This window comes from Streptopelia decaocto (genome assembly GCF_964273445.1).
Source record: "Streptopelia decaocto genome assembly, chromosome: 5".
Lineage (NCBI taxonomy): Eukaryota > Metazoa > Chordata > Aves > Columbiformes > Columbidae > Streptopelia > Streptopelia decaocto.
Window position 1 is genome coordinate 54,306,215 of NC_138659.1, and position 72,089 is coordinate 54,378,303.

Below are 72,089 nucleotides of genomic sequence, written 5' to 3' on the forward strand. Positions count from 1 at the left end.
TAGGGACATGGTTTAGTGGTGGATTTTGCAGTGTTAGGCTTACAGTTAGACTCGATGATCTTAAGGTCCTTTCTAACCTAAATAATATTATGGTTCAAATATAGGAAGGACCAAAAGAAGAACAACATGTTGGCATGTTGTGGTGCTGTGCACATTTATGTGCTTTTTCAAAGAATGCGATACTGGAATAAATCTAAAAAACTCCATATTTCTGAGTAAATTCTACCAGCATCTCTGTTAGTTGAAGTTTTGCATTTCTTGCTTACCTAGAATACTTTCAAAGATTTGTAGCATACATCTTGCTTCATTTCTATATCCATGCTTTTGATTACATGTTTTTTATTAGGAGAGCACAAACTCTTAGTAGAATTAACCTCTCCTTCATGGGTATACACAGTCTAAGAGAAAAGACTCTATAAGCTAAATGACTCTAAAATGTAAGTATCTGGTCTCTATGGCAACAGTTTTGACTGCTATAACTCCACCTCTTTGAAGCTCATATATGGCCACATCTCTTTCTTGCATGAATCTTTCAGATTCACAGTCCAATTAACAAAGCTGTAGAGCAGACTGAGCCTGTCTGTCACCAAGAAGCCCCTATGCAGGCTCATGACCCTCCTCAGAGATGACAGTTCACTCCAAGGTTATCTTGGATCCCATTAGAGGCTCTATTTACTGATGTTATGCTGCCAGTCTGGAATTTTCCCAAAGTTTAAAATAATTCAGTGCCCATTTCTCATCCAGAGTGAAAAGCTTACAGGAATTCCTGTTCCCAGTTTACACAGGATTTCAGACCTTTGGGAAATATTAACAGTACCTCCATTTTGATTCAGTCCCTCCAGCTGAGTGACCAACTACACATGCTCTTGCTGACACTATGTGAAGATCTGCCACATAAAAGACTTTCTCCTGAATCAATTCTGGAAGCATGTGAGGCACATCAGAAGGAAACTGCTTCCTTACCAGTGAATGTCTACATAAAGAAAATGGTCCAATTTGCTGTGGGAAGTGTCAGTGAGGTAGGTACTACTCCTATGCTCTAAGCATTTCCTTTTCTTTGGTGAGAGAGGTGAGCAGCAACATGGGATATGGGTGAGCATTTGCGTGAAATTAATGCATTGATGAATTAAGGTAGTGAGATTTGGTTTTAGACTTCTAAGCAGGGAACTGAGTGACCATGTGTATGAGCAAATGAGGCAATGAAGCCATCTCTCATACCACTCTTATGCTCCTGGGAAATGATGCAAACCAGCTTTTGCACTTACAGTATCTTTATTTCTTTGGTTAATACCGAAGCAATCATAACCTTTACAGAAACTTCTTATTGGTCAAAGGAATGGACTTTACACAAGAGATTTCCCCACTGCCATTCTAGTTTCAGACCTTCTTTGTGAAATTCAGAGAAATCACATTTACATTGTATTGAGAACTTCATTCATCGTCCTGGAGTGGAGCTGAACGTTTGCTGTGCAATCAAGCCTGACCACGTAAAGTCTTAATAAGTGAGCACCTGCATCCTTTTCAAGATTCAAAATATCAACAAACATTTTTTGCTGACAAGCTGCATAAAACTGAAAGAAAGCATACTGCAAATATTTTTTTTAATGTTTTCAACCAGTATTCATTAACATGCTGAGATGACCTTTTCCCTTGCACTCTCTGTTACTCTATTTCCCTCTGTAACAGAGAGTGTTCCCTCCTAAACACAGCTCACATGAGAGCATGAAGCCATCAAAACTCAATCCTGCTTTGTGTTAATCTGAGTATATGAGGCTGCAAATCATCAACCTCTGACAAGCAGAGGGCGAGGATCACTTCAGTATGAGAGTCTGAAGTCCGGATATCATATGACATTGACTTGCAGCACTACTGTCTTCTAGGTAGAGTGGGTAGTCACTGAGGACAGCACAGCCTCTCAGCTTAACAGAAGTCATGTGATAAGGAAAAGACTGCATGAGAAAATATCGGACACCTCACCACTGTCCTCCCAGATGAATTTTCACCAAGGTAAAGAAAGACTTAAAATCTGAACTGTCTAATAAGGATACAGCCAGCCTTTTCTGAGTCTTTCCCAAGCTAGGTGAATTGTTTAATTTCATGCTATAGTGGTTACACATAGTGTTGGAGAGGATACTTATTGCTTTACATATAAATGACTTAATAATGGAAAGACTCTGAAGCAAGTCAGCAAGGTTTCTGTTCCTTATTTCCTCAAAGGACAGTAGTCTGAGGTGTGTGAAGTAGTGATAATGAATTAGCTTGCACAGATACAACTCTTAAAGCACTTTGAATAAAATCTGTGCAGATAATAAAAAACCTACTTTCAAAACTGCTTTTATACTTTGTATACTCCAGTGTATTTTTGAAGGTACAGAGGGGGATTCTGTGAAGTTATCCTGTTGCCATTAAGGAATATATATTAATCCTTCCTATTTGGTTACTCAAGGAAAGATTTGAGGTTTCTTTTTTATTTCAGTTCCATTTTTTCAATTCAAAAGTTGGTGTTGTACAAATTCACACATGGATTGCTGGAGTGATTTCAAGACATAAAGCCAAATCCTGCTCACTATATAAATAAACCAGTATATACTAATTTCATGTTTCATTTGACTAAGATCAAGATTCTGTTATCCCTCATAGTAATTCTCTAACTGTAACTAAATGTGGACTTCAGGTTCAGATAGATCTTTTTTCTAGTCTCTATATTGTACTGTTCACTTGAACAGAAATCTGTGATTTTGGGGCAAGGGGAAAGCTGGCCCAAACTATGCAGGCTTTTTTTGGATATGCTCAACCTTATGCATATGAACAATCCAATTCCTGTTCAGCAAATCACATCTAAGTTCTATTAACTTCAGCTAAAATTAAACACACACTTAAATACCTGTGAAACATTTCTATTAGGTATTATTGTTCATAAGAAAAGTAGATTCTTTTGAAAATGTACCAACAAACCACCTGTCAGATCATATTGGCTCACTCACACATTCAGATGCTGAGCTCACAGCTTCACACTTGCATAAGCTGATGACAACTCTGCTGCTCCCAAAAGAGGTGGTCCCATCTTCAGCCCCCTATATGGACTATATAAAAATTAATCAAGCCTAATGTTATTTATGTTATCATGGAGACACAATGACTTATAATTAAAGTATGCAAATCACCATATTTCCTTTCTGTTTCCAGACAAAGGGTCCAGACTAATGAATTACAGTCGGTCAACGGAAGATTACAGACAACTTTCTGTGGACTACAGTGACTCTAATAGTATTTCTGAAAGTACATCTTTGATACTGTCTAACCGAGGACACAGAAGAGGTAATAATCCTTAAAGATGTGTATAGATTATGTACTCATCACTTTTGTTCCCTGAAATGTGGAACTACCCATGTATGATCAGGTGATAGGCATTCCCATGCACTTGTGATTGTGTGACTAGGGAGGTATATTTGTGCTAAGCTGCAGAAAAGAAGGATGCTTTTGTACTGGATGCCTTTTTACTTGTGTCCTACTGTAAAGCTGTATATTCCCTGGTTACCATGCAGCACCATCACCTCTTTCTTGTTTTATGCCCCCCTTTACCAGGTGAAGCTGTTCAGCAGATCACAGACAAAGCTGGACAGCATGTTTCTGGCACATGAGGTCTTGAAACAGACGAGGTGAAATCTAGAGCAAAACAACAAGAAAACAACTCTCTGTTTTATTTTCATTTTTGTCCTAAAGCCATTGTGTATTTCGTGCTCAGTGTGTTGTTTTCATTGTGCTGAATGCCAGATTGCAATGCTGCTCCTCTGATTTACTTTGTCTGGAGATATCAGAATTGGAATTTTAGCTCCACTTTCAATCCTGCTATTGCTGGTAAAGCATGAAAGAGGGAGAGGATTCCATTCAGTGAAGACACTGTGGTAGACATCGGTCAGGGTCCTTCCCAAGCCACCTAAATCACAGTATAGGGGCATATGATGAAGCAAAGAAAGAAGTTCAGCAGAAAGGTGTGTACTGCTGTGTGTGTGTGTATCTTCATGTTTAAATTGGAATGTGAGCAAGGGACATGCAGACAGGATGTTCATGCTGCCCAAGAGCCAATCAGTATCATATCATCAGTGTCTCCTAAAAAACCACAAGATTACCATACCAGCTCCTCATTCTCAGACTCCTGTCTATTTCTATTCTCCATTCCACAGTTATCCACCCTTCCATCTGCTTTCAACCTTTTTTTCCTTCCTGCCTGGGGCACTTCTCCTGAACTTCCAGACCCAGAGGTGGAAGTTTATTTCAGTATTTTGGAGATTACTTCCTCCCTCTATGGGTCTCCATGAGAAATTAAGTACTAGGTCCTCCTGTGGCATGGATTCAAATGTGCTCTGTAAGCATGTGTTTATTTTTTATCCCAGAAATTACTTCTCTACCGTAATAACCCTAGTGTTCACTACATCAGTTACAATGTAACAAGGCATGCACACCAACTGGGGAGTTCATTGATGCCATAAATAACAGAAAACTGCTGAGTAGTCCTTGCTTTTTCTCACTAGGGAGCACTAATTTGGGGTTCTGATATCCAGCTGATGATTGTCATGAAATTTGTTGGAATATATTACCCACGCTCTTCCAAATTTGAAAGGTTTAAAATTTACTAGGCAAAAAATGAAAGGCACAGAGCATGATCTCAAGGGACTAATTTCCCTAGGGAAGATAGCAAAAAAAACTAGGTGCACACTGCTTTATCACAAGTCTTCCAGGAGATAATTCACAGAGAGAAAGCAAATACATCCGGGGGGTGGGGAAAATAGCCTCTCAGCCGCTAGCCCTCAAGCCCAAGATAAGGTTATTCATACAATTGCTGTTGATACTCTCCTCCTGAAAGGCGTTGCTTTTCTGAAGCTCCAGAATTGCAATCAATATCAGCAGCAATAAAAACCTGCAATTACAGCTGCTCCCTATGTGACACATATGTGTCACTGGCATATCTAGTGGCACAAAGTGAAAGTAAACTCAGACGCGTGTTTTGTAAATTCTTTCTAAAAATTTTGGTAAAAAACTTGAAAAGGGCTAATTCCAGTGAATTTGTGGGTATCTCAGTCTCCACTGGAACATTGGTAGCTGTTTGTACTCAGGATTTTGTTAGACAAAACTCTAAAAATACAGGAGAAAACACAGGATGTAAGAGCTTCTTTGCCACTGACATTCTTTCATGAGATAATGTACTGGAAAGCTGCATTCTTCTCTGAAAAGAAATATTACCATCTAGTAGAGCACTGTTATCAAGGATGATCAATATCTCTATCCAGACTGCATTTTAGAAGCTCATTTAACAGATAATAAATTAATAATCTACAGGATCAACTTCTTTGAGGGTCACATGTCACTTAAACATCAGGAATGTGTTGGATTTGTGATCAAAGCACAGCATCTGGCCACTGAAAATCACCAACTTGTCCAACTGCCATAACAGCTGAGACAGAAAAACTCACAGGAATTTCATGTGCTTGTCAAAGTGTATTTATACAATTATGTGAAACCTATAATGTAAGCAGATAATTTTGCAAGGATTTCTCATTAAAAAGCATGTGGTTTCAGAACACGGACTGAATCTTAACTTTGGTAACCAGCCCTAAGTATTTGGCTTTTCTCAGATCTCACATTTTGTCACTACCATCTGCAGCTTGAAAAAACATGTTTATGCATGTTTTAGCAATGTGACTGTAGATTTTCTAGTTTTTAAAATTGCAATTAGAGGTTGGTATATTAGAATTCAATGACATGTTTTCGTGTTGGAATTCAGAGTGAGGTCTCAGGGTGTAGTTCATGGATATTTTACCTGGAGAAAAAGCTGACCTAAATGATTGCCTCCATATAGCTCATGTCATCACCTCTATCATTCTGATAATGTAATAGTTTGATATGCAGTTCTTCAAATAGGATCAATGAAATGATCCAAGTGAAAAATTTAACCCTCCCACCCTTCCTTAAAGATTTTAAAACATCTCTGCTTCTAGAAGAAATGTTCGATAAACTACTACTTCCACCTCTAAATTTCAGCCTTCATGTATTTGGACAAAACAATGCCTATCCTTTCTGTAGCAGCAGAGGTGACTGACGGTGAAAAAATATACAAATCTTATTTGCTAATGTCTCACAAACCATCCTATATTCCCACTAGAATGTTATGATGTAAAAAACATTCACAAGATATATAACGTAGCAAATAACCACTGAAATATTTACAAACAGTTTTCATTTCAGTGATATTATATCCTACTCTGATTAAGCCAGAGAAGTTTCATGACTTCCCCCCTCACCTCCAACCCCAGTTTTGTGCCTGGAAATAGAAGAACAAAGAATACTAGGGGTAATTTCTGAAAAGCAAAAGCCATTTCACAAATTACCTTCATACATATGGAAATAACAGCCATTGTACCTAAAGAGCTATTTTCCAAATTACATACACATGAAAGGTTATGAAGAGGAAGTAACAATAACTACAGAACTGGGAATACTGCTGGTGTAGTGTTCACTTAGCCTTATCAAATAGCCATTTATCATGTCCAAGTAAGGACACAAGAGAAGAAGTAGCCAGTCTAAATTTCCTCCTCGTAGTTATCACAAGATCCCGAGTACTGCTACAACTGCTTCAATTGTGAAATTTCCTTTTTTCATTGCAGGGAGAGTTCCACAGACACACAGGTCATGGGACCCCACCCTTAGTGGGTCAAGGACACAAAGTAGCTACAAGCTTTTCATAAACAGGTAATCAAAACTCATATTCCTAGGAGACAGAAGTTGTTTTATTACCAAGTGAAGCAGACAACTAGTGTGGAAATGTCATTATCAGAAAATTCTTGGGTCACCATCTGAACCTGTTTTGAAGTGAAAGAGTCCAAATGCTCTAGTGAAATGGTCCTTGGACCGTGAACAATCCACACAAAAAAGCGTGTTGAAGTTTTCCACCTTTACTTTTTACCACTGTGTCCTGTGTCACTGGCCTCCCAGAAGAACTGCTCCTAGCATGTCTTCATCAGAATGAGACAGGTAAGCAGCAATAGCTCACTGTGACTGAAACAACTGGGAAGCAGCTCCACAGAGAGTGTGGAAGGGAAAAGCCCATTGAGAACATATGAACACTCATTTCTCTCACTGGGAAGGCATTCTGCAGAGTCCGTATTTCTCTACATTCAGATTTTGGATCTGGTCTTGCCTTGCTGTCACATTAGCAGAGTCCTGATTTGTTCTGGAGTACTTAAGACAGACCATGTATGTGATCCATCATTTTCAGTGAAGTATTTGCATTTCCATCTCAGTTCTTAGACTAATTTGTCTTACTTGTGAACCATATCCAGCCCTGACCTGCCAGTTGACTGAAGAGTTATTATAGGTAACCCAGGGACACAAGCAGTAAAGACCTCTGCTCTGTCATGAGGATTAGCCTCTATTTCAGCCATGGCATGTACAGCAGCCCTGTACACAGAAAAGGAAAGCTTGTGTATTGTACAACTGATGCTAACTCCTTTTCAAAAGCCAGGGAAACAAAACTGCTGCCAAACAAGAGTTTTCTAGACTGGGTGTTAGCATGGTACAGCTGTAATCACGCCTGTTTCCAAGTGAAGAAGAGATGTAAGTACTGTTAGCTTCTAGGCACCATGAAGACCAGAATACCATATTTAAGTACCGTGTAATCCCTACAGACATCCCATTTAAATTGAGTTCTTGACCTAGTTAAACAGGAGTTTCTTCTTTTAACCATGACATGGGTAATTCAGGCCTACAGGAAATGCTCCATTTAGATCAACTCCCAATTAAATGTATCCCAAGTAAACAGTTTGAACTTCCTGATAAATCAGCCACGATAATCTGAGCGATGTGAGATAGCCCGGTACACCTCTACACCTGCAGTAAGAATTACAAGCAGGTTGCAGGATAGCAGCAGCTTTTGTGAAGGACAAAGTCTCTGTCTACCTGTCTAACTGCACACATGCATATATATGTGTGTATACAGACATCTCTATATGCATCAGACACCTGATAATGATATCAGTAACAGAACATTTATTTATGGAGTATTTTGGAGCAATTGCCATGCCTCTGACTACCAGTCTGGCTGCCATCTTGGTATCCTTGATCTAAAATCATGCTGCAACAGGGGCTGTAAACCCACTTTTGGTTGTAAGCATCTGCAATTGAATTTCTACCAAGGTTACCATCCTATTGTAAGTACCATGACAACAGTGGAGTTGAAATAATTAATTTGGAAACCACCAGTTTCCCATATATGAGTTCAATCACCACAAGAGTTAGTGATGGGTTTAGATGAGGTTCTTAGGGACATGGTTTAGTGCTAGAGTTAGGTTAGGTTATGGTTGGACTCGATGATCCTGAGGTCCTCTTCCAACTGAAATGATTCTATGATTCTATCTATAAAGCTTAATAATATCTTAATGCTCACTTCTGTAAGCTTACATAATTTTCATCTCATAAAGTTAAGCTTGTAAGTATATGAAGCACTATGGCCTATATATAAAGAAGACACAGCTGTCAAGTCTGGCATCTCTCACCTTATAGGACTAATAACAGGAAGCATTTTCCACAGGGAAAAAAAAAAATAAAGTCTTCTTAATACAGGATCTTGGGTTTTAAGATAGTAATATTTTTATACCCACAAAAGTCACATCAGGTCATTTTTAGGGATTTTTCTTAGCTAACTAATGACCTTTATGAGGTTGTGTTGATAGAAATAAAAAAAGTATATATAGACAGAGGAATACTAGAAGAGGATAGGAGAGGATAGGATGTAGAGTAGAGTAGAGTAGAGTAGAGTAGAGTAGAGTAGAATAGAATAGAATAGAATAGAATAGAATAGAATAGAATAGAATAGAATAGAATAGAATAGAATAGAATAGAATAGAATAGAATAGAATAGAATAGAATAGAATAGAATAGAACAGAACTGTTGGAAGAGACCTGGAACAATCATCTAGACCTACTGCCTGACTGCTTCAGGGCTGGCCAAAAGTTAAAGCATATTATTAAGGTCATTTTCCAAATGTCTCTTAAACACTGACAGGCTTGGGGCATCAACCACCTCTCTAGGAAGCCTGTTCTGGGTGTTTGACTTCCCTCTCAGTAAAGAAATGCTTCCTAATATCAAGTCTGAACCTCTCCTGATGCAACTTCAAAAAATTCCCACATGTGTTGTCACTTGATACCAGGGTGAAGAGATCAGCAACTTCTCCAGTAATTTTATTAAAAACTTTCTGAAACTCTGTGAATAGCTCCCTGAAACAACTCTGTAACATGCAAAAGAAAAGGGTAAAACTTTGGGACAACAAAAAGGCTTCCAGATGAATTTGGCATTTGTTAAAAATGTAATTAACAAAAATCCACCTCAACAAAACCTTTCCTTCTATACCACATAAGCATTCTTTCCTCATTGATAAAAGTATATATTATATTTTCAGTTTATTCTAAGCATGCATGTGTCTACTGGTATGAAAAACACAATTACTTCATGGGTTAAAAGACAGTATAAAGACAGCTTTCTGATCAGAGATTTCACACATCTTTCTCTTAATGACATTTTTGGTTCAGAAAATAAGAAATGAGGAATTGACTTCATCCTGTAGAATTCCCAGAAAGACATGAGGATAAATTATTTGCCTATTGGTTACACCAGACTTAAACTGGACAGATCTGGTTCACCAAATGAGGGGAAAAAAAAAAAAAAAAAAAAAAAAAAAAAAAAAAGGGAAGAGGGAAAAGGGAAGAGGGAAAAGGGAAAAGAATGTTACTGAATTAAAGCATAGTTTAGTTTTATTTACAAAGTTACAAAGGGTATCAGTAATATTATCCCTGTTAAACTATTTTCCTTTTTCTGTAAGGAAACATTTAACAGCTTGTAACTGACATTGCCCTGGACTTCATAATATTCTGCCAGTCAATGTACCTTAAGCTCTTTGTCCTCAAGTATGTGTTGTTTCAATAGCATGCTATTTATATTGCTCACTATGACTTTTCCTTTGAAGGTCAGTCAGCGCAGTAGAAGAAATCCCTGGTGGAACTCAGAAGAACAGCAGACAGAACTTGCTAAGTTTAGGTTCCACCTTCTCCGTGTCTACAAAGGACTACACAGCAGCTGCTGCATCACAGAAATGTTTGTTCCACAGGAAGGAAAAGGTGACTACTGAAAAATGTATAAGCTGATTTCAAAATGTAAATATCACTGAAGAGAAACCACTCATCCAGTTGTCTGCCAGTGATGTGCATATTAGCTACTGAGTCACCTCATTAGATAAGTGTTCTAACTTGACAGACTCCAAATTAGGTATGATCGAGTTGTGATAACTCAGAACTGCAGGCAGTGAAAGCTCTTGTCCATAAAGACTAAGCAAAACCTTCTAATTGAACCCTCTCTGACCTACACGATTTCTGCAAGCATCAAACATCATATGGACTCTTTTCATCAACCTCTTTGACAGGAACTTCAGAGCAGCAAAAACAGTTATGAAAACACTGAAGACAAACACATGCTGGTCAATGGTGCTCAAAAGACTTAATTTTGTTTTGCAGTGTATGCCTGGATGGAAAGCATAAGCTAGCAGTGAGTGTGCCAAACCAATAGTGCACCCAATGGTTTATTTCTAGTTGCCAATTTGTTGTAGGACTCTGTTAAATTGGAAGGATAATGTTTCTTTGGCAGTTGTTTCACAAAAATCCACAAATAAGTGAATCTCAGAAAACTCCGCAATGCTGCTGTTCATGGAGCTTTCTGTTGTCAAAGTAGAAGGGACAGGTTTCAGGCTGATGAATCCTTGCACCTGTTTGCCATTCACAAGTTCAAGACTGACCGGTGGCAGAACTTTAATCAAGGGTTTCAGCTAGATACTTTGGAAAATTATTGGTTTATAGATAAATTTAGTTTCAAATCTTGTTAATATGTTTTTTGCTGGGATAATAATGGAGGTCTTCAGAAGGAGTGTAGCAACTGTTACAACAGAGTTCTAGTCCCTCTTTATATGTGATACAAAACTGCATTGTCTATTGACAGGATGATACTAGTATTATGAAACAAACCATAAATTTTATCCAAAAAAATCTAAATGAGTCAAGATGCTAAGTCATGGAGAATGGCTGGATGTGGCTGTCCACATCTTACCACTTGCAGACGTTTAGTTCTTTCTGTCTGCTTCAAGGATCTAAAAGCATAGACTAATTTGAAAAAAAAAAAAAAATCCCAATATGCAAAATTCCTTGAGGTAGATGCTCAGCAAGAAAAAAAAAGAAAGCACCTTGTGCTCTTGAAGTTTGGTGAAGTTAAAGCAAAAGAGTACAATGTCTGTTAATAAAAAAATATCACTCAGCCTTCATTTTGTAGAAGAAAGCAGCTCTGCGTTTTACTCTGGTTCCTTATGGAGGCTAAGCTTATGAAATCACAGTGGTGTGTATGTATGTGTGTGCACATCTGTGACTGTCCTCATAGTAACTTAGGAATCAAATGGGAAAAGGTCTCGGAGAAATTAAGTTTCTGAAATTTTCATGAAAATAGGTGCCTTGCAAAAGAAATGGATCTTGGTTAAGTGCCTTTACAGAAGAAAAGGCTTCAGCATGAGCTTACCCCAGATCAGACCCCAGAGAGTCCACACAAGAGAGACCCAAAACAGAGAGAAATCTTCAGTCAGCACTTGCAACTTATTAGACACTGATGTCAATTAGCTACAGCATACAGATCAACAGAAATGGGTTACATCGGTACTAGTGTTTGGGATCTTCATTACATTAAGGACACATTTATGAAACATCTAACTTACCTCCTTACAGTTTTCAGGTCCAGAATTTATTATTTTGTCTACTGAACCACCAGTGACCTTACAGCTGCCTGGATCAATTGTGGTAAGTATGAACATTAAGAATTTAGAATTAATCTAGAGACTTTTTAATTGTGGCTCTCTCTAAGTTGCATTCTGAGTCCCAACCCAGTATTTTTGCCATTACCTCCTCCCAAACTAACTCAGGGTTCCTGAGAAAGTATTGACACTTGAAAGGAGGTCATTTAATTCTCAGTTCTATATACGTATTTCTGCTGGTGTGAAAATATCTTAATTTCTCAGCTAAAAATGCTCACTTTAGCACAAGACTTTTAAGATTAAGATTATACACCAAATATGCAATGTGACATCTAGTGGCAATGTATTGGAATCCTCCAGTTTGCAGGCACATCCTCTGCCTTTCATTAAAATAAGGTAAAAGGCTGACAGCACACAGTGGTAAAAATGAGGGCAGAGAAAATTTGGAATTACCTTAAAATCTAGAATAAGCCTGGTGATTGTAGAGTCTGAATATGCTCCGCTGTTTTTTTTGGGGGGTCCCTGAGTTTTTAAAAATTAGAAATGTTTGGTATATTAATTTATGAGAAAGAAGGCAGGGAATAGCATAGTGTTGTGGCCAATTTCATCAGGTTGTGTAAAGACAGGAGACTAGGGAGCCTCAGTAACAAAATGCTCTGAAACTTGCATTGCTTGTACTTGGCACTCATTCTTCATTCTTTGTTACATGTTTGTAGACTAAAAAAGGGAAATCCTATTTGTCCCAAAGGGATCTCAATGTGATTCTACTCAATGGGCAGTGCCTTGAGGTGCAATGTGATATCAAGTCCAAGGCAAGAGATGTTTTCAACACCGTGGTGGCATATGCAAACTTGGTGGAACATTTCTACTTTGGTTTGGCTTACCTGAAAGGTAATGAGACACAGCTAAGTACAGTCACAGTCCTCTTCCTCAGTGCCTCTGTAGTCACCTTATTAATGAATTTTAGTAAGATCTTCAGGTGAAAGCAGATCCAAAGCTTAAGCAAAAGTAGGGTATGTCAGTTTAAACTGTACTGCACTAACGTAAAGCATGTCTATCCTAGGACTGTGCACAGTCATACTGTTACTGGCTGATATTCCCATGCAGAAAAGGCTGCATCCCATTCTTGCACTGGAGTAATACTGAGCCGTGTAGCCCCAGCAGAAGTTCCAGGAAGCACTGTACAGAGAAAGGCTGTCTTTGGTCCTAGATATAAGTTGGAGTACAGGCTCAGCTACTTTATCTACAAGACCCACATCAAGACTCCTAGCCCGTTTCTGGTGGCAAGCATGGCTGAGGCACTAGGAAGAAGCATACCTTGTGTGTAGGGCATGAGGATTACAATGGGGTGGAGAACCTGAATGGCGAACAGAATGCAAGCCCCATCAATTCTTGAGTGATTCCACAGACACCACAGCAATCCAGCATCTAGCAACTGTAATCTTAATTACATGTTAAGTGTTATCTTAAGTTCTCCATCAAAGAAGTAATAAATTAAGCCATGAAACAGAAAAGTAAATCTCAACTGACAGCGAAGATCCATTTTATTTTTTTGCTAGTGATGCACTGAATGAAGACAGGAGAACCTTGAGCTACTAAAGTACTTCCAGACTTGTCACAGAACCAAAATTCTGATTTCAGGTAAAGAATTCTTCTTTTTGGATGAAGAGACCAAACTCTACAAAGTGGCACCAGATGGCTGGAATGACCAACCCAAGAAGAAAACCTCCATCATTAATTTCACACTCTTTCTAAGGATAAAATTCTTTGTCAACCAATTTAATGTTATCCAGTAAGTGCATGGTTCTGCTGACTGCAGGAAAACCAGTAGCATTTAGGGTGACTGTGCAAGGCTCCTTTTGTGTTCCTAAATGCTTTTGTGTTTCAGGCACAACTTGACAAGGCATCAGTTTTACCTGCAGCTTCGTAAAGATATTTTGGAGGAGCGATTGTACTGCAATGATGAGACTGCCCTGAAACTTGGCGCTTTGGCTTTACAGGCAGAGCTTGGCAATTATGCTTCTGAGGTGTGGATAAATAATACAATATTTCTCAGATGTCTCTCTCAACAGCTTTTGCAGCTTTTGTTTGTCACATAGAGTTTAAAGAAGATATGTCAATAGCACATAATTTCAGCTAAGTCCTTCAGTAATCACATTTCAGATTGAATTTTAAAAAATTACAAAATTTTCCTTATTACCGAGCAGTAATGAGCCCAAAGAATTTGGCAGGAAATATGGCAAAATGATAAAAGACTCTTGGTCCTTCATAATTGATAACATATCCCAGAAACTCCAGAAAATCTGTAGAAAATCCACAACATAGGCACATCTTGGATGTGCAGAGGGGCTTAAAGAGATTAGAAAACAAATAAGAGAAAAATAAATAAACACACCAGAATTCACAGCTCTTTCATGTGTAGGCTCAGATCCACAATCTGCAAAGACAGGAAGGTTGCTGATAGTATAACTCAACTAGTTATCCTAGTTTTGAAGCCATTTATGTTCACTGTCGTATCTTCAGTTGTGTAAATCAGTGTAGCTCTATTAATTGAACTCTGGGTGGTCTGATCCATCTGGTCAGCATTCGGTCCCCGACTGTAGGTTGGGCTGATGCAGCTGGAACTGTCAGTTCTGAGCACAAGACGGCAGGGCTGCCCGCAGGCCCAGCTCTTTTCTCCCCTTGGCACACCTGGCTGAGTACAGGTGCAAGAGGCACATTTGGCTGTCAGGACACTACCTGCCCTTCCCCATCTTCTTTTAGGTAATTACAACAGGGTGACTTCAGCATACATGTCACCCTGGAAATGGAAATGCATCAAATAAGAAAAGTCAAGAAAGAACAAAAGGTTCCTCTCTCTCTCTCTTTTTTTTCTTTTTTTTTTTTTTTTCTTCCCTAAGATGCATGGAAAGAGCTATTTTCGTGTTGAAGACTACATTCCAGCAAGCCGAATAGAGAAAATGTCCCTGGTGTACGTACAGCGAGAGCTTGCTAAATTACATCGTATGAATCGGTCCCTGTTTGAGGATGAAGCTGAACTAGAATTTTTAAAGGTAACTTGTTATTCCCCAAATATTTTTTATTTATTTTGAGATAGAAAGCCCCTCTCTATTTACCACTGTCTGTTATTTCCTTCTTGCCTGACACAGTGGATTTTAGATATGGTGAACAAATTTAATTACTCTGCAAAAAACTCAGAACTTCATTCTGCTGGAAATACTGTCACCCTAAGTAACTTACATCATGTTTACATGGTAGGTTTCTTTTCACTGGTAGTTTATAAAGGGTTAATGCACATTTCAGGGTATTTTCAATGTCCTAAGGGTTGATGCAAATTTTCAGCAAGTTACCAACATGTCTGGGTTCCAGATGATTATAAATGCACCTACAGAATGTATTAGAAATTATTATAAAACATGGGAATAAGCACTTTCTTGACTTCTGAAACTACCCGCAGCTGGTCATCTACTTTCTAAACATGTAGTGATTATTTGTTTTAAAATATCTATGAACCCTGGAAGTCAAGAAGGAGTTATCTGAAGTGTTTACTCCCATGACTATTTCTCTAGGGTTCTAGAGTGTTACAATGATGTGGGATTTAACTCTGACCTCCTCTCCCCAAATTCTCCTTTCCCCCCAAACTTCTCTGCTTTCCATCAAATTAAAAATATCAGGGATTAGATAATGGATAAATATCAGTAGCCATTTTGATGCAGTGCCACATGCTTTTATTTATAGCATCATTTTCTTTCAGTTGCTGTTTAATTTTGTTACTTTCTCGTCTAACACTGTCAGTGGAATTGAAGAAATAGATTGAAGCTTAGCCTTAATGACAGTTTCATCATGCATGGCAAATCCAATGAAGAAAAGCAGCTTTGTTAGTATCTGTTTCAATGAATAAGTCTGTAGAAGGAGCCAACACATCATATAAAGTGAGAAAGATAGACCCCATGGCAAGAACATGCAAATGCCAAATATGAAAGGGATTAAAAATTAAAACCCAGATTCAGCTAGTGATGATAGATGCCCCAGTTTTCAGGACCTGAACATCTGTGCTCTGGATACTTTTTGAAAAACAGATCTTCTTCAAGTGGGGTGGTTTTTTTGGTCACTGAAAATCTCTGTTCACAGTTGAAAAGTCATTTGGGGATTCTACATTAGCCTCCCAGGAAAAAAAAAAAAAGTCTTTGGATAAATTCATATTGATCTGCAGATGACAAAAGAGGACAGAAAACCCTCCTCATATTCCATAGTTCTGTAATGAGTCTGAGTCACACTTTAACATTTTGTGGCCAAGTGAAGGAGGGGCAGAAAGACAAGCAACAACACCCAAAACCTCTGTGTGAGTTCCTCAGAGTATGCTCTGCACAGTTAGATGGCAGGGCAGAGGCTGGCTCCTCAGTCCCTCGAAGTATAATGCTACTTAACTTTTCACCCTGCGATGAACACTGTGCAAGGATGAAGCAATGCTGAAGATCTGTTACTATAAAGTCTGGCACTGAAGAGAATTCTGGGGCAGTGAAATTCCCTCAAAAATCACCACTGTATTTAGGTGAGATACTTTGAGGTACAGTTTTGCAAACCCTGTAACTTACCATTCTTGTCAATGGACATTTATAATGTCTGATTTTAAAATACTATAGCCATAGGGCATCTGTATCTGAGTGAGTTGCTTGCAGGATGGGAGCTGTGGTGGTGCTGCAGTTAAGATGTCCAGCTGGGTCATCACTTTGTAGAAAGGAATGCACACAAGCCCATAACAATGTCAGAATAGCCCTGGCACCAAAGTATTAGCAGTTTTACTATGATCATCATATTGCTGTACCTCGTGGTTTCTGGGTTTGCTCAGGGAAACAAAGACACAGGAAAGAAAATGGAAAGAAACAAGGTTTAACAGTAGTCAAGAAGCACTAATTCTGCATGGATTTCTGTTCAGAAATGCATGAGTGCCAAGCAGCAGTAATGCTGAGGGCCTCAGTGCCACTGTAATGGTTAGATTATTGTGCAGGAAGCTACATAAACCTTCTACCTCTTCAAATGAAGTGTGTGATAAAGAATTATTTCAATTTTACACATGGAAAATGAATGCCTGTATTGGCTCTATCACATACCAAAGTAGAGTTATATGATTCTGTGAGGCAGTATTTATGAAAATCTGGTAAGGATTTTCAAAAGTTTCATGACAGAGTGAAAGAATATTCTATAAATACACTCAAAACCATTTCCTCTCCCATCTACCTACCTTTTCTTCCCATGCCTCGTTTTCAGTAATGTGTGGTAAATGCACTTTTTCTCTACAAGGTGACTCAGCAACTTCCTGAATATGGAGTGTTATTCTACCGTGTGTCCCAAGAGAAGAAAGGAACAGGAGGGGACATCGTCCTGGGAATCTGTGCCAAAGGCATCATTGTGTACGAGGTCAAAAATCACACAAGAATTGCCAGTTTAAGATTCCAGTGGCGTGAAACAGAAAGAATTTCAGCTCATGTGAGTTGGAACCAAGTGAATATCTTCTCCACTCTACTACTACTTTATTCCCGTTCTGCCTGTCACTTTGATAAATTATTGCATTTACAGCTAGAATTAGACTTATTCTGCACAGGTAAGTCCTTTTTAAAAACAGTGGAAAATCAAGGCTGGATCTGAATGTAGATACCAAGATACTCAATTCTTAGGTTTAGTCCTGCGTTTCTTCACCAAGGCTAGGTACAAATTACTGTAAAATGAATAATCTGGTGTTGATTATTACAAAGACTACGTCAAACCTCTTTATGGCATATTTCATATTAATTCCTCTCATCTTCTCCCTTTTTTTTTTTTTCCCTACCTACATCAGGCTATGAGGTCGTGTCTCCCTCTTCCCAGGTCTCATTATTCCCATTCGCATCTCTTACTATGTTGGTGTCTGTTAACAAAACAGCATTGGTGACAAGATTGTGACCCCTTCTAAATGGTATTCTTCCATGAGAGGTTTATCAATCTATCACCATAGAGTTTAGATGTCAACCTGCATCACACATTTCTCAGTTTGTTTGATCTCACAAAATGGCCCCTCTGCTCCTTGAAAATATTGACATTTTCACATTAAATTGGTTTAATAATTTTAAATATCTGTAGGTCCACATTTTTCCAATTCTATCAACTTGCTTTCAATGTAGTCAATGTCCAAAGGCTCTTGACTTTTGACATAGGGAAGTTATGATCCCAATGACAGACACCTCACTAACAACTGGCGAATTCACAATAGGCATTTACTGCACCCACAAGGCATGCAGCCAGGCAGAAATACAACTGAACAAACCAACAAGATTATACAAATGAACTTTCAGTCCCTCTAGTGTAATGATTGATATATGAAGCAACTGGTGCCTTTCTTTTCCCTCCAGAGAAAAAAATTCATGATTGAAAGCAGCTTCAGTGGCAAGAAACACACCTTCATTACTGATACAGCAAAGACATGTAAATATCTACTGGATCTCTGCTCTGCCCAGCACAAATTCAATGCACAGATGAATTCTAGGCAACTTCGGCAAACTTCATCAGGTGAGGTATAAAAGCACTTGCATTATTCAGGCCATAGGACGAGGCTAGATTTTAGGAAAGGTGCATTCAGTGAAGCTGAGAATCAGAACCTGCCACATCAGTTTCAGTGTGCTTCAGTTTCTCATTTGACGACTGGAAAATAATGTCTCCTACTTCACTGGAAGTTAGAGGTGTGTAAGTATAATTGAGCATGTGACGTGAACGGGCACATGAATGGGGTGGAAAGGAGTTCTCCAATGATAATAACTATGTAGCTAAATTCAGACTAAAAAAAAGAGAAAAAAGGCACAATTACACTTCCTTCAGGAAACCTGATGAGAATTCTGAAGAAATGTATCTGACTTACCCCAAATGTAACCTGAGAAATGTAACCTGTTCCACACAAAGAATGACTAAAGTAGCGCCCAAATATGCTGGAGCTGAATTTAGTTAACTCGTTATCTTTCCATAAGAAAGGGGTTCAACCTTGTGGTTCAGACCCCGGGCAAAACCACTGAGCCAAAGACACATCAGTCATACCCACTCAATTATGTAGCTGTTTGCTGCTCTTAGCTTAGCTTAAATCATGTCTGTGGAAGACATGACTAATACCTGCTGAGACTTCAGACCTTCTGTAATTTCTAAGACAAGGTTCTGCTCAACCCAGGGCAGTTACATAGCACTTCTCATCCATGGTTCTCAGCATGTTCTGTAAAGATAGGTGAGGATCATTATGGGGAAACTGACACACATGAGAAATAACAGCCTAAGATGACAACTTTCATCATTCTTTGACTTTGGTGGAGCAACATGAATTTTCACTAGTGGAAGACTCATCCCATGCCTTGAATAGAATCATGATCGTTTGCAACCACTGAGTATTTGACCCAGTGAGTCATAGCAGGAGAATCAAGTGTCATGCTTTATCTCCTGGGATACTCCTTTCTCTAGTAAAACTGTAGAAGTGCTGGCAACAAATTTTATCATGGGAGGATGTAATGGGACGATTGATATATTGCTTCTTTCCTACTAAAATTATTTCATGAAAAGTGAAATTCCAGCTGCACAAATTTCTTACCATGGAAAAAGGTGCTTGGATGACATATAGAGGTTCAAGGCACCTTTTGTTGCTTGGGCTCCTGTAACTTACTGGGACTGTGATTTGTAACATACAAATGAGAGCTGATAGTGAATCTTAAAGTTGTTACATTTGCTTGTGGTAATATATCTTAAAAATTCCTACATTCCATATATAAGAGAACAAAAAACACTGGGAGCTAAGAAAATTATTACCCAAGTCCTGATTACAAGTGCCCCAAATCACTGAAACAAGCCAGATTTGCACAAGCCATGTGACTGCAGGTTCTGAGGTTTGTTGTGTGTTTACTGTCCCAGAAAAAGGGCTTTGTGAAGGCAACGACCAGGAGCAGTTCAAAATGCTGCTTCTGTCACCAGAGTGAGGCTGTAAGAGATTATAAATTTCTTTCTGCACAAGGGCAACTCTTGCTTCTGCTGCACTGTTCAGATGTATAAGTCACCATCTCTTCAAAACTTGCTTGCAATCCCCTACTTTGAAATCACCATGGCAACTCTCAGACTGCACTAATACTGAGGACAGTTAAGCCTTCTGATGCCTTAACAAATAATCCTGATCAAAGTAAGTGAGGAAAGAGGGAGCCTAGGTTTAATGCTACAGAGTAGTGTTCTAGAAAGTGTCAGTCAGGCTAACATTTTTTAGGAAAAATGTACAGGAGGTCAGCTGGCACATACAAGCAGAATTAAAACCCATGTTTGTGCTAGCCTGTACCAAGCAGGGTTCTTGTTTTGCTTTCTGGTGTGTCTTCAATTGCCTGCTGTCTCTCTCTCCTTCAAATCCCCTCTCTAGCCCAACAGTTAAGAACCTAAATAAAAATTAACAATGCCTCCTCCAGCAGCATCTTGTTTCAGGGAAACAAAATCTTTTGAGAGGATAAATTTGTATGTAGCAGAGTCCAGATGTCTTTACGCAAGTAGTAGATTTCAAACAGAGGTGGAAAATTGGCTAGCAAGTATTGCCACCAAGATGGCCCGCTACTCATCTTCACTGTGCAAATTACTCAGAGAGAACAGCCAGTTCCTTCATCCCTCTCTGAACTTAAAAGGGCACTATGTGTTAGCAGAGCTCCAGTCTTCTCAGATATACATGTATTGGAGAGATGGGCATGTGAAGTACGGGAAACTAACAACCTGGCTAACTCAGTCTCTGATAGACAGATATTTCTGATAAACTGAACATTTACAAAATACACTTTACAGAGATATTCAGGTTTAAATTATACAGGGTTGTACGTTTCTTCCATCTTTGTAGAAAGTGAGTTTGTGATATAATTCATAGAAATTAAATCTAAATACAGCATGTACTGTCTATGAAAGAAGTGGATTGGAAACCCTTTCTGCTCATTCCAAGGCCTAGATATCCTCAGAGATACCAGAACAAATATAACTGTAATATCAATCTTTTTTGCTGGCATGTTCAAAAGGTTAGAAAGAAAGTACCTTGGAGCTTAAAAAGATGGGATAATACCAGTGGATTTATCTTTCCTTCCTCCCCCTCTCTCCTTCTTATTCAGAGGAAAGTAAATTTGTGGAAATAGACAAATCACATTCTGCATATGCAACTCAGCATGAACATCTTGCCTTGATTCAGAGACTGTCTCGTTCAGAGAATGTGCTCTACGGAGCAAACCTGGAAAACCTTTCTGCTGGCATGATGAGCAAATCTTGTGACAACCTCAGTGTGGAAACCAACAAGACTAGAGACAAAAGCAATCTTGGCAGGTAGGTTGGCTTTTCCTCTAAATATTTTTAATACTACTCAGTCATAGGCTACATCTCTGCAAACTTCTATGGCAAACTGTGAGGCAGATTTTTTTTTTCCAGTCTTTATTGTGATTACACCAAAAAGCACCATCAGGCCTGGGGCTTCTTGACCAGCAGCAATGCGAACACAGTCAAGAAGCTAACAGTCTAACAGATAAGAGCTTGAAAATGAGTGACGTTTAAATTTGTACGAAACTCAGGAATGAACCTCTTACTGGGTTATGGAGAAGGATAAAAAGAAGGGAGAAAAAAAGTAAAATCTTTAAGGACTGTATATCTTCTCTGGAAATGGCAGTATGTGAACTGCATGCCCAGCGGAATCCGGGTTTGAACAGGCCTTGCCTAACTGATTCCTCCATGTCTAAGGGTGCAAATCATAGAAAACACTGTAAGAACTTCTCCCTTTACTTTTGCATTGGTATATTCACCAGTGTAGGCGGTTACTATAGCTGCACACAGTCTCAAGGTCTTTGATGAATTCTAGTGCCTTTTAGAATACTAAGAGTTAGAATAGAGCCAAGAAGAACATGAACTACCAGGAAAACTTTCAGATGTGGTTCTGTTTAAATGTACAGCAAGGCTAAATGAATCATGCTGAGGCTATGCTGTGTTTTCCTGATGCCTGCACTCAGCTCAAAGGAAAACACAGAGGGAAATCAGTCATGATGTGAGTGGTCTAATGTCAGCTCTTATTTGGAAGCAAATGCTGGCAAGAATAAACTACCTCTCCCCTACAATGAAATGCGGCCCAGAAATCAGAATAGTTGTTGAAAGGCTATAAACATGTGTATTCCCAACTTAGCTCTGACAGACTGATGACAATGAAGAGTACTAAATACCATTGCTGATCTGTTATTGTAATGCAGTCTTCATTTCCTGCTGTGCAGATCCACATCAGGGCTATCTCAGTCAGAAATGCACATCAATTTGAACGGAAAGCAAAGAAGTTATGACTACCTCTCTATTCATTCAACTCAGAATACAATCAGTGGTGAGTATAATAATCATAGAGACAGTGCCCTTCTATATGTAGTGTTTCATTTGCAGGAAACCAAAATGTATTCTACTTACAGATTAAAGAATATTCTTTTGCACTTATATTCCTGGGAATTAAGCCAGAGTTTAACAAGACAAGCTGTTTTCTTCCCTTTCACTCCTGCTTTCCATCAGGATCAGTGGTATGGGACTTCATAAAAAAATTATTGAACCAGTGGTGCCTAATGCTATTCAGAGACGTAGTTCAGTACACCCAGGACTCTTGCATGGTGCAATATCCCTGCGCTCAGAGATCATAATTTGGTTTGCAGTTGAGATCTACAACTCAATAAATAATGCATGAGACAACATAGGCTCCAGGTCCTTCCTCTGTTCTCGCATTTGTGTGGCACTAACTGGAATAAGAACTGGACACCTAGTTTTCTAACAGAAGCCATATTACATGCACACAGTGAGCGGATCTCTGGAAAACAAAGCTATGATTATTTGGTTAATCCATTTTAAGATTAGAACCGTACTTTAAACACACTGTAGCAATTAAACAATGTTAAGTGAAGTTAACACTACAAAAGTCATGATCACAATCAGTGCTGATTGGAGTGCACCTACAGAGCTAACAGGGCCCATAGAGCCAAAGGCTAGAGTTTCCAAATGAACCCATAAGAGATTTTATGTCCAGATGACCCTCATGTTCAATGGGAACTACAAGCGTGACTCCTTAGATATCCTAATCTTAATAAAATTTTTGCAGATAAACACATGCTCTCCCAGAAAGGAACATTATAAGAAGAGCTTACACAGCTATTATATACATACTTTCCTAAAGAATGCAAATTTCCAAACATTTGTTTGAGCTTCCTTCCTGAATTATATTGATTCAGAAGTAACGATAATGTTGAAAACAAGGACAAAACATATTTTTAATATTTGAAGCCTCAGTGTTTCACACTGTATGAATCTACTGTCTCCCTGCATTAATCTACACTTATGCAGGCTGTTTTGTTTCTGCAGCACCTGGATCACCAGCCATCCAAAAGGAAGTTTTGCTAAGTGGTCTAGAAAGAGAAATAATTTGTGTCAGCCTAAAACGTGACCCTAAGAATGGATTTGGTAAGTAAGGAACATGAACGTTACGATTGTTACTGAGACTGTCAGATCCTCGTACTAATCCTGATACTTGCTGACTCAAGCTGAAGAAGATGATAACCTTCTTCACCTCATTCTTCTTATAGAATAAGACTACCAATCTTTGTAAAGGACTTAGAATTTCTGAGACTGAAGAGACCTAAGCACATAAATCAAGACCACAGTTTTTTCAGAGGATTAACTAAGGCCACAGAGGTCAAGGGAACCAAGCGCTAAGAGTAGAAGAAACAAAGGTCTAGTTTTGTACCTGAAATGCATTCAGAGTGGTTTTATTTATTTTAGACCTTACACAGGGGAGATGATGTTGTGCAAAGCTTTCAGGTTTTGCCTGTGGGGGTGCAAAATGTGTAAATGAGCTTAACATTAATGTTTCCTGATTTTTGGATCCTTATTTGGATAACATTCTTGTTATTTAATACACTATCACACTGTATCCTGTTCTTGTGGATGAGTTCAGAGGACCATCTGACTTCACAGCTGATTATTCATAAAATTAAATCAAATTTCTAAATGGTGCAGGTCTGTGTGGAATATCCTGATCCTGAAGCCAAATATTCTACCAGTGAGAAGAATATATTCTGCAATAGGCAGAGTATTCTGAGCTAGGACAGTGAAACTGAACTACTTGAAAACAGATTTACTTTTCTTAGATATCTCTTACATATCCATTAGAAATTTACATGGCCTAGACTACATATGTAGAACAATGCTTGAATTTATCTAATGAGCTTTTATACCATTTTTCTCCTACTGGTGTTAAATACTAAGGTCCACAAAGTTTATGACTCTTGTAAGAAATTAGTTGGAATCTTTTAAAGTCCCAAGGCAGCAAAGTATTCTTACTGAGAAATTGTATTTAAATAGCCACAAAGTCACCAGCACACTTTAATTATAACGTGAGTTCAAAGCTCTCCCAAGCAAGACCTTGATGCCATGTAAATCAGAGCTCCCCATTCTCCAGACCATGTATAAAACTTATGCTGTTGGAGTAAGAGTCCTTTGCACTCCTAAGGTTCATCTTTTCTAATACTGCCAGTGTCTCTGCATTCTCTTGTTATCTCACTTTTGCAGGTTTTGTAATTATTGGAGGAGAAAATATAGGAAAATTAGACCTCGGTATCTTTATCGCTTCAATTATCCCTGGGGGACCTGCAGACAGAGCTGGAAATATCAAACCAGGTCATTGTCCTTAGTTTTTAATTAGAACTAAAATGCTTTTATGGTTTAAAGTTAGCTACTCTGGACTTATTTCCTTATATAGATGTGCTTTTCCTTCGGTTTATCTTTTTTTTTTTTTTTTTGAAGGAGGACGACTCATCTCTGTGAATAATATTAGTCTTGAGGGTGTTTCGTTTAATACTGCAGTTAAAATCATACAGAATTCTCCTGATGAAGTGGAGCTCATCATATCTCAACCCAAAGGTATAAAGGCAAATGCCTTTGCTGGCTATGGAATGCTAATATTTAGCTCAGGACACTGGTATTTATTAGGCACTGGGATGCAGTAGTACTCCCTTGTCACTCAGTGCCAGTTATAATAAGCATAGGCTAACAGTGAAGAGAGTCAACTTCTAGTAGTTATCATATGATTTCTGTTCTGCAGGAAGTGTGAAAAAATCTATTATGGGCTGCATTGCTGAATACGAAGAGAATTTTGGCATTTTTTTCTCTGTTAGAGAGTCATAGTCCTCTGCAGTGATGAAGTAGATACACTTCTCCACACTTATTATAGCTTCACTCCATTTTACAATGACTGACTCATTTTATGGATCTGATTTTACAACCAGTTTATGTGTCCTCCTGTGCTGAGGTATAATAATATTTGCTTTCAAGTTTACTTACTGTTTGCATTCAGCAATGTTTTATTCTGATATGATTTTACAGACATGTATGAAGATGGATTAAATGAAGAAAAGAATCTATCAAGAGGAAACAGCACCAGTGGATCTGAAATCTCTTGTGTAGACAGCGGGAGAAAAAAGATTCAGGACTGTCATACAGCTCCCCCCAAAGAACAAGATATAAATACAGATGAACTTGAGAAAGCTCTTTCCCAGAGTTTAGCACCAAAATTGGGCCCTAGGATTCCAGTTCCTTCAGCTGATAGCCTGGATGTGGAGGTAACTGAGATTTTGATGCTGTTCAGCAACATCATGCCCAGCATGTGTCTTAATAACATGCCAGCTATATTAAAAGTGGAAAGTAAATGAGAAATTTTAAAAATGAGGAAAAGAGAAAGAAAACCTTGGAAGATGTTGCTTGTTAAATTACATTGTAAATGTCAACATAATTGACATGTCTAGAATATGTGAAAAAATGTGGAAACTGTTCCACAAAATACTATTAAAAATTCTTCTCCCTTTTCCAATGGAGGTACAAAATTTTGATTATTTTCTTTCAATATCTTAAGTTTTCAACCAGACACAGAACAGCAACATTTTTATGTCTAATTTCCCACTGTTAGAGAGCCTCCCTATCTATACTCAGCTAATGCACATTTAGACAGATTACATTTTAAGTAACACTAGTGTAAGCCTGAAATAATGTTAAGGATATAAATGGTACCACTCCGGGCTTACAGTGACAGCAGGTTCAAACCTTCTACATCTTCTGGAAACTTTCTCTTTTTTTTTTTTTTTCCTTTTCCCCTCTTTATTATTGAGATGCTGTGTTCTCATTAGTGTTTATATTTTTGAGACAGGAAGCTGATTCTTCGCACTTACCGTCTCCATCTGAAACCAACTCAAAGGAAATCTATACTGTGGAGCTTGTTAAAGAAGACGGGACTTTTGGAATCAGTGTGACTGCAAGTGTTACTGTTAATCTTCCAGCGTGTCTGTAAACTGTTACATGACCAAGAAACACTTAGGGAAGTGTATTTCTGTGGAACAAATAGGCTAATAACAAAAACTGTTAGCATGGCCCATTTCAAACCTGTCTGACTGTTTGACAGAGAAAGCATGAAGTACTGGCTCTGCCCATTCCCCCTTTCTTGCAGACAGAATCTATGAAAGAAGCACATGACAGCACCAGCTCTTTCCATCCTTACTCAATTTGAGAGCAAGACCTACCACTGAAAGTGGAGTTTGGTCAGGGAGGTATATATCCAGAGCCTCTAGAAAATGCAGCAATGCAAAGAGTTTTCTGAGTCAGCTTTGTTGCTCTCCTGGAGCTGCTGAAACTCAAAAGCTGTGTCTGTGCAAACAAATTGCACAGGATCATGAAGTGGGCTGAAGCAGTGGCCCACAGGCACTGCTTAATTGCTGGCAGCCCCTAATGTCGCTTTGGCTTTTGCCTCAAGGCTGAAAGGAAATGCAGTTCTCCATATGCTTAGAGGACCAGAGAAGGCAGCAGTGAAAACTGTCTGCCCCACTTGAATAGTAATACCTTACTGTGGCTATCATAGTTGTATTTACCCCTCCAGGCTGAGATGTCTTTACAGTTTTTGCTGAAATGGAGTGGGAAGCAACAGTCATTTCATTGCCTGCAAAAGAATTTGAGGGCTGCTTTTTCATCTGAATTTGGCCAGGGGATGTAGCTGGGCAGAACATGATTCTTAGGTTAATCTGGAATTTCTCTGAGCTGTAGGCTTTCAAGTGGCTGCAAAAGTTCAGGTTCATGTGTTACATATTGTCTGAAAGGTTAAGAGTTGCTGAATGGATGCTGCATAGTTTAGAAGCTGGCATAAAGACTGACTGAAAGATACAACCCAATCTTTATGTTAGTATAGGGAAAAATTATGAACATTTAGTAAATGTTTTTATATAGCCATGTAGAAATGCATTACATTTTCCTGAGAAAATAAAACAAGATTACTGCCTAGGGAAGTATACTACAACTAGATGGGACTTTGGAGTAATTCCCGCCGCCCCCGGCCCTTTATTTAAAAAAAAAAATGTGATTCCTGAAGCAGTTGCTTTGCAATGCATGTGTAAAATCCTTGATTTTTATTACAGGAAGAACATGTGAAGACTCCACTCTAATCTGTGGCCATATGTTTTGCAGGGTGGAATTAACACTAGTGTGCGTAATGGTGGGATATACGTAAAGTCAATTATTCCCAGGGGACCTGCAGATAATGACGGACAAATAAAGATAGGTAATGTGTCTGGCAATAAAACTTTGGGCTGCAGAACTCAATGTTAATGTGGAACGCTTGCCACAGAGACAATGAAACACATTTGGGATCGCAAGTTGTACGACCTTGAAACGTAATATACTGTCCATCATTCTTCAGCCTGTCCCTGTGCTGCGTGTAGATATCCCACTGAAAAAAACAGGAGCCTCATACAAACATTGTACAATTAATCTCTGTAGCTGCACATCAGGCTAGTGACTGACATCTATGTTCAGTGTTGCTGCGATAACCAGATACTATCACTGCATTTATTTATGGAATACCTTGGTGTATTTTAAGTGCTAGCTACAGAATGCTGTGTAACTAGCAGTATTACTTGCATACAAGGTAACATAATTTGACATACGTAAACAGGAAGATCTATTGCAATGTGGGTAGCCTCAAGGTTTACATCCATTGAACCTGAACATCAGAACAACTTGACCACTTTTTGTTTGCTTGTATTCTTTTGCCTCAGGTGATCGTCTGTTGGAAGTAGATGGCATCAGCCTCTGTGGCATCACCCACAAACAGGCCGTGGAATACCTTAAGAAGTCTGGTCAGGTTTGTACAACAACAGAGCTCAATAAGATAGCTAGTAGAATAAACTGCACTTAGTATGAAGTACAGTAGCAAAGCTGAATCAAAAGAGACTTCTCCGACCCCATCCAACCTCATTCTCCTAAATAAGAAAAATAAAAAGACATAGGGCTTGGTGTGTACTTTGTAACCAGAACCTGTTCATCATTGTTGTAGATTGCCAAGCTGGTTCTAGAAAGGGGAAACTACCATTTGCCAGAGCCATGCCTGACTGCTAGTGACAGAAAGGAGGACCAATGTGCAGCTGTTTCTGTGGCAACATCCTTCACAGATGGCACCAAGGACTACTGCTTTTTGACAGATGGTGAGAGATAAAAAAGGAGCTCATAGTGACTTCTTACAATGTGCAAGAAAAGAATGAATGAAAATAGTACTATGAAATTTCTGTGGGTTGGAGGGAAAACTGCATACTGAATAAAAATATAATATGCAATATTAATGGCATTATCCAAAATTGATTTTGAGCAAAATATTTCTGATGTAGCTAGGGTTAGGGTTGCTAGATATAGCTGAGTTTACCCTTGGCATAAATACTGTATCTCTTAGCCTTCACAAGATGGGGCTGGCAAGGGACGTCCCTGTCTGTACTCTAGAGCATTCTTAGGCAGGAAGCAGTTGTGTTGGTGTTGCCAGTCTGTTACCCAAGGAGAGCACCACCAGCACAGCTGCCGCTGCTGTATCAGTGATGAAGCTGGGGTGAACTACTGCCCCAGGACCAGGACTGAAGACTGCCGTCACGTCATTTCTTAAAAGCAGAGGATTCAGAGATCACTTTCACTGAACTTGGCCAACAAATTAATGCTGTATCTTTTACTGTAAGGCCGTCTCATAAATAGTAAGTCTGAATCATACTTTCCCATGGGGCATTTGAGCCTCTACATTGTCCCTAGCAGAATGGGGTTCATCTGCAACCATGGTATTTCGGAAGGCGCTGGACTCTTGTTCCTGTCTGAAAAGAGTGGTAGCTCGAATTCCAGCTTAGGCTGGTTAGTGCAGCTACAGAGTAGTAATATTTACCCAACGCTTACAGAACAATGTCAGAAGAGGACAGCATTTTAACCTTCTTATGTTGCTACAAAACGCTTCTTCCTTTATGGGCTCGTACTAGATGGCATAAAGTCTATGCACGCACAGTAGAATAGAATCCAGTTCTCCCCATTCTGCCTATGGGATTTTAAGTTACAGGAACTTCAGACCCTTCTTTTGACATTAGTATCAGTAGATCTACCTCTGCAGCACACAGGGAAAAGGTCTGCTGAGGTTATAATTTACATCAGCTCCTTAGGAGGTATATGTACCACAGCTACCTTTCTTTTCCCAATCCCTGCTTTGAACAGATAATATATTTGAAGTCAAATTGACAAAGAATTCTGGAGGCCTTGGCTTTAGTGTACTGCAAATGGGAGGAGATGCTCATGAACACCTTGGAGGAGATATTGTCAGGATCAAAAGACTGTTTCCAGGGCAGCCAGCTGAAGAGAATGGTGAAATCGAAGTTGGAGACATCATTTTAGCTGTGAATGGGAAACCTATTCAAGGACTCTTGTATCAGGTACCAGACAGCACTATCACTGGGACTCTGGATGGGTAACGTTAATAAAAACAATGGGATGAATCTGCATTTAAACTTAATTATCACCAGAGGGGGGCAGCATTTGCATATAATTAGTCTGCTTTCTCTGTAGGATTCTTCTCTAGAATTCTTATTGAGAATTTCCTTCCTAACGGAATTCTCACAGAGAATTTTTTCTGCTAATTAATCTATAACTTTCTACTATTTATGCTCAAAGTCTACTGTTAGATGCACACCAGTTGTTATTTAGTTGGAATCTTTGTTCCTGTTATGCATCACTGGAATATTTTTTTCCCTGGGGTCATTTGTGCTTTGTAATATCATGCTGGATACCATACCCCAGTTTCAAATCTCTACCAGGTGAGGTAAATCCCGTGTAATTTTTTTACCTGGAATGAGAAATTCTATACTTGCATGCAGAAATTAAATGGTAAAAAAAAGACTACATGTGGATTTATTTCTTACATTGTAATCTTTTCACTTTATGAAAAATCCCTGAGTTTTGTATATGAATATGCACTGAATAGATAAGATTGTAACAAACAGAAATCATTAAATTATGCAATTTGTCCACTGACAGGTCATTCATGTCATCGAGTGGCTAGGGCAAAAGGCAAGGTGCTGTATCTCCTAGATGCCTTGGCAGGGTGCTGTAATTGCACTCTTTTTTTTTTTTCCCCCTCCTGACCTGGACTCTGTCCTTGTCCAGCACTGTCTTGCTTTGTGATGTACAACCTTTTTACTCAGTTTTTGCAGGGGTGTCACAGCGTGTTTTAGTCTAGAGGAAAAAGAATTTCCGTAGGCTAAGTATTTCATCTTCCGCCACAGCTGAAAGCTGCTTGCCACTGAATAGATGTTAAGTCAAAGAGGGGCTTTGAGGAAATCTGCCTTTGGTTATGTCAATATGACAGTCTGTGGAGCTATGCTGATGTAATTGATGGAAGACCTGTCTCTGCCATATGCAGTTTGATTGCATTTGTCTGAAAATCCTGTTTTCTTCACAAAAAGTATTGTTTTAAAACTATGTGTCTGTTAGTAGAACAAGACTTTGTAAACAGAACTATTTTAGATACACATTCACATAAAAACTATGGTCCACTTATGTGACAATCATGAGTAGTGACTTTTGGCCCCCAGACACTGCTGAGAGGCAGTACTAGGAATTAGGCATTCACAATAAAAATTGTCTCCATCCCATTTGGTAAAATAACATGCACTATAGACTGTGTTCCATAAGAAACCTAATTTCCTTCTTCCTGCTTAGGATGTCCTGCACTTGCTGCGAGGATCTCCTCCAGAAGTCACACTACTACTTTGCAGACCACCAAAAGGTGTTCTACCAGAAATAGAGCAGAGTGCCCTGGTAAGGCAAAGCTTCTGGAAGTAAACTGGCTTCTACAAACCTAGAAAAGCACTACTAGATTTTCTATATAGTCTTGAACAAGGCAACCTTCCCTTTTCTCCAGTGCCCTCTATTCCATTTATTTCCCACCCCAGCTTCAACTCAAGCTCTAGAGTTCAACTGATTATTCCTTAGCAACCAAAATAATTGGAATCTGAAAAATGTAAAACATGTTTATCCCAGTACAACAACTTTTGAAATTCAATATTATCACTGGAGTGAAACAGCACATACCCAAGCAGATCTTCTAGTGATGCTTCTAAAAATGCTCTCCTAGATCATCAGCCAGAAACTGCAGATATTCTCAACTGCAGCTATTATAACTTGTGGGTTTAAGGTGGCTATATTACTCCCCAAAATGAGAGGAAAATAAATGACTTTTCCTATCCAGGCTACCGCTTTATTTACTTTAATAAATGAAATAATGGTTTCAACTGGTTATTGAGGTTCTTATTGACAGTGAGCAGAACCTACAAGGGAAAAAAAGGAGGGAAAAAAAAATCAAACATTGGAGAACACAGAGACTAAACCAGTGCTATCAGGTGTGCTAGCATTATTGTTCCTCCTTCTTGAACACAAATCACAGACACATACACAAGTATTCTGATAATCGACATGCATTTGCATCACTCTTGCTCCATGCAGAATGTGCTACTCATGGTTTCTGTCCCACGAGGATTTATAAGTGTTGTCCATGGGCAGACAGAAATGACTGCCAGGACCATTTCCAGATAACAAAATGTCTGCCATTATTCTTATAAAATGTACCCTTGGCTGATTTCTATGGTTAGTCACATAGGAGCCAAATTTGGAAGCCAGCTCTACACAATGAAGAGAATATAGACACAAAGTTGAGGCATGATATGAAAATAAGTAAAAATCAGCCACCTTTAGCAAAGAATTAATTGGGAAAGTGAACTTGTATAGTAGTTTCCTGTCTGGAAATTCTGAAGGACATGGAAGATGAGCATAAAGACAAAGCAGTTACTTAGTGAGATTACCTCCCTCTTTTTTTTCCCCCTCCCTTCTAGCTACCATTTGACATTTTCACATTCAGACGCTTGTTGATGTTGCCTCTTCAAACTATTCTGTTCTTAAAGAAAAGAAGATGTGAGATAAAAAAAAGTTACACTAACCTTTCTGTTATTTTGATAGACTCCAGCACCATCTCCAATTAAGGAGTTTGTGACAGAAATGCCAGGCAGTACAGAGGTAGGAAATTGTATGGACCAGTCTACCAGTGATGGAGGTAGCACCTCTCCAGACCTCGAAGACTGCCTGGATTCTCCAGTGGCAGCAGATTTCAGTGAGCCTCCTGAAGAGGACAGCTCAGCTTATGAAGAGCAGGAAACTGAGTTTCAAGAGAAGTCCTTACAGAAATTTATGACTACCAGGGAAAGTTTCTATAAGCATCTTTGGAAATTTCATCAAGAAGCTGCCAGTTCTGAAGTCTTGCACTCCCTAGAAGAAGAAGTGAAGCAGAACTGCTACTCACCATGTGAATTTGGATGGGCAAAGGGGTAAGAAATTACGAAATCTACTCTGCAGCTTTTCTTTCAATTCTTAGAATTTTGAAAGTGAATTGCTTAAGTTTAAGTATAGGGCTATCTTCTTTAATCACTGCTGATTACTGAAGATTTTGCTTTACCATCTTATCATGACTATCCTAATCTGCTCTATTTATTATCATCTTCTTAGAATTTTGCATAAGTCTACATTGCAAGACTGTTGTATGAGTGCTGCACTACTGTAATCATTTATGCTGTTCAGCCAAAGCTGGCTGCAGTTTCAAATCAGTGGAAAGACTTATTGACTTAAATAGGAATAAAAGGCTTTCTTATTTATTATATACTCTATTAATTCAAATTTTCTCAGAGCTGACTTCAACAGGCATCAAAAATTTCTTTCTTATTGTATGATCTTTTAATTTCAAATTTTTTCAGAGCAAATAAAAAAACCTCAGAAGACAAACTGTGACCCAGGAGAAAAAAAAAAAAAGTTATTTTCCAGTCTTCAGAAGCCAATAGAAGCCCCAAGCCAGAGGAGTTGTACAATAAAATGCAGTGCAAATGGACGCAGCCTTCTTTTATACTCTTTTGGATATACCAAACACTGGCACACAGAAGACAATCCATTCCATTTAAAAAATCTTTCCCATGCAAAAGAATATAAATTATCAGAACAGAAAGTATCGATGGAAAGACAAGTTAAAGGTCTTACAGAGACCCTTAACTTACAACTTTAGTAATTTTATCTAGAAACTAATTTCTATTTTTCCATACAGTCACTTGAAATCCTTTTGTTTCTCTTGCCATTCATCAAGCACAGAAGCAGACAGTCAGAGATTTCAGGCCCTGGGGAGCCATGGCACCAGCTCACTGAAAGTCAAGTGGGGCCATAGTAGCAATTCATACTTGTAGCTCTTGTCTCTTGAGAGGAGAATCTTCACTCACATTCCTGAGTGAAACTTCAGCTTACATATATGCTTCTCTACTGCTGAGAATAAAAGCAGCAGATACATGTCTGCAGCAAACATGCTTGCCAAGAGATACAGTTTAAAAAAAACTAAGTTTCTTGTGGGAAAATATGAATTCCAAGAAAAGTTTTGGATTCTTCCCCACAAGGAAGTTCTGAAGTAAATGTTTTTGTTTGGTGCATTCTCGATATCATTTAGTTTCAGCTTTTGCATTTTCAAAAGGCAGCCAGAGCAGTTTAAGGTGGTATGCATTTTGAACAGTATTTTAAATGTAATCTCAGTTTAAATAATCCTGCCATCTAAAAACATGAAAAACCCCAGAAGGACATAGGCATTAATGAAGAAACTTATTTTCTTCTGATTGCTCAAAACTTCTCATGTAGGAATCGTTTGATATGAATTTTAAAAGTTCCCTGCTCAGGGTTTCACATGGAAAATTCCTTTCACTCTCTCATTGCTACCAATAAGAATCTTTTAAAAAGCTGCTTTGAAAAACTGTAACCCATAGTTTTCCCCTATGAAGTCCAGGTGTAGGGGTCAAGAGACTCCAAAAGAAAGTTGAGCATGACAGTGGAGCTCATATATGGGTATGAAGGACCAAGACTCATATTATTTTCCATGGTGATATAGAGATGGGTAGAAGCTGTGCTATGATTAAGCCACTGACGGCTCATTGCCTTGAGCTTGTTTAGCTCTGCCAAACACCTTTCATACGCCTTGAAGGTCAGTCAGCACTCCACTAACATGTGACAGCTTCTATGACACCCATATTGAGCAACATCCATTGAACTTGCTCTTTCCTGTCTCCAAAAGAAAGGAGCAGAGTGCATTTGCTGTTATCCTTAAACATTGCTTTTAGTTGCCTCAGTCTTCTTCCACAGTATTGTAAGTAACTGTTGTTCAGCAATTAAAGCACAAACTGACAGCTTTACTATCAGCTTTGCTGTATTATTGGAGATGGCCAACTTCTCCTTTACTCTCTGCACAGATATAAGCTGACAGACTGCATTGCTTCCCTCACTGAGGGCACACGACATGAGCCTATGTTTTCCTTATTTTGGTCAGTATTTCAAAAATACTACCCATATCCGGACAAAATGCCCATTTTGCTACTTTGCTTTATATTTTTCTTCTGACTATAGACAACATTTTAACAAGAGCACAACAGTGAGGATCTTGTATGATTTCATACTAGGCACCCAATTTATGTTCTTTTTGGTTGTATGTATTTGTTTGGGAGATGACACATAGTGAAAAATCCTAGGCAACTGTTATATATGAAATGACAGGGCATCTTTGCTCTGTGAAGCATTAATAAAAGTGATGCTATTTTAAGTGTTTTTAAGATGAATGACACATCAATATTTCAATAAAGATTAATATGAATAAAACATATATTTAAAGAAAAGTGTTTCAAGCTTTTCTATTAGCTTTAACGGTAAATTTAGTGGGAGACAATGCTGTTCTATATAGACTATACTAGTTTATCTATTAGAGTTCATGAATAACAACAGCCAAAACAATATTGAACACACTACATATGATTAGGGTCTGGGCTTGAACTCTAAAAGTGCTAAATACTCTGACTCTAATAAAATCAATAATAATTTTAGTTCAAGTAACTGAAGAAATACATTGTTTTTTCTAAGGTAACTCTTATGTCTCAAGGCAAGCATAAGAATAAATGCAGGCTTACAAAGAGAAGTCAGGACTTGTATTTTTCATGGAGAGACAGGATTCATTTAATATTTCATATTTCTCATCTGTGCTCTAGTTACTGAGGAAAGACCTGTAGGGGCCAGCAATATGTCTGGCATTCCTTTTTCAAGAAAAATGCAAATGTGAAAATTGTAGTAGTATTATAATGTGCATAACACTTACTAGGTAAGCTAATTGAGTTGTGTATGGCAGATGAAATAATTAATGATCTAGGAATTTTCCAGTTTTTCAAGAAGTGACCAAAGTACTAATTGATGCTTTTTTTTTAAAAAAAAAAAAAAAAAGTGCAAGATTTTGAAAGACTGTTTTCAAATTCTGAAATATTTTTAATATTTTAACTAGCTTTGCCAAATATTGATTACTTATTTATTTTTACAGTAACACTGGAGGACCCAGACTGCAATTTAGTACCATAACTAGTACTTCAGTTAAAATAAGGTCGTGTATGTCAGTGGCCATCTAATAAAGCATATGGAGGAAAACTCCAGCACTGCAATCTTTCTATTTTCCAGCCACATATTTAATAAGAGTGATGATGACCTATCGAACACAAACTGTATGCCTGAAACTCTCTCTCTAACCCCTATTGATGAAGAGTATCTCACCATCAGCTCAATGTCTGTGACCTCCCTTTCACGAGGAGGAGGCTCCGAGACGCTCTCCACAACCATGGTGACCCCACAATCACATCTTTGTGGTCCTTTCTCATCCTCCCTGCCTGCTAGAGAGACACGTGACAGTGACAATGAATGGGAAGACTTGGAGGAACTGGAAGAGAAGGAAGAAAAGGAAGATTGCACGAGGGTATGTGATAGGCACCAGGTTATTAACAGGCAGAATATGACTAGGGAAAAGAAACAATTTTAAGAATGCAACATTCTTAAACATTAATTGTAACTCATTAACTATGCTATTTATGCATGGCTTTTTTACTTTCCTGAATGTCCAAAATCTTCAAGTAAGCACAACTTCCTCTATGCCCAGCTCTCCAGAATTCTTTACCATTTATCTTAAGGCTATATCCCTGCTTTTGCCATCTTACTATTTCTTCAACTTTCCAGCATTCTGCAGTGTTATTCCCAGCATACAAAGGTCTAAAAGTCCTCTAGTGGCCTCTAAAATTAATTAGAGTCAGCTACGTTTTGTTTGTTTGTTTGTTTCCTGTCCTGTTTTAAAACCACACAGAAAATCACTTTGTTACAGTAATACTACTGTAATGTCCTGATAAGAAAGTGTGATCCTTGTGCTAATTGCTGTTCAAAATGTAGGGCTCAGTCCTGCCAAATGCTGAACATCTTGCATTCCTGCTGACACTAATGAGCTCTGAATTCCCACTAATTTGTGGAACACCAAGGACAAAATTTAAATCCAGCCATTTCCTTCAGTGGGACTGCAACAGCAATAACAACGGTAATCTCTGCACACTATTGTTGCCATGCTTGTCAACTCAGAGGACTCCAAGCCTTTCTTTACACATTTTAAATGCCAAAATTCCAGTCTCTGATCACATTCTCTGCCTTATTAGGCCAAATCAATCAATCTCCATGACACTCCACTTAGGAGAAAATATGTAGAATTTATTCTGGAATAAGGCAGTGGCAGGATCAGAGAAACTCTTATGTATGTTCTTATTTATACCATCTGAGGATCTGATTCCTATCTGCATATAAAACAAAATGGGAGATGTTAGTGAAGCAAAAGAAAAGCCTACATCAAACATATCTTGTGCTTATTTTAATAGGAAATGGAGATCTTTGTGACTTTGACAAAGTCAGAGAACAACAGTTATGGATTCTCTGTAGTTCTTAACAAAGTGGACAACTGCCTGTATATTGATGAAATCTTGAATGAGCCTGCCCTGTCTGATGGAAGACTAAGAAGGGGAGACAGAATTATTATGGTACAGTAATCCTTTGAGTTTATACAGAGGAGAGAATATTTGCAGATCAGTGTCATTTAGCTTTGGTATTCTTCATTCTGTAGGATCCAGTTTATCACACATTTAGGCATGCAAGTGCAAATGAATCATATAATAAATGCAATTCTGCTGACTTCAACGGGACAAATTTCAGACTGAATAGATTATATGACTAGGCAAATAACATGAATCATATAGCAGTCATACAATATAACCAAGACATTAAATGTCTTCCCAATCAAGCGACATAAACTCAATTAATGTAATAAGATAGGTGACATACAAAGGATGCAGGAGTTATGTCCTTTGTAATATATGAATAAAGCCTGGTTTTAGTCTGATTCATCTTCACTTTCTTGCATTAGTCTGTCTTTTTTTTTTTTTTTTTTGTTACAAAACCTTGACTTTCAAGAAAAACGAGCTATTTTTATGAAAGCTTTGCATTCAGAAAAAATAAAAGCTCAACAAAGAAATCTCACTACAATCTTAACCGTAGCATTCACTGACATTAAATACCAGAGCAAAGCAGTAACGTTAAAGTGAAAACTGATTTCAGTTTATATGCAAAATTTAGAGTGGTGAGAGAACTACATGGTGGTCAATGAGATCTATGACATCATTTTACTGATTTGTCATCTAGGTGAATGGAACTGATGTCACATCTTTACCATGCAATGAAGCCCTGACTTTACTGCAAAGCTCTCCTCCTGATCTGCACCTCGTGGTTGGTCGTGCTGATTGTGATCCATGTCCCTCTGTGAGGCCAGATGAGATTCCTGAAATTACTCTCACCAAAGGTGCCAATGGACAGCTAGGTGTGTAGAAAAAACTATGCATACCATTTAGGACAGGGAATACAGCAATTGAGATAATCATAAGTAACTGTGGTCTTGGATCAATATGGATCCTGTGTGACCTTGACACCTTTATGCTCTCTTCCATTGCCCATGGCCAAGGAAGGGAGAGGATTATTTTGGGCAAGGCCTTAAAGGGAAGACTGATATCTCTTTATTAGAACAATATCTTGCATTATCACCCTATCAGCTGAAGTTTCTGGAAGATGTCTAGTCTCATGTTTTTATGAAAATATTATACAGAAGTTGTTGGCACTTAGCTAAAAAAACCTCCACTGTATTCATCACAGACACAAGGCTTTATGTACACTGTGCAATACAAGTGATAAAAGAAATCCCCACAGTGTGAGTATTGCTGCAGAATGTGGCAAGTACTACACACAGATAAACCTGTAGACCCAGGAAACAACACAGATTTATCTGCTCAGGTTTTCAGTCCAGAAACTAGCTTGTTCGGAGGTTCCTTGAATATCATTGCACAATTCTGGTTTGCACTATATAGGTATCTCCTATTGCAAGGCACTTGAGCACTCTGGTATGAAGGAGTTATTGCTATTCAGCTAAGTGTCTTCTTGAAATGACTATTCAACATTAGGTGAAATAAAGCACTATGGAATAGCTGAAGTATAGAGATGGACAATATCATTTCAGTTTTTTCCATACTTTTTGGACATATAATTGCTTTTCACTCTCCCAGTCCAGCTTTTATTCCCTGTCTTGTGGGGGCAAGTCTGTTGTTCATAATGTTGATGATTTGTTCAGCCTATCTTTCAATGACCCACATATGTTCTGTTAGGCTCTGTGTCCCTGACAGCAGAATTCAAAACATGCTGCCACAAAAGATGCTTTCTCTTCATTATTCTAGGTTTGAAGCTGACAGGAGGAGCTGGAAGCAAGTTGCAAGGTATTTATGTGCTAGAGATAGTGCCTGGCTCTCCTGCCAGCATGGAAGGCAGTTTGCAGCCACGCGATCAGATTATTTACATCTGTGGACTGTGGACTGAGGGCATTAGCCTGGATGATGCAGTGAGAGCGTGTGAAGCTGCCACCCAGAATGTCCAAATCAAAGCCACAAGGTAAATCTGAGCACACTCAATCTCAGTCCTAATGTTAAAGCAAATTTCTATGTTTTACATCATTAAAGCAAACAATAAAAACAAGACAAAATACAAGAAAAATGCTTTACCTCAAAGGTCTGAAGGTTGCAACCTGATGCATAAGATCCATAAGATATCTGAACTCCTTGTAATTACAGCTAACACAGTGAATACAAGTAGGCTCATACAACACAAATGAGAACTCTTCAAACTTCAGTATCCAAACACAGATGTGAATCCTTTAACTTTGAGGCTGACCATAATTTTCAGATATCTTGTTCTCCAAGGAAAAGCTGTATATTTCCACCACTAGTGCCAACCTTCTCCATACGTTCTCAGATTCATACCTACAGGCAAGAAAATACCTCTGATGGGAACCTCCAAGATACTTCCAACAGCCAAATATTTTAGAAAGGTGTTAAAAATGCAGCATTTAATCTGCAGCAAGTTATAAATTTCCCTCATCAGTTCTTGGCCATACTGTAGGTTTATTGTGTTCTGCAGTCTGATAGAACATCAACAGAGGTCATGAACTGACATAGAAAAAGCTTCCAACAATCTCAGAGAAACAGTTAAATAGTAACCCAAAAACATGTGAATTACTAAGTTACATAACTGTAACTGGCAATAGTATGTCTGTCACAGCTGTCTTAATGTAGTTCAAACTTTTATAAGTTTTTTATTAATTTGCACTGGGCTAGCAGATGAAGAAACTGCAGCCTCATTATATTTCTTGCTGCATGAGCAGTTAATGGGCAACACTAACATAATTTACAACCTAAGGAGACAAACAAAAATAGAGAAATAGAGGAAACAAAATTCCAAAATATCATTCCTACTTTATACAGGAGGAACTGAAGCTGAATCTACAAAGCAGTTGCATATTGGGACAGATGGTTTAGCATGTTCTTTCTTTCCCCAACCCATTTAAATAATATGTTTCACTGTTTTTAAATACAGTCAAATATTTTACATACTGATATAAATGCTCTTTAGGAAAGCAACATCAATAAAATCACAGAAGCACAACTATAATTTAGACAACTGGCTTTCTAAAAATATTTTTCATATGTGCTTTACAAAGCATGCAGCACTTAATGGCTCACATATTTCACTTTTTCTGCCCCCAGAAATGGCAATCCAGTGGTTCCTATAGATCAGGAAAAGAGTAAGTAAGGCTTTTTTTTTTTAGTTCAAAACTTGCTTTTGATTTTGAAAATAAACCTAAGGTATTGATTCATTGCATTTAAAAAGTTATTAACAGATTGTAACTTGGCATTCAGTACTTCTGTTACTGCCATTCCAAGTGTGAGGAAAACTTAGTACCTCTTTAAAGACAGAAATAAAACATAGAGCTCTCTGTTAAAAAAAAAAAAAAATATATATATATATATATATATAATTTTGCATAGTCAGTTTCTATTTTTTCCAATTTGTTGTTATTAAATGGGAATTTTATGTGGTCATATTTCAACAACTGTTTTGATTGAAACTATTTTCTAAGGGGTTTTCCAGAACTTTGAGACACTAATTAATACGAGCCACTACTACCTTGGATATTAGAAAAAAATTCTTTATGGAGAGCATTGTCAGGCATTGGAACAGGCTGCCCAGGGCAGTAGTGGAGTCACTATCCCTGGAGGTGTTTAAAAGACATATAGACGAGGTTCTGAGGGGCATGGTTTAGTGCTAGAGTTAGCTTATGGTTGGACTCAATGATCTTGAGGGTCCTTTTCCAATCAACCTGATTCCATGATTCATCATCTACACTGAATTTTTAAACTGGTATCAATGAATCTATAGGAAATCAGAAACAGGCAGCACTAATATCTCTCAGTTAATATAAAAGTATTCCTATTAGGGGATGATAATGAATACTATAACTGACACAAAACTTAAGCAATCATCTCCACTACAAAACCTTGACCAGATCTGCTTTAGCAGCAGCAGGAGTCTCAGCAAGCAGAGGCTGCATGTGCAGCATCAGGTGGAAGGATAGGCGTCATGTCTCTGTCACTGCGTAGAAAGTGTGTTAGTTATGCAACTAATACTTTCGAGTGTACATTTTGCTGGTATGTCAAGCCAAGCCTAACCCACAGTTTCATTTACCTGACTGAATATCCAATATTTTTTTTTGATCATGCAAAGATTACCTGAAAAAGTAACCCTGCACCAGAATTGCTTAAATGCCCACACTCATCTGAATATTGGCATAGGGCTACCCGAAGAAATTATTCCAAACAATTAGCCATATGTTTGTTTTTATAAACCGAAGCAGCTTATTTCAGTTACTGAAGAACAAACTTCTTCGAGTTTACTACAAGAGACAGATAAAGTTATGTATACTCTCAGTTTCTGTGGTATAACTAAAGCACGTTAAATGCATATCCTGGTAAGGCCTTGCTTTTACATCCTCACTCCATGAGCTTTGCAAATTATAAGATTTCTCAAGACACCTTCAAAGTAGGTTACAAATCTGGTCCACCTCCAATGCAGATTTGTGCACTCTACAATGGTACAGTTACCTGCCTCTCTTGTAAAACAAGATTCTTTCCTTTTATAAGACACGTAAAAAATCTATAGTAATTTGGTATCTGGCATTCTTTTTGCTATAATCTCTGATAGATTTATAGATAAATGTATAACAATTTGCTATTATGGAAGCAAACCTTCATTTTATAGACTGTCAGTCTCTTAGTTACAAAAATGCATACTAAATTCACAAATGCAACAGTGAGCTTTTTGTGTTTTGTTTTTAAACAACAGACCACTCATCATTTTCTGTAACTCATACAGTAAGAGTAAAATAGTAAAAGGACCAAGATATAATAAAGCAAAAGCCCAAACCTGGGGGTGGGTAGAGGGAAGAGTATCAAGAAATGCACATTGACTTCTTGCATATCCATCTCTGCAGACACTAACACACCCTGCTGCTTCCTCTGCCTTCTCATTGCCCCATGTCTAGAATGACTCAGTCTGATCTCTGATTGTACAGTTTTAAAAATAACAATGATTGAGATGAAATATTTCTGCAATTCATGACAGAATTGTTTATATCACTGTGCAACTGGCAAACTTAATCACACAGTAGTGCCTCAAACTGCCTCATATACTATTGATATTGGATATGGATGCTTTGTTTAATAATATAAGCACAGAGTTTACGTTCCCTTGTGTATATGAAGGTTAGCAGGAGGCCTGTCAGAAAAACAAAAAACAAAACAAAACTGTGTGTATGCTTTCAGGGCCACCTGCTGAGACAGACAGAGAGAAAAATTCTCTCTCAGATGAAAACCTGAATGCCCAAGAACATGTGCTCCATCAACGGGGTAAGGAACTTCATATTTTTCACTTAAGGTTAGTAAAATTTTGTTCCCTCTCTGAAAGGAAAGAAGTCTGTAGGTGGAACTGGCAGCACCTGGGAAAGATTAATTCTTCATAAACAAAACTGCCTCCTTCGGAGTTTCAGAAACATTTATACATCACCTGTTCTCCATCTTGTGTCTCTGACCATGTAACATGCAACATTGAAAGCTTGTTTTGAAACCGGAAGGTAAAAATCTACAGGGATAATATGCAGAAGGCTCCGTTCACAGTTCAGGAGTTTAAGCCCGCAGGCATTATTTTGTATTTTACATGTCAAATATAGAGTGCTTTATTATGTCTCTGAATATGATTTTGAATGTTGTACTATGGAACATTTTACCAATATACCTGTGTAAAAGTTGTTGCTGCTTTTCACAGAAAAACCTTTGGAGGAAACAAACTGTAGTGCTCAGCAAAACACTCCCAATTCTCCAGATTGTAAGGTGAGTGGCAAATTTTACCCCACTATTCTGTTGCTGTTTTTCAATGCATAATATCACTATTTTACCAGCTTGCTAAAGTATGGCTCATATGATATGGCCCCTCTGTTGGGTCTTCATAGGACTATTTGACAGTTTACAAGATTAATCCTTAGCTTAGAAAGCATGGGGTTTTGGGGAAAATAAGTGTAATCGTCAAAAATTTTCCAAACCTTTGGAGTATTATGCAGCACTGAAATAAACCATAATGGTTTGAATTTGGCAAGCATAATGCCATTTTTGAACTGATGAATTCCTAAAATACATAGGTGTGTTATTTGAAAAAAAAAAAAAAAAAGAAGTAATTTCCATGCTCAATATACAATGCCCCAAAATTCTTACAAGTGCAAACATCACTTCTGTTTGTGCAAACATGTGGAAAATAATGTTACTCGGAATTTAAATTACCCGCATTCGGACTGATATTTCATAGGAATAGATTTACTAGTTTTCTCTTCATTGTGGTTTGCAAAAAAGGGCTGTCTCTTGTTAAAATTAGACCTTCAACCTGGCAGAAAAATTGTAACCATTTTCTCACTTTTGATTAAGTCATCACTATTACTGCTTCTTCCACACCATTTAATCCATTATGGTTTATCTGTTCAACTTGATGAAATGATTTCTGAAGATATTTGCAACATTGGAACTATCCATGCTGCAAGTCATAAAAATTTCTAGGCTGCTGCTATTTCTGACATAATACTTTACCCTAAAAAAGCAGCTGATTTTAAAACTGAATGAAGTGCTAAAGCCAAACAGATAGGTGAGTTGGGGTTGCAAGGTTAGGATTTTCATCATAGAAAAAGAATGGGGTATGTACTGCATTACTACCATGCTGGAGATAAAAGTGATTTGTTTGTCAGTGAAGGTCGTGTATTTGATATATTTTAAAAGGGTTACAAAAGTATGTGTTTCCTTGCTCTTAAGAGGTTATTTTCCCCTCCAATACTTATTAAAAAAAGATTACAGAAATAAGTATGTACTGTTTTTATTCTGATACATACATGAAGCTGCTATGTTCATCTCCAGAAGCTCTATAAACCTATTCAAGAGAAGGATATATCCCATAAATTACATCAGCCAGTGAAGACTGTGAAGCATAATGGGACTCTTTGATATTAAAAATGCAAACAAATCACATCCCTGGAGAAAGTTCACTTTAGATTGGATTGTTTTCTTTTGCAGGACTTCATTATTAAGATTGAGCTGGAAAAAGCAGAAAATGGAAGCCTAGGATTTGCACTGGTAGGTGGAAGAAATGGCAGAGCTATCCTAATAAAAGCAATCAGTCCAGACAGCATTGCAGATCTAGATGGGAGGCTTCAAGTTGGTGACATCCTACTTAAGGTAATGCTTGTTCTTCGTTGTTTTGGCCTACATTTTCTCCAGTTACTCTATCATGAGCATTCTGTTCAGTATGAAGGTTGCACAGATTGGAAATCTGAGGCTGCTTGGCACAGTAAAACATAGAAGATGATGTCCCTTGGCTCCTGGGCTCAGAGAGCTGTTCTGGGTCCTTCCTACCCCTTGCCCAGAGCTCATCTCCCTGTGGGACTGGTTCTCTCTACAGCTGGAAGGTGGCAATCTGGCACTCCAGCAGAGAAGCAGACCCAGTGTAGTAGGGCAAGCAGCAAAGTGCAACTCCTCCACTGTGCTCAGTGAGGATTACATGTGAAAAATCAGGGAAACAAGAGCTGACTGACCAGCCACGCATAAAACAGCTAACCAGGAGGACAGTGGCAGGAACTTATTATCAGTGCCATTTAGGTATTATCAAGACAAGCAAAAGCCACCGGAATCAGAGCTTTTGAACCTTAATTTAAAAATCTTATTAGCTTAACCACATTTTCATAAACTATTATTTTTCTTCATCACCCCCGCCCCCCCTATTTTTGTTTGTTTTTCTATTTTTAATTTACTTCCATCTTCCATCTGAAGAGTGAGGGAAACAGTGCACTGTTAATGTCTCAGAAGAGATATAAACTATAATTTTGTGGTATACTGCTGGCAGTCATGGTATAAAGAATTAGAGAGAAGATGATCAAACAAGTTACCAAAATTTGAGGGGATAAGGACAACTGAAGTGCAAACAAATTATATAAAGATTGCTCAGTGCTGGGATATGTGCTTAAATGAAGCTTTCTCTTACAGGAGTCTTGAAGCATTTATCATTGTATTTTTCAGGTGAATGAGACTTTTGTGTCTGGTCTGCCACGCCAAACAGTTATAGATCTGCTGCGCAAGGCTCGAGGCACAGTTCAACTCACTGTCTGCCGAAGTATGGCTTTGCATTGGACTTATTCAGGCAAACAGAGCAACAGTATACCTTCTCCAAACACAAAAGCAGAGCCTGGTAAGCAGCCACATCCCCTCAGTACATAATAAAAGTGGGGTTACATGTTGCCTGTATTCCAATTTCCCATTAGCAAAACAATTCAATATTACTAACTTCACAGTTACTCCTGATTCATAGCTGTAGATACAAACACATTTTTCACCATGATCTGCAGCTCCAGCTGAGCTACTCAAGACATAGAACCACAGGGAAGGAATGTCCAAGCATGATTTTTAAGTCTAGAAGTAGTGGAAGCATAGCCCATTACTGACCCAGCTGCTAAAAATATATTTCCAAAAACTTTCACATTCCAGCACTCCTACCTTATCTCTTGGAAGCACTACACCTCCTGTTCTGCCTAGCAGACACTCCTTTCCCGCAATTGTTCATGTTCAAATCCAGAACGCTCTGCTCCCAGGTTATTGCTAATTTGAGAGCACACCCACCTGCATCAGCAATACTTAGAAAGCTGACTAGGTCTAACGGAAGAAACCTGTGTTGAAGGCTCTGCTCTACTGAATACTCAAAGTTTAAATACTAATTAAAGCTGGCAGTGGAAGTAAGGGTATACTGTTACCAGGAGATTATGGGTTTATATTTCTCAACTTTCTGTTTCTTTGAACAATTAAATGTTTCCTATAACGTGTAGAAACTTCAAGGGCAAGAATACAGAAGTCTTCCTTAATATACCTTCCAGCATGCTGGTTACAAATTGAAGGTTTTGTTTCAAATCTTCTCAGGCAAGAAACCAACACCATTGCTCTTTGTTTTGTTCCCACCTGACTAGGGAGAGATGCAGAGCTGACTGTAGGTTTTGGACATATTTTAAGGTAAACATTTATGCATCTAGTCAGCTTTACTGATGCAAACTTACCTGCATAGGTATTTTAGACAATTCTGCTGTTAGGTAGCAGCTGCCTCTGGGTTCAAGTATCTCAGTTTTTTTCAGTATCTGTTAGACTGAAGCTAATCCTCTTGAACTCCTAGTCTGTGTCATAAAGACTAGACACTCCACTTACTGGAAGATAACCCGTGTGCTTCGAGAGCAAAGTTTTTCCATGAAGATGAGGAAACTATGCTCAGCACTGGCCTGGAAGTGGGCTATTCACTGTCTCATCTCTAATTTCGGGGTTTAATGACACAAAAAAATGGAAGGATGGCCAGTTATAAAAAGGTTGATTGAAGCTCCTGCCCTATTAAGGGTTATGGAAATATTCCAATTCACTTCACCAGCTCTGCAAAGTTAAGGAAATAACTGTGGGGATGTTTATTTGCATCTCACATGATGTTGGTGAATTACACAGTTGCTGGAAAGTTTAAACTGTTTTCCTGGACCAGCAAAACCCAATGGTATTATAGAAGAACTGTCATCAAAGTTAACCTATGTTATTTGTTCCTTAGCACTGCAAAGCAATAAGCTGGGTTAGGGAGGGCAGAATTCAATTCTGTTTGAAGTTTTTTATATCTGCTATTGATACAGAGGTCTACTTAAGCGTATCTTCTGTGAACCTAAATTATGCAGGTTTCTTCAGTGGTGATATATAGCATTGGTGCTGTACCAGTCCTCAGAGCATCCATGAAAGGAACATTTCATGTCAGTTTCTGGCACCGTCTCTCAGTGCCTCTTCCAAGATGAAAGTCCTCTGATGTGGATGGTGTAGAAAAAATGGATCTGTATTTTCATGCTTTGTAGGCATGTTACTTTGATTTTGTTTTCTGGTGTTCAGATGGTGCTGAGGGAAGCCTCCAAGCACAGCCTGGATTCACTTTCAAGGAAGAAGAATCCAACCAGATGTGCAACAAGGTAAAATCTGAATCAGGCTTCTAGAAGTTATCAGGCAATGTACTTGTATGTTTGTTCACAAAATGAGTTTGCTGCAATGCGGGCAAGAACCACACCTTAATGGAAAAATAAATGTGAGGAAAGTGTGCTGCAATGACTGGAACTGCTAACATTTGAATGAGTCAGGGGATTCCACTGAGATAAGAGAATACGATTAGTATAATATATATGCTAAAAGGGCAGAGGGAAGGGACATTACATGTGCAATTCTAGTTCTGGTGCTTTATAATACTGGAGTGAATGATTTATTAATTTACCATTCTTTCAGTATTTTAAAACAATATACTTTAAAAGAGTTCTATTCAACTGTCTTCCATTAATATTCATAACTCCAAGGCACCCAAAATTCTTCAAACATGGCTATGTTTTTGAATCTTGGTGAGTCCTGCAAGATATTCCACATCAAATTTTACAGCATCTATTACTTCTAAGGTTACAACTGTAAAGACTCTCCTCAGAAAATGTTAGAAATATAGGTCTTCTCATCCTCCAGAACAAATAAAAAAAAACCAAACCCTGCTTCAACCAATATAATCAAACTAGAAAAAGATAAAATGGAAAAAATCCTTGACATGGATAAGCTGAGAAAACCTTAAGAGGAATTTGAGTCAGTTTTAAGTACACTGTTAAAATGGGTGTTGGAAAGAAACTGTTAAGAGATTGGTGAAATATACTATCAAAACAAGGTCATGTCCATGATCTGACAAAGAAGTAAACCCAAGAAATAATATCTATGAGAAGTAGGAGATAGTACTAATGTTATAGGTTCCTTATTAGATCCCTGAGTTATCAAGGTAATAAGGCATAAATTTCATTTCAGGCAGGTGGTTAAGTCTATCTAGTTCAGCACAGCATATGCCTAACTTTAAGCACATGCTAAAAATTTTGCTGAATGGGTTCCATTAACTCTCTCTTCTTCATTATTTCCAGCTTGCCTTTAGCTTTCTCCTATAAATAGAAACTACTGATGCCGTAATTTATAGAGCACAGCTGCCATCTACTCCAAAGATGTAGACTTTGAAAATGACAAGCTACTGAAAAAAAAAAAAAAAAGAAAAAAAGCACAAAAAAAGCAGCAGTAGATAGCACCTTTCCTTGACAAATAGAAAACAAAAATCCATATAACATTCTCCAGTCACTGTAGTCAGTATGTGCAGAAACTGAGTAAATAAATTCATAATACACAGGCAGCCGTGAATCCCCCTATTGTAACAGGGAAATACACCATGGAAGTAAGAAAATAAGGCATAAGTGGCAACTACCATTAACACCCTGTGGGACATTCAGTAGTTTTTACGGTGTAACATGCCAAGGTGCTTTCTGAGTGCATCTGGAATATTAAGCAGGGAAAGAGAAGAAACACCATTCCGAAGTAAAATTTAAGTAATTATCTATCAAGGGTTTCAACTGAGAAGGAGACTCTTCCACATACTAATGACAAATGTTCTGCATCATAATTTAAATGAAGGACCCAGTCATCATTCTCTAACACATTAAACAGCCACCAATACTACTGGTTCTACTGCATATGGAGGATGATCAAGAGTCTGCCTTCTCTGTTAGTTGAGCGCTTCCTCAGTAGTGCACCTGCCCCCTGACTCTAACAGTTGGCATCATTGTGTCTGATAAAAAAGGAAATTATTACCAACAATTCCATCTCAGACACCAGTGCTTTCTGCTGCCAAGATCCTGGAGTGGAAGAGTGACTCATGGTTCCTGTGATTACCTTTTCTTTGAGATTAGAGATCATATATTAATAACTAACGTGAACTTTGTCAAAGGTAGAGATGTTTGAAGGCCATATTGTTATGAAACTCAGAGATACAGCTGATGTGGCGTTTTGGTCCTAGTAGATACTGCAGCACTGAATCCAAGTTACATACTTTCTTCTGAAAATGGAAACTTTTCTATTTGCCCTCTCCTTCTCGAGTGAAGGACAGCTCTTTTTTCAGATAAAGAATGTTGATGAAAGGATCCATATTCTTGATGTTTCTGTGTACTGATTTTTCACAGCTCTTTCTCTTTTTTTAAACTTGCAGAATCCAGAAATTACACCCCATTACCCTCTGCAAGGTCAGCTGGCTGGACAAGACTATAAGGATATAATCAGTAACATTTCAGACATGTAAGTCTTTCAAGTACAAATGCAAATTAAATAATATGGGTAATTTATTCCTATATTTCCAGAGCTGTTCTAATATGGCATGCAAATGTACTCATGTGTCCCAGATAACAGAAATACAGTTGCATTTGAATGCAGCTCCATCTGCAGTAAGAGCTGTTGAGCAGTGTTGGTGTGGGCAGGGTCCCTGTGGGTTTTATTATGCTAAGAATTCCAAGCAAGTCTTGCAGCCCGGGATGGACCCTGTGCTACTATGGCTGCTCCTTATTATTTTATTCATCCTCTTAAGTGTACCTTTTACTATTTCTAACACTATGTATTATGATTATACATAAGATAGGATAATGTTAGACTGATATGCTTAAGTCTACTAAGATAGTTAAATGATACAGGAGTACAGGAGTTAGCCAGTAGAGAAATATTTGAACCAGTAATGTGTTCTGGATTGCAGGCATATCTTCTATCTCAAACAAATTTAAGTGCTCTAAAATTTTCTAAATACTTAGCTAAATAGGCTTTGCTTGTTACCATTCCTATGATTTCTTAACAACTGAGAAATTACATACATGAAAAATTATCTATAACTGCAATAAACCTCACTTTCAATAATTTTTTGGGCAGCTTTTTATACAAAGTATCTTCCTATTTATTTGAAAAAAAATAAAATACCATATTCCAATTATAGTGTTTTTCACTGGCTATATTTGCAAATACTACTCCAGAAAAAAAAATGCTACTATTACTCCTTGAACTTATATTCTTCAGAGTTCACAATAATTCTTGAAAATACTTGCTCAAGAAAGTTGTAAGTGACCAAAACTAGATTAAAACAAAAACCTTTGTATGGTTCGGATTATTAAAGCTTCTGCTGTTTGCATAAGACCATTCAACTAATGCTGTTTTGCAGGTCACAGAAATATGTGGAATGTGAAGGTGGTGGAAGAGAGAGTCAGCAGTCTGAGTCAGACAGCTGGAACAATGAAGATGATGATATGCCCCGTAGGGTTTCTGTTCTACCTAGAAGTAACCATGCAAAAACTTCTCTTGTTTCTTTAACATTATAGGACCACTCCTCTCTATATGTACAGAGAAACAACACTAATCCCTTGTGTACAAGCTGAGAATTTACTCTTGTGTCTTAAAGACCAGGGCACTCAGGACACAATTTTTACCATTGATACATATGAAGGCCATCAAATCTTTGCAACATCCACAAGAAGAAGGCCTACACTGGGGTTTCTCCATCTCTTTCAGAGAACTGCTGTTGGACAGTGCAAAGAAATGACACATTGGCTCAGTGAAATTCTTAGTTTGTCCAAAAATGAATAAAATAAATGCAGATGGATTCTCTTATGAGAGACAGTAAACAGATGGGATGTAGTAGAAGTCCTTTTTCACATATGAAAGACAATGAAAAGGAAGGCTTTGAGAATTAATGTAACAAATTCCAGGGACATACTACAAAATGTGCTTGTTATCAGTGGATGCAAGAAGGTTTTTAAATCATTCTCCTCTCTCCCTTGCTGTTCCCATACAACTCATCAAAAAAGTAAATGAAGTGTTTACACAAAAATGTAGAGTGAAGGGTCAAATTCTATCTCGAGATTTTTTTCCCAGAATCGCTGAATTTCACTTCATATAATAACTCCATTAAAACCTCTGGAATTGATGTGCTTAACCACATACTGAGGCATATTCAGTCCTCAGGTGCTAAAGCCCATCTGACATCAGAAGACAGCTTACAGAGAGAACCTGCCTAGTTGTTCCTGTAGGAAACTAAGCTGCTTCTGCCACAAGCAAGAATAATTTGTGAAAGGGATCATATTGAGGATGCTGCAGTATCCTGCAGATTCTCTACAATACGGGTCTCTCCCACCTTCTTCTTACCCTGTGGTAGTGGATGTCTCATCCAAAGTAAACCACAGTTATCTCCCTCACACAACCAAGCTGTGCTGGCTAGCAAACAGAAAATTGTAACCACTTTATTCTCCATGACCTGTTAAGAGTTCAGGTTTTTTATTCCACTTTATCTGGAAGAAGAGGTTTGTGGGAAATAGCGCTCTCTGTCTGGAAGGGGAATCTGTCCTCACTGGCACTCTCAACTGGTTAATAGAAACACCCTCGAATCTGTGAATAGAAAATGTCTTAGAAACTCAGGCAAAGCAGGTACAAGTTGTAGCCCAGACAAGAGCATAGCGAGCATAACACTTGTTGCAGAGATTAGTTAAGAGTAGAAATGACATCTTACAAGAGAAAAACAAAGCATTGCTCCTTGTCTTCAGCACACAACAAACCTGTGGAACAGATCATCAGGTTTTCCTTGAGAGAGCTGGCATGTTACTCTTTGCTAACAGTACCTTGTGAATAAAAGGACAAATCCCATAATTCCTCTGCCTCAAACCACTGTTTTTCACTGCTTTTATCTACATGGCAAGCGAATTGCTCCAGTAGAATAGTGATATTTCTGGAGACATAAATATTTATCCTTCTTCTTCATGTCAAGTTTTGGATGAGAACATATACTTCAGGATGAGCAAATTAGTAAAACTGAATCCTGATTTTGGTGTGACAAAGATACTTCACATATAGTTCTTGAACAGGAGCGTGAGGGAAGCTGAAAACAACTGAAAATGTTTTCTTACTTCAGGAAGGAAGAATTTGCAGTGAGTATTCCTAGCAGTGGGGTGTGCCAATGCTAATTTTCAGGAAAGTGTTGGAAACATGAAGATGATTCCATGAAAATGTGGCCAGTCTCCTCTACCAATATAAACTGGCATTGAAGTTTATATTTCTGCAAGGACTGTTTATCTAGAACAAACTGTATTTAGAAGCTATATGAGGCAATAAGCTGCAACAGTTGGCTCTACTTCCAAATTACATGAAATGTGGTGCTGGTTGTATCCATGGTGCTCACTTATTCTTCTTTCTGCTGTGAACATAAGTAAGCCAAAAATATTTTTTCATATTTCACTTCCACAGTATAAGCCTCAAAACGCACTTAAGTACTGCAACCCCCTAGTTTTTAAAGCCAAGACTTTGTGCTATGACCAACAATCATTTAAAACTCCTTCATTTTTCTGTTAATATATAGGCAGAACCTTTGCTTCTGGAGATGAACTGACTCAGTTAATTAACTTCAAACCATCACTGACTGGAGTAGGTCCAAGGACTGGCATCACAGGTCTTATTCGAGACCTTCAGTTGCAGATTGAGAATCAAGAGGTGTTAAAGGAGTTCATGGTAAAGTGTGATTCCTTTTTAAGATCTGAGTGTTTAGCAGAGCTAAGAAAGTGACTTTGAGCAGCCTTGAGCATACTGTATGAGAGACCAACTTGTATGTCTTTACTGACTCTACTTTCTTGGAGAATTATTCCAGCTAGAACGGGGCTCCTACTCTGCTGTTTGGGTGATGCTACAGTATTTGGATCTCTCTCTTTCCCTGCAGGTCAGGCTCACAATATTCCCTGTGCACAGATATTGTCCACATGGAATGAAAAGCAAATAATGCACAAAAGTAGAGTATGAATCACTTTTTCTAGATGGAATTCCTCCTATTATCCCCTCAGCTGAACATCTGCCTAGAAACTATTCTCGAGGGTTCATTAAAGCAAGAAATCCATGCTGCTAGGGATTCACTAGTGTTGAAACAGTTGATGAAAAGAAAATGTTTTGCACAATGTTCCAGTGTTCCAGGGAAGTCATTGCCACAAAATGCTACTAAGGTCAGGAACTTTGTGAAATTAAAAAGAAAAAGTAACAGACTTCCATAGATAATGAAAACACATAATTACATTTGATGGTGTGTAAGTAATGAAAAAGTGTACAATCAGGAAAGCATATAAAATTTCTTGTTCCAGGATATAAATAGTTATCAACAAATTCTCAAAGAAAAAAATTCATAACTCTTGAACATAGTACTAGAGTTTCCTTTAAAGGATGTCCTACTCATCACCAGAGAAACAGATTGCTACCACTTTTCCCTACTAATCACAATATTATCAATTTATTTCACTTTCCTTTATATCTCTGGCTTACTGAGTACAAAATCCCACAGGCTCACATGTATAGGATTTGCTTACTTTCCCTCAAGGCTCAAGGGCATGTATTAATTTCCATTCTTTCCATTACATTACTGACATAGGCATAGCATACTATGAGCTGAGTCATGCATCTGCACAGAAAACACAAAGATCTAATAGGGAAAGCACTGTTTACCAAAGCAAATGGGCATTTTATCTGAGTAAAAACTGTATCAACTGATGATGATGTTAAAAAACTGTCACATGTATGTCAGTCCATATATACTGCACAGTGGCACAATGTGATGGCTGAGCATTGTGCAATGCAGACTAAAGAGGCAAAAGAATAAAGAAAAGTGAAGGTAACTCAAAGCTGTAAATGAAATGAACTTGCACATTCCTGCTTCCAGCTACATTGTGTTCTGCTCCTCTAAATCTGCTATGAAATACTTAATGACTCTATTGTTTGCACTCAACAGAATTGATGCTGTTACCTTTATCCACTTTCTCTGTCACTGAAAATATTCATTGATATTCACTACCTGTTAATGGTGCAACAGGTGGTGCTTCAGTCAGTATGTTATCAATTATGAATGCTGACATTTGGCCAAGACACTATTCCAAACATCTGTTTTACAGAAATATACAGCAGGGATGTGTAATGAAAGGGGTTGGGGATGTGGGTTGGAAATCTCACTTGAAAACCCCAGAAATTTTGTGCAGGCTGGAGAAAATACAAAGCAATTTAAATTCCTTGCCTAGAAGTTTAGAGAATGATGCATTGATTGTCTTCTGTAAGAAGCCTATTTGTGAGCCTTGGGTCACATATAGCAGTAAAGTTTTCTCACACTCTGTAAAGGTTGTCTGTAAAGGCTATGAATGACATGGATTGACTATTTCTCTTTGATCTAGGCTTTAGAACATGTGAAACCAATAGATGACTGCAGAACTGGCAAAGCACCAGAAAACCAGGATAAAAATAGATACCAAGATATTATTCCGTGTAAGTATGCGCACTAATGAGAATGTACATTCATTGAACAAAGACATCAGAAAACAGAAAAACAGCTATAGCACTGGGATGTAGGAGGTGCAAACCCCACCACATCCTTAGTCACAAAGAGCTCCACTAATAATGAAATGTATTGAGATTTTTCAAAAAGAGGTAGAGTTCATGTAAGGATGTCTGCATTGCAAAATGTGTGATTTTCTGAAGTATCATCTTCCACAAGGCATGACTTGGTCTGGTAGAGGGTCAGCGGTCTTGGTGTTTCCTTCCCTCTTTCTCAGAGATATTGATCTACATTTCTGTGGGCAAGTGTAACTTGAACTATAATAGCAGTTGTTTAAATCTGATTAAATGTACAACTACATCTATTGCTTATGACACAGTGGAATTCTGAAAAGTAGAGTGGAAATCATGGATTTATGTAGCTCTTAGAAAGATTCTTTCAGAAGTATATGAAAGTATAATATCCAACCAGAGCTTTCAGCTGCTCATCTCTTATATGAGTCACAGACAAATTTCATCACTGAAGTAATTTTAGAAGGAAGATTTGAGTGCAAGAGCTGTATGACTGCTGTTATCAAGGATTTCAGAAAAATATTGTACTGCCCAATGATTCCCCAAGAGGTATCACAACAGAGGGAGAACACTTTCTGGACCCTTGATGTCTTTCTAAACTGCAGCAGCAGGACAACACATACAAAATTTGTAGCATAGTTACCTGTCTATATTAGTGATACAGTATACATTCTCAGAAATTCCCCAGTTTATAGCACCAATATCCAGTGACAATGTTCCCATGCCATACCTTAAAACTAGTGCTGGATACACTATTTTGAATCACTACCAAACAATTTTATGGTAATTTTAAGGCTCATCAGAGTGTAACACAAATACCTTAAGAGAAATAAAGTTACAGAGAACCATACAATTTATCAGTTGGAATTCCTTTTAGTAGTTATTAATATTAGTGTTACTAGTCAAATGCATTCCAACATTCAGAGGCTGAGCTTCCCCGTCTCCTGAGTGTTAGAGATTGTAGAACTCTGCTTCAGATCTACAGCTGAAATAGCAACTTTCTGTTTCTGTACAGATGATAAGACACGAGTTCCTCTGGGAGAAAAGAATGGCTACATTAATGCAAGTTACATTAGAATGAAAGTTGGAGAAGAGGAACATTTTTACATTATAACCCAAGGGCCTCTGCCATCCACTATGGCTGACTTTTGGCAAATGGTCTGGGAGAGTGAATCAGATGTGATTGCCATGATGACAAAAGAAGTGGAGCTAGGGCAAGTCAGATGTCATCGATACTGGCCTGAAGCTCCTAATGGCTCTACAGAACTGGCTAATTTCCATTTAAGGCTAGACAGTTATCAGATTCTAGATTACTTCATAGTTAGAACGATAGAAATGACCAACAAGCAGGTAAGTATATTTAATACTTTCATATATGATTAAATTGATAAGATGTTTTTCATGAGTAAATACTAGTGTTACATTTGCTTCCTCCGTAACATTTGCTCACTATTTTTTAGGAATGTAAAAATCTGAATAACAGGCATGAAATTAGGGTTAATGAAGTTCTGCTTCTTTGTTCATTGCACAAGATGTGGATCCAACATTACCTACATTTGGACAAGAATGTCCAAAAATTAGTCCTTTAATGGTCACAGAGCTAGTGTGTTCAGTGTTTTGCAGAACTGCTTACTGTTCTTATCAAATAAAATCAGTAAGGGTGGACAGAGTGAGTTCATATTTTGTAATGGTGACTGGAAGAAAAGAGGGGAAGAAATTAGTTTTCATCCTAGAATTTAGAACAAACGACACTTCTTTCATTCAGGAAAAGGCATGAATATACACGACACTGCAAATACAGCAGCAAATTTTTATAAACCTAACAAATATAAAATCCGGGTATAAGAACATGGAAACTGTAACAACTGTAAGTCCATCAGTCTTGCCTCATTATTATGTAAAGCTTTGCAAAAATTTCTGTAGGACCTATTAGTTAATGGAATAATTAAAATATTTGTACTTGTGCCAGACTTTTTGTCTTTTTCCATCAAGCACACTGTTTCTCTATATGAAGAAAACACAATCCACCTTATGTCACTGTGTGTGGAACATAGTAAAGTATTTGATATGAGTCTTCCCAAAAGATTATTCAGATGGGAAGATGGGCCATTATATGTGATTGTTTCAATGAACATGTTATGTTTGCTGCGTTTGTCTTGGACCAATATCAATTTATGATAGAAAATCACAGGTTTACTTCAGCAGAAATCCAGACATGCATTCAAATTCTTCTGATGGTAAAAATCCAGGTAGTCTTTTGCATTCAGCTTAATGCAGCTTGGCAAACTGGCAACAAGAAGTGCTGTCCCAGGACCATTCAGTTAAAAATACTGTTTATCTACATTATGTTTATTCTTTTAAGCATTTTTTTAGTTTATTTGGTTTGTATGGTAGGGTATCTAATCACAAATTATTCTTTTATATCTGATACCCAGAATACCATTTATGATCTTACTATTGTGGCTATCATATTACTATTCTTCCATTAGTATGGCTTATTTCAGTTACAAAAAAAATTCTAGTAAACAGTAATGGAATGTTCTAATTTAACAAATGATTTTGTTTTTTCCTTTCTAATCAACAAAGAAGGTAACTACATCCTTTTGGGGCAATAGAGTAACTTCAGTGTCTCATCAAAATTATATGAAGTAAATTTCCTACTCCTATGTCTTCTGAGTGCATCTGACAAACTAAAATAAACCTTAATAGGGTCAAGTACAAAAAGCTGAAGAACATAGGATAGACAAAAAACTGACTAAGAATGAGACTGAAGGAAAATTTATCAGTGGAATTCCTTGAAAATCTGTCTCAGGACTGATAATTTTTAACATTTCTTGTCTTTCACTTCCAGACAGAAGAGAAGCGCATTATAAGTCATTTGCAGTTTTCCACTTGGCCAGACCACAATACTCCCAAACTAGCTGAGCAGCTTGTAAAATTTATTTGCTACATGAGAAAAGCTCACAGGACAGGACCTATTGTTGCTCACTGTGACACTGGCATTGGAAGAAGTGGAGTTTTGCTGTGTGTTGAAATTCTGCTCAGCTATATAGAAAAAGATCTACATGTAAGTGTCAAATAGATAATCATTAAGTATTACAAACTGGTATGGATGTCATCAACTTGTGGGGGTTTCTTAGACCAGAGTAATTCCTGATAGAATTGATCCTAAAAAAATTGAATAAACCCAGCTTTTGTTGTTTTATACAACAAACACAATAACTACAAAGATAATAACTACAAATATACTGTTTGTATAAGGGCTAAGACACAGCTTCCCCATCTGAAAGTGCTTAAATCTTTCTTTATAACTCGCATGTCAACAAAATAAAAATTGTTCTCTTCTGATAGTTCAACATCAAGCAGATAGTGAGAGACTTGAGAGATCAGCGTTTTGGCATGATTCAAACTAAGGTAAGTCCTCAATAATCAACGAGATTAAGATTTTTAAAAGCGTCAATTAGTGGTACATACCCATATGCTTAATTAAAGCATATTTTTAGCCCTCTCATTTAAGGAAAATAACAGCCTTACAGGTAAGTGATGTCTAGATTTAAATATGAAAGGTCTGTCCCTTACTAATTGAAATAAAAGCAAAGCACTGATACAGTACAGATAGAAGCTCTGCTCCCCCACTTCCCCCTGCCCCCCTGCACCCTTTCTTTTTAGAGCAAAAACAAAAGCAGGGATCAACAACAAAACTGGTGAGATACCATAAATGCTACCTTGCAAAATTGCAGCCTTCAGTTGAATTCTTGCTATTGCTGAGTTATTGTCACCTCGGTAAACTGTTCAACTGCTGAGTTAAACCTACCCCTGACAAGAGTTTTCACACAAGAAAAAACAAGATGGAGCTAAACCAATTTAGAGCAAATGGGTGGTGGGACTAAAAGGATAAGCTTTTCCTATAGGCAAGTATTTTAGCACATGCTTTGACATATTTTTATTCAGCATAATGATCAAGCATGTGACTAAAATTAAGTGAATAGATAACCTTCATTGACCTAATGAGACATGAGCACAAGCTTACAGATACTGCATTGAATCAGAAAATTTTCCTGAACTTTTACAAGTGACAGAACAAAAACCCTTAGATTCTCTTAGATATCTAGATTTTTGTATCCATGTTACAAAGATGCTGATGTTACAAACAGCACTTCAGGCAGTTCCTCCTTCTTTGTGTACGATTTGTGTTGAATGTATCCAGGTATTCACAATGATGTCTCTGCATATAGGATGAGTATTTGTTCTGTTATGAAGTTGTGTTGGAAGTCCTTCAGAACCTTCAAGCAATGTATTCCTACTGACTGCAATATGACTCTTCCCTGCTGTTCTTCCCATTGGACTGGAGGGACCACTCAGCAATTGCTTTAAAGAGATAACAACCCAGCACAGACAAGTGTTATACTACATGCTTTTTTAGATCACTTTCAAAACCTTGCTTAACATGTCCTGGGTAAATCATTTAAATCTTGGCTCACAGTTTGGAGAAACAGCCAACCAGCACTGCAACACTGCTGTTACAGTGCCATGGATTATTTGAGTGTTCTGTGTAATAATGTATTAAACCCTGGGAAAATACTTTGAAACTGTGACAAGGAGATAGCAGCCTTTGGAATTAGTTTTACTTTCCAGAGGGCCACTATAAAGATGCAAGATTCAGCTGGTGTTGGTGGAAAATTAGCTGTTCCTTACATATTGTTGTGTACTATTTGCTTCTGGACTGAAAATCGGTATTTTCTACAGTAGTTATGCTTTTGTGCAGAAGGACTCAATTTGTTTACCTTTGGTTGCTTGAACAGTGTAGAACCATTTCCAGTCATCACTCCAGCCCAGTAGTTTATACCATCATCACTAGACATCTTAAATAAAGAAACTGACAGAAAAATAGGATGCCTTTAAACCCTTGTCTCTTCAAAGCAGGAAGAGCATTCTATTAACTGGATGGAATATTAATTTTTCCCAGCAGTATGAACAGGTGTAGATAGCATCAGTGTTTCATTGTGCATGCATGTAAAAAAGAATGCAATACTAAGCCAGATAAAATGACTGTGTGTGCACTGTTGCACACATATACACTTCATCTCCCCCAACTGTTTCCAGTTATTAACTATCTTGTAATTCTTATCTAGGATCTGAGCCAATCAATGGGAAGTCCCACTGCTTTCAGTAGGGGCTGAATAAGATCTTTAAATTAGAGTAAATAACTCTCTGTACAGTTTATTTCTCTTGTAAAAAGTGTTTCTGTTAGTGTGAGTTTGAATGGATTTGAGCAGAAATCTCCTGCTCAAGTTTGTATGATTTTACTTGTTTCCATAGTACTACTTCCAAGTCTTTTAGCTAGAAGGTGGTATATATGGAAGTGAAGTTATTAGAAGTGCATTGGAATAGTAACTTTTACACATAGGAAATTAGAACAGCATTTCTTTAACTCAATTGTACATATTTTAAACATGTCTTTGCTTTTAGGAAAGGAGAAAATGCTAAGCGACATTTGAATTAAGAACTGTGGTAGAAACAGGAGAAAAAATAGTTGTGTATTTTCATTACAAATGAGAGGTTTATGGTTCAGAAAGAATGATGGATTATATACTAATTAAAAGTATGACTTTTAGAAAAAGAGATTGTATTACAATTATAATTAAGGCCAAGGGCTATTTTTTTCTTTCTGCCCTCAGACAGTCTGCTGGAAATCAGGAAAACACAGAAATTAAATTTATTCTGTGAGCCAAATGATAATTTCAAGCATACTGATAGAGATCCAGAGTAATACTAAATTAGTGGAGTAACCTCGGATTTTTATTGGTAAAAAACATAAAAAGAATTTAATATTTTGTCTTAAATTAATTGAATTTGAGTCTTCCCAGAAGCATTACTTTCCATAAACTCTGCATTACTGTCTTTGTGTTACATAGAAAGGACTATTTGCACAGTTTTGTCAAGTGTCATCAGCCAAATTTTCATCTGGTATTTGGCCTTTCGCTTTGATTTTAATTACTGCACATGTACTGCTATACGATGAATGCACTACACTGCACACAAATGCACAATTCACTTTTTGTACCACAACTTTAAAGTGATTCTCAGTGACAATATTCCTGTACTTTATGCAAAGGTGTTTTTTCTGTGGTTTAGAACAAGCATTCTGGATTTAGAAGACAATCTTAATGGCATTATTTCTTCCTCCGTATCTGTGCATCATCATTGCAGCTGTTCAACAGAAGTGTTTGCTGTTTGACAATTTTTTTCCCATTTTACAGGGATATTAAAAGATTTCTGAAACATTGAATTGACTTTCGTTTCAATTTATTTTTATGAAAAAACAGCTGGGAAGCTTAACTACTAACCATTAAGAGCTCTAGGGAAAATATTTTTTTAGTGATTAGGGCTTATATTTATATTTCCTGTAAAGGCAGATTTTGTGATGATGATACCTTTTATACATTCCCCTAAACAAGTATTACTGACCTCTGAGACATTCTGCCATATCTCATGTTCTTATCTTTTAAGAATATAATAATTAAGTGCTTTTAAACAGATACTATGCTTATGATCCCCATAATGACATCCTCACTCATACTGAACTTCTTTTTGGATGACACATACACTTTTACACAGATCTAGTCCTCTAAGGCTGCTAGCAGTGTGAGATAGAACTGTCCTTCCAGATATTTCATAATCTGTTATATAAGAAACTTTCATCCACAGAAAATCTCAGAATTTCTCAAACCAACTTTGAGCTGAGCCAGATAGATGCCATTTGCCACATGCTGGGTGACAGGTCCTCTGTCTGTCACAGTCCCAGAGCAATCCTACAGACCAAGTCTCTCAATCCACAGCCTGAAAACATTTTAAGAAAACTGCAGTTTGAGAGTTCTGAACATGTGTGAAGTTAAAGGCTGGTCACCTCAGTACTAGTACTGCTTGTGAGCTTCACTGCCAACAGTCAGCCTAGACAGCAGATGCATTTTGAGGAGGGAAGGACTGAACTGACAAACACAGTTTCTTCCTACAGTAGACACCATGTTTGGAGAAATGAGTTTGGAAACAATAAGTCATCACCAGAAAGTGCTCAGCAGATGTGGCTGCTGTACATGTTCTCTTGGAGATGCTAAGGAAACATCTGTTCTCAGCTTCTCCTTTGAAGGTAGGACTCAGGGATTCAACTTGCAGCTCTGCTGCAGACTTCCTGAATAAGCCAAACCACTTAAACAGGATTCTATGCATCTCACAGGTTTCTTCTTTTACACTGCACTACTGGGGTACCTGAGCAGGCCCAAGCACACACTGTGCTCCATATACAGCTTAGCCTTCAAGCCTGCGTTGTGCTGCAAATATCTCTTAGCCACAGTATAAGCGTAGCCAATGAATTGTAACAGAAAGCCTGTAGGCAGCTCCCTCTTGGTACTGGTGATTATGCCACTTATGAGTCCTTGCCTTTATCTAAGAGTGCAGCAAGAAATTCTTACGTCAACATTCTTCCTGGTGGACTGTAGAAATGCTGAATGGAGTTGTTTCCTTGTGAGAAAATCCTATAATAGTTCAAATGACCAAAATGGGATAACCCTTCCACAGACAGGGTCTGCACAGTGTGCTGCATCTGGATCAGATGCCTGTCTGATGTTGTACTACTTGGAGTCTCCAGCACCTGAAGATTCTCCTGAGCATTCTCCTTTCCATGCTAAATAACCACAGGTCTCTCAGCTTCTCCTTATACAGCAGACATTCTAATTTGTTAATCATATCAGTGGCCTTAACAAGCCAACACTGATTCAGAGAGAGGACCAGATTTCATCCAGCAGCTGCATGTCTACTGAAATTAGGAGATACAGGTTTTTTAGTGCCTACTATCATGAGAGGCTTGCTGTTTTAATACCACTTAGGCACTGATCAAGGCCTGAGAAACCAGTATGGGATTTTAAGAGAAGTTGCAAAGTTTGGAGTACCACTTGGATGTCAGTCTGCAAGATTTGCCAGTGACCAGCTCTACTTTTTAACTAGTCTTAACTCTTTGATGTCTTCCTTTGTGTAACTGAGTTCCGTTCATAGCTGCATAGGAAGTAGGCAGCAGTTCAGAATTCATTGCCCCTTCTGCACAGCACCAGATACACATGCACGCCTGAGGGACAGTGAACTTTTTGAGATCCTGTTCTGAATTTTACAGCTATTTATCTTGCTCATTAAACCATTCAAAACCAAAAACCAGCTAAAATGCCTGTGAGCAGTACACTCCCAACCAAGCGACAGATACAATGGAGACTATACAGTAGCTGTCCTGCATCCCAGCTCATTACACAACATAACAATTAGCTGAAGTTGCCTGTGCTCGCTCCCCTCCCTGCATTTGCTCTCTTGAGAAATTACAATTTCTTCTCCTCCTTTCTTTTCAGCCCTCTTCTAAAGGAGTCCTAGTGATTTTAGGCTTTATTTTCCCAACCCACTGCTGCAAAAAAGTTTCTATTTTCCTGACTACTTCCTTCATGATTAAAGTAGAGTTAGCCCAGGCAAAGCACCAGCTGCTTTACCTCTTGGCCCATTCAGTACACCTACCAATAGCTCCCAAGGCAGAAATGACATGCTGTGAGCTTAATGCCATCATCCCTGGATGAGTGACAAGGACACTACGGGAAATAATGAACATGAGAGAAATGTAGCTATAGCAACACTAGTATTCACAAAGCAAATCCCCACTATGAGTACAAGGAAACTGCTGTTACATACATGTAGAAGTGGTGATAAAGTAGGAATTTGGGTACAGCATCAGGAGAGAGCATGCCTGGCCTGCCGTCTTGCCACAACCAGTAACATATACAAAAGCCCACTTATAGCAGACAGAAAATTAGCTCACAGACTTTTGGAAATATTGGATGAAACAGTAGATCCAAAACTGCTTAGTCTTTGCAAGAAAATCCCAAAACTCACTCAGCTGGCTCCAGATTTTACTGCGACTTTAGCACCATGTCATACCATCTACTGATAACATTGTTGTGGTGATCAGGAGGCTGCCATTATTCCAGAGGCAGGAACTGAACCTTGGTGTCTCACTAAATTATCCTTACTCCATCTCACATCTATTTAATCAATTGAAACCAGGCAAAACTTGTAGTTGTGTATTCAACATGAACACAGACAGTGCTTTCTGACCTTTTTGGAATACTAAGATGAAACAATTGAACGACTCTTGGGGAATTTCAACTATTAGTAGATAAAAGAAATAAAAAGTTAGTTTATTTAACTTAGAATAACACTACACATATTCCCACAGAAGTCCTGGGTTCCTATCTTCACCATGTCTATAATTCATTATAAGAGAACTCCCTTAATAGTATTGCACCTTATTTTCTTTGTCTACTGTTTTGCTGTCATAGAGGAGATGCATGAGTCAGGTAATGCTTGTGAAGTGTCGAGGAAGTACTCAAGGAAAAGACAATAAAAAGCATAAAATATTCTTCATGCTTGCACTTTTCAGTTGCCACAAATTTCCCTCCACCACTGTGTGTGAGTTAGGGTATACGGAGCAAACATACGTCTCTATTATTAGAAAATTTGCGCTGCTTCATTAAGGGAAACATTTCACATGACTATGAGCTATTTCCATTGCATGTGCCTGTCCCCTGGAAAGAGCAGAATTCTGCTTAGGTTTCTTTTGAGCAGTAAGTAGAACAAAGTGGTAATTTCACAGCTAGAAATTCTTTTTTATCACCTAACTTGAAACACTAGCATGGACGGAACATCATTCCTTCTGCTTAACAACAATTTTAGATAAAAAGATGTAAAAATCTTCCCATAGTCAGAATACATATAAAGCCTGGGATGCCAGCAGCAGTGTGACGACCACACCTCTCAGCTCAATACAAATGCTCAGCTCCTTCAGAGCAACATTGCTCTAGGCAAGAGCAGCTCCTTCCAGAGGACTCCATGCCAGGTCCTGCTGAGATTTTCAATCTCATGGAGACATCTCTACCTACTCCCCTTCTCATCAACATTCACTTAGATCCCTGGCTAAGAGTGTGAGTGGCTACTGGGTTATGTTCCTCTGCTAGACTTTGTTCAATTATCCAGGGAGTCCTCCTGGTGACTTACATAACACTGGCTTGAGCAGGCAGGAAGAATTCAAAACCTTTCTTTAACTCCTTGGAGTAACATCATCTTTTCTTTGTTCTCACCCTCTGTCAAATCACAGAATAATCTACACTAAAATAAGATATCCATTCACTCCTCAATCTAAAACACGGTAATGTATGTGTTTGTAAATACACACATATGCATGTATGTAACAGTGCTCTCTGTGGAACAGAATAAAAACTGTTTGACTAAATACCCCTTTACAACTACTAGGGATTTTCTTTGGGGAGATTGTGCCTTCATTCCTGTCTGTGCTTTGTGCAGGAGAAACTTTCTGCCCCAAAAGATGTCCATGTATGTAGGGTGGTGGTGAACATGGCTTTCTCTCTGGTTATAGACTTAACAGCTTATAACTGTGTTGTAATAGCACCATGAACATCTCAGTATCAGCAGATCTCTATCCTGCTCCAGTGCTGGTCAGAGAAGCTAAAATAAGAACTCAAAGCACTCCACATAGTATGCTATGCTAAGGTTTGTCCAAGTAGCTCTAGGCTCATGCCCTGTGCTTACTATGCCCATGTAAATATCCACTAACTAGATGAGCTTTCAATAATGGCCCCATCAGGGTGTAGTTTTGTATTTGCATGAACATGAGGCTAAGGCTAGTAGATTAGTAGCAGGAGGGATGGTAACAATGGCCTGTCAGAGGAGAAAATCACCCTGTGAGGATATGTGTGATGGACCCACTGGAGTGAATTAGGTCACCTAGTGCTGTCATAAACAATAGGGCCAGAGCTCATACAGTGGAAAGCAGCCTCCCCTGTGAAGGTCTTTGGATAACTGGCTTTGCTGATAGTTACCAGCAGTGATATTACACGTCATGAAATCAATGCAGAGATGAGCTGGCACAGGAAGGGGACAGAGGTCTGAGGAGCTCAAGGAAAGCAACCTGAATCCTTAGAGTGAAAATCTTTCTCCTAAGTTGCTGAGATGATATTTGCTTTGGACTTGATGGATTTCACCCTGAAAATCCACTTGCAAAGTCCTCTAGCCTAACACTTTTGTACTGAAGGATAAAAAGATGCGCTGCAGCAACAGGCTGTGCTTGTTTAAACTTACCAGTGACTTTAAGGTGCCAGTTCAGCATTCTTCAAAGGGAGCTGAATTTTAGCAAGTGTTGTGTATCCACATTCTGGATTCTCAGTAGTAGCTGGATTGGTGATGTAACCTTCACAATTGCTTCTAAAAACCTCGACCATCATTTTACTGATTTTGTCCTTCTACACCCATTTTTTATCATCTTTATCATCCAAAAAAAGGGATTAAGAAGAAAAGGAAATTGATTGGTAACATTTCAGATTCTTCTCCCTTTATCAAAGGCCTCATAAAACCCTTGGCAAATGCAGGGAATCCTCTGTCTATCAGCAGACATACTGTTCTGATATCTAAAAGACACAGGGAGAAAATTTTGTTGGTTATTACTTGCTCCATCCTCTGAAGCTGCACAAATGCTGTACACAGCTAGATCCAAAAAGTTCACTTGCAAAAGTGATGCAAAGGCAATAGTGCTTACGTTTATAGGATTAAAAAAGTAGAAAAAAAAAATGAAGAACTCGTTAATGCACATCTATATGCAGATCCAATTAGATAATTCGTTTGAACTTCAAGCAACCCATTTCCACTTTCCTTGCCAGAATTATCCTGAGTATAACGTTAACCTCACTACCCTTCCCTTCACTGAAGTTTTATGCCCATTGTCAGATCCACACCTAATCCACACTCTGGGCACTCATACCTAACTGCTCACAAATGGGTTGCTGAACATACAGGCTAAGGCATACATGTTCTTTGTACAAATTTTAAACTTGATGGAGAATGGTTGTATCACAGGGGTCCGGCACTGAATGATGAGCAAATGTGACCTGTATCATCTGATTTTTATACTGCTATTCTGACCAGGCTGATAAAAAGATGGTATTTACATGCCTGCAAAATTCCAGTGCCAAATTCCTTGTATACTAGCTCTGTCAGATCACATCAGCATTTCAAGCCCTTATATATCTAAACCGTATAGTGTTCAGTATGCATCATTATAGTGTCGTGGTTTGATTTTGTGCTCTTTCAATAGAAAAGTTTGTGGCTTGTTTTGAAGTGTTTTGGAGGGATTTTTTTTTTTTTTAAATAAATTACTTGGGATTGAGAGAAAAGCTCACAGTGAAGAAGAGAGTTGGTGGCAGAAGACGAAAGTAAGAGGCTTGTGATCCTTCCAGTTCCCACCAGATGTCACCAGCCTCTCAAGAATGTCTCGAGTCAGGGCAGCAGAAGTCTCCTGCTCTAATGGCAGTCAGGTACAGTGTCTTTTTCTTAAAGAGAACAGGGTAAAACAGCAAACCTAAGGAGCTGAAGACAGACCTTTTCCTTGTGTCAGTGGATGAAGCACTGCTGAATCACTACTGAGCCAAAGCTGCTAGGATTTCACTGCTATTGGATAGTTTAATCTGAAAGGAGTCAATCTCCATTTGCTACGAGGGAACACTACCATGACAGTTCTGTTCTCCTCTACCTGAAACACCCAGCAGAGCAGGAAGGAGGCACAATAACATGCACAAGAAGGAAGTGTGTGTTATTGCTTTAGAGGCTGCAAACTCTGAGATGAAGTGGCTTGCCTGAAACTACAGAGGGAGTCATGAACTAAACTGGGCACTGAAGCCAGCTTTCCACACCAATACTGAAAAACACTTGCCAATAAGCACCCTGCTTTTCAAGGCAGTGTTCCCCTTCTGAGTTCTACTGAGTGCTGAGCATTGTGGTGTCTTGCACAGCATAAATGCCTGAGGTCTTGCTACTCAAATGTGTGTTCCCCCAGAATGAGACAGTTTGCCAAGAGGCTCTCATCAATGCATCCCAATCAGCAGCATAGCACTCTTACAGCTCTGCCATCAGAGGAAATGTTTCGTCTCAAAGAGATTAGATGTGCAGACTAAGTAAAATGAATAGAAATTGACAAACATCCAAGATGTATGTTTGAGAATGAAGAGGTTGAACTGAAAATGAATGGAGTTTAATGAGAGAAGGGAAGGAAATTCACCATGAATCGCAGACATCTGTTGTCCTGAAAGAACATTGTTCCCCATGGCCCCAGGACAAACATGAAAGGCACATATTCTATGAGGTATTGTTGGGGCTGGCTTTCCTATGGCAGCTTGGGCCTTTATAGCATCTTTCATGAAGGGCTTCAAATCATTTCCCTTCTGAGAGGCTGATAGCATTATTTGGGGCTTTTTACAGACACTGAATTACATACTGAGACAAAATGACTTGGGCTCACTGTCAGCAGTTTCCAGAGCTGGGAAAGTGAATCCTGGTCATTATAAATGAGCCTCTGGCCTAGTGCTTTATTTCTGCAACCTTGCTTCTAGGGAAGCATGGCCATTGGTTTCTACTGCACCAGTTCTCACAAATTCTAAAGCTGGCAGCACTTTCGCAGGCTACCTGAATTACAAACACACCGCTTACCACAATGTTGCTGTAAACCTGAAAGGCCATCTGAACATTTTGCATGTTGTTTTGACACTAGTGGGAAATTTTCAGCCTTTGGGGCTATTGGAAGGAATTCAAGCCATAAAGCAGAAGGGTAGCAGGACTCTGATCAGCTAAACACTAACTCCTAATCTAAAAGACCTGTATTTTACTTCCAACTCTTTTCTTGATCCATTTGCCTTCTTATGATTGTTCTATTTCTCATCTGTTAATTATAGCTCATCAGTTTTTTGTTGTTGTTTTGTTTGTGGTTGTTGGGGTATTTTTTTGATTAAAAAAAGAAAAAAAAAAACAAAACAAAAAATGACAGATGAAGGGAAAAGAATGACAAAAAATATCAACAATGACTTTCAAAATGTATCTGAAAAGCCAAAACCTCTTTGGTTTCCCACAATCTAGACAAAACTGCAGGGGCCCCCAGGAAGAATTCTTTCTTCCAAGCAGTTCAATAAGCAATTTTAGCCAGGGATTATTTTAATTCTTCTCTCAAAAAGACTCCTTAGAGGACAACTAATCTTAAATGGTCTTGCTATAATAAAATATTAATGGAAAGAAAGAAAGAAATTCACAATATCACTCCCATTTCATACTCCCAGAAATAGGTGCACCAACCATGGCTCAGGTTTAGTAAATTGGGTCCTACTGTAGCAAGGCAGCCCTACCTGTTGCTTGTTCCTACTGTAAAGAAAAACAGCACATGTCATCCTGAAAAAGCACAAAGAGATATGTGGCTCCTTAACTGCATCAATGGTCCTTGCTTCCCCGTATGTACTCTCTTGACTAAGAAATGAGTCTCACAGAAGTTGATCATAGAAATCTCCCTGTAGTGAAGGTTTGTGGTTTCTCCCAGTCATGCAGACCCTACAGACATAGTTGCACTCCAGCCTGTGTTTACAAAATTGCTAATGGAAAATACTTCCACACCCAGTGGTTAATGACTTTCTCCCTCAGAAGTAAAATCTTTTTGTTGTTATGAATGCACTGCTTTTTAACTATTACTTTCAGAGGATGGCAGAAAGACCTAAAAGGGAGCAGGGAGGTCCTGAAGTACCTATACTATGGCTCTTATTACACTTTTGCCTGTTAGACTGTGCTTTTAAGTAATCGATAATTAGGGTTTAAAACCTAATCCTGTGGATTCATGTCTGAAATTCTAGAATATGATGAACGTATTAGCGATAATTCACTGAACTTCCTACAACTCACTACATTCCCTATCAGGTTCAGCATTGCTGGCATCAAATGCCTGAAAATGAGAGGCCTTACTTCAAAACCATAAGATTCATTAAAAATAAATATTTATTTTTCAGTGAGGTGTTGTTTTAGATAATATGTTCACATTTTCTTTCCTGTCCACGAGCATTATTTTCTTCATAAGCACACAAATCCATGAGCTGGGTTATCAAAGAAAAATGAAACAAAACAAACACATATTTTAAGACTTTCCTTTAAAGCACAAGACTTCATAATGCTAACAATTCCTACATAGTTCCAAACAAAACTGTACATAGGGCATGAGTTGTAGGAATGTTTCTTGCTGGTACGCACCAATTCAGAGGATCTGCTCAACTCCCTGCCCCACTACCACCAAAAAGGAAAAAGATATAAGTATAAGCAGTGATTGTGTTCTTGGAAGGAAACATAACAGGTTAGCTGGTAGGAAAGGGGCTACAGTGTTCTTCAGAAGGCTCCTTAGTTTGGATTATGAGAGGCATTGCGGGCCATGCATACTCGAATTCTGACATAGCAGATTTGACCATCTAAAATGACCTTGTCAATACAGCCTGAAGAATCAAATCCCCTCTTTCAGATCCACAGTTTAGGGGTGATCAATAATACTCATTTTAGGGAAACTCTGCTAGTCTGTTCCTTCTCATTCCCTCCCTGGACTTTGAGAAGCTTAAAAGTCAGAATCTTATGGACCACATCTCTGTCCAGACTTTGACTCTGCTGTGTCTTCCAGCACCAAAAACAAACAAAAAAAAAAAAAAAAAAAAGGATACTGAGTCCTTCAGTTGCCTGTCTTATCTGAAAGGGGATCACTCCAATTGGGCCATCTGGAAGCTAAAAGTAGCAGCACAGTGTTGGGAGTGAGAAAAGCAATGCTGAGAAATTAAGTCATTTGGTTCCTGAGCACAGCTGGCTGCCCTCATGTGTCGGAGAGGGCCAGGGCTTGGGGGAGGGGTATAATTTGCTTGTTTCAAACTGTCCTTATTAACTAGACATTTCATTTAAATTGTTCTTAGCACCTGCCTCCAATTACCTGACTTCAAGGTCCATGCGTGCAGAAGCTGGAGCTCTGATTAAATCCATGCTTCGTACTAGTGAGCCATTAAGCTAAATCAAGGCTCACTGCTCCTTTGAAGGAGATCATTTGTCTTCATTAAAAGTGGCCATCCTTGATTGCCCTGACAGGAGCTTCTCCCTGCAAGATAATAAGGTCTGCTATTGTTGAGGGGTAAAATAATGTATTGCAGTCCCCTGGAGAGTGATTTGTATTTATTAATGTTCTCACAAATTACTGTACCATGATTAACATGTGACTGTGACAGGCAGCAGGGTGTGCTGCTCATCATAGCCATTCACATCAGCCACTGTCTCTCCCCAGATCAGTAGATAGTAACAGAACGTAAGGAAGCTGCCCCCTGCCCTTTAACGATGCCTTGAATCTGTCAGGGCATGATGGACAGAGACTTAGCCAGGTTGCGAAAACTTAACTAATCACATCTCTGGTCAGGTCCTAGTCTCAGTCCAGATACTGAAGACTGCGCAAAAGGCACCTTCTTTGCTCGTAATATAACTACAGTACTCCATATTCTCACCAATGTAAATTGTTATCTTATACTTCTCATCCACACATTAAAAAGTGTTTTACAAAGGAGATCCAGCTTCAGTGGTGGGGAAAGAGATAAAGAGGAAATTTGTTCCTGACTTTCTCACAATCACCTGAGAAGTCAGGAAAAAAGCAGGTGCAAAATTCAGGTGTTTTGAACCACTATCCCCACCATTTGACACATTGAAAACTAGAAATCACAGTGCACTTTACTTTTGTGACAATCAAAATAGAATTAGTGCAACATGTTCTTCAACTACATCATAAGTAAACTGTCTCCAAAGGTCCTGTGCCTGGATGACATGAGGCATACAGGAGATTTAGAAGTAGACCAATAGCTGCAATACCTACTGCAGTGGGACCGTTTATTAGCCCATCTCTGGGCTCCAGCTCTGGCTCTCTTTTGTCTACTCCCCTGAAATTCAAAGATTCTAGTTTGGGACAATAGCCAGTTCCGGCTAAAATAAGCTCATTCCATACCCTGTCCTTAAGGTGATTTTTAGCATGCTCAGATCCCAGTTCACTCTCTAAGGGAAAACAATTACAGACAAGCACTTCCTACTGCCCAGATGAGAAAAGAGGAACATATCTCAATAGCTACTCTCATCTGTACTATTAAACTTCTGTTAGTTCAGCAAAGTTCAGATAGGGATGTTTGATTCAGACCACATAAATGAAGGAGATATAGTGTGGGAAGAAGCTGAAAGAAGGCAAAACTTCAGAGCAAACCTAAAAGGGATTTTCCATTGAGGCTTCAGGGTGTAGCTAGTTCCAGTTGTTTCTGCTGTATTTACAAGTCAGAGGAGTCTATGATCACATTATCAGTTCTCGCTAAATCTGTAATAGAAGAAAGCACTTGACTGCCAGAACAATTCATTCACTCTGTCTCAGCACTATCTCTACAGCTCAGAGATGCCCAGGAAAAAGAGAAGTTGCAGTAGCCTGTAGGTTAGATAAACTGCTCTCGCAGGCTTAAACCCATCTTGTTCCAAACTTTGAATCTCTTTGATTTTGGCAAGGCTTCCCAGTTCTTTAAATACACACTTAAACAGTCATTTGTTTAGAATTGGTTTGCTAGTGACATTAGCCAGATGAAGAAGCAGAGCCTGTGACCTTAAAATTCTTCAAACGTCTCTTAAAACACTCTTCCATAAAGATCACTACATTTCTGTCTAAACACTGGGCAATGTTTAGACAGTTGAAATGTCCTTGCACTTGTTTTAAGTATCTCACTGTCAGTTCAAAAAGAGTTTGCTACAGCCATCCCTTCTGAGTATGGGTACTTCATTA

The 72,089-nt window shown here is 38.4% G+C and overlaps 1 protein-coding gene across 1 annotated transcript; it reads left to right on the forward strand.

The window, feature by feature from the left end:
* Positions 1-986: 986 nt before the first annotated feature.
* FRMPD2 (FERM and PDZ domain containing 2) lies at positions 987-58,668 on the forward strand (the record flags this gene model as incomplete). The annotated part of the gene is made up of 43 exons (XM_082052270.1): positions 987-1,019; positions 1,881-2,007; positions 3,187-3,318; positions 6,663-6,747; positions 10,017-10,167; positions 11,809-11,880; positions 12,551-12,725; positions 13,476-13,626; positions 13,723-13,861; positions 14,735-14,887; positions 17,136-17,321; positions 18,221-18,377; positions 20,966-21,173; positions 22,103-22,206; positions 23,223-23,321; positions 24,429-24,536; positions 24,663-24,779; positions 25,242-25,477; positions 26,059-26,163; positions 27,363-27,456; positions 27,953-28,038; positions 28,231-28,378; positions 29,412-29,626; positions 30,912-31,010; positions 32,205-32,569; positions 35,757-36,048; positions 36,986-37,144; positions 37,803-37,977; positions 38,882-39,092; positions 40,244-40,281; positions 42,359-42,442; positions 42,858-42,922; positions 44,144-44,305; positions 45,143-45,311; positions 47,021-47,097; positions 49,176-49,261; positions 50,166-50,281; positions 52,350-52,498; positions 54,190-54,280; positions 55,377-55,711; positions 57,213-57,428; positions 57,713-57,775; positions 58,597-58,668. The coding sequence occupies 43 exons, from the start codon at positions 987-989 to the stop codon at positions 58,666-58,668; spliced, it is 6,105 nt and encodes a 2,034-aa protein (XP_081908396.1).
* Between the last annotated feature and the right edge of the window lie 13,421 nt (positions 58,669-72,089).